The sequence below is a fragment of the Xenopus laevis genome, chromosome 6S (assembly GCF_017654675.1).
Source record: "Xenopus laevis strain J_2021 chromosome 6S, Xenopus_laevis_v10.1, whole genome shotgun sequence".
Classification (NCBI taxonomy): domain Eukaryota; kingdom Metazoa; phylum Chordata; class Amphibia; order Anura; family Pipidae; genus Xenopus; species Xenopus laevis.
The window spans coordinates 12444146-12516234 of NC_054382.1; the positions used below are offsets into that span (position 1 = coordinate 12444146).

The window sequence follows — 72089 nt, forward strand, 5'->3', positions numbered from 1 at the left end:
AGGGACCCCAGGCTGCACATTCTCTGCCGGGGAAGGCGGAGGCCCCTTCTCTGCGCTGCTCTCGGAAGACATCCCGGGTACAGAGAGGCAGGCGGCGGGTGTACGGGGTGAATTGACTGCGCCTGAGAGAGATTTGCCCCTCTTCCAGCCCTGCCTCAGCCCAACACCTGCATGGGAACTCCGCTCTCACCAGCGCCTTTCCCTTCCGATCCTCTGCCGCTGTGTGGCACTGCCAGGCACAACCCAATACAACCGCAGCCACTGAGGTGGGTCCAGGCACTCCTCACAGTACAGGCCCCGCCCCCTACATATCCCTGCTTCTGATCCATAGTCGCGCCAGAAACTCCGATAAGCCACGCCCCAACCATCAGGACCCGCCTACCGCCCCTCCTCTTCCCTCCCACCTATACCAGGCACGCAGCACTGATTTCCCTCTGCAACTTTATTTAAACAAACATCCTAACAAACAGGGGTTATCTGTGCTGCTGCTGTGTGGAAAACTTCAATAAACATAATTATTATTCTGTGCGTGGGTTATTTCTTTTTCTCCTGTGAGTGACACAAAAATAAAAGTACTTTTTCGGTGTAGATGCCCCATAAACATTGTTACCATCATTCACAATGACACTCTTGCAGGGAAACCACATAATTACCACATAATACATAGCACTCATGGTTACACTTGTTTTTAAACATGAATTGTGGGTTGTGCCGCCATTGAACATGGAATTTGACACCTGATTGCTAAGCACACTCACCCTAGCAACCAGGCTGTATAACAGACTGCTACTTCATGAGGAGAGATTTAGCCTTAAACTCCCTGAATACTATAGCATTGCCTTTTGTCTCTCTGATTGCTCCTTTGCAGATGCCAGTTTATGCCATTATTAAGGAGTACAAGTAAAATATGCAGCTTCCATTAGTCACGCACACGTGAGATTAAAGGGCTAATGTTCTACTGTAATCGAGTACATTTACTAATAATAAAAAAAATTCAACACAATCCCACATTTTATCTCTCACAATGCAGCATTCTTTAGACTTTACTGCTCAAGTTACCACAGTGAATTGCCCCCTGCTGCTAGACACAATGTAATTTTGCAATCTGACACAAAGAAAAACAGGCACAGACTGGCAGGGCCGAAACTAGGGTTGCCACCTTTTCCGGAATAAAATACCGGCCTTCCTATATATTTATGTTTATTCCCTATTAATAACATTGGGATGAACCATCATTTTTACTGGCCAGATGGCATTTCTGGCCGAAACTAGGGATAGGCAGAAGAGGCACGATCTTACAGGGCTGCTCTTGCCATGAGGCAAAGTGAGAATCTTACCTCAGACGGCATTGAGCGTCCAGTAACTAGGAGCAACCAATAACCTGCCTCTGGTAACTTTTAGAGCCAAATTTCCATTTTTTAACACAGAAATTCGTGCAATAGCGCTCACTGAACTAGCAATGGACCCGCCCCAATGCTAAAAGTTGAAATTGCGGAGTGAGGGGGGGGCAGCATCGGGGCTGCTGCTTCAGGCAGCTTCTGAAACGCTGCTGCGTGCCTAGGTTGCAAATAGGGTTGCCAACTTTTCTGGGAAAAAATACCGGCCTTCCTATATTTTGCTATTTCTGTCCTATAATAACATTGGCATCGAGCACCATTTTTACCGGCTGAGCCGGTAAAATGCCAACCAGGTGGCAACCCTAGACGCCAGCATGGCTTGGTACTGATTAGTGGATTCTTATAAATGCCAGAGGGGGCTGCTATAAATTAAACCTGGGATTTACACCTGACTGAACCAAGGTGTAAGTGAGTTCTCTGGCACGCTATAGGGCTGTGCACTGCCCAAGTTACAAGTATTATACACACACATATCTAGCACTACAATAATGAGGACGAAGGCTTTCTGTATACATGTTTCTGCATCTAGCACTGTGCCTGCAAATAGCAAATGAGCCCAGAATGTCATGTAGGTGCCCTATGGTTGCCAGCTGAGCAAATGAGAGAGTGCAGATAAGCAGGAGAGGTAGGGTCAGCTTCAGTGTGGGTGAGGGATGAGTTTTATTTAGCAGGTACAGACTGCATAAATTTATGAACATTTTAATTTTGACAAGTAACATTAATTGAATTCAGACCATCTTGGTCAGGAATCTCCACTGGAATCCTAAGCATTTGTGCATATTGGGTGCAGGGAAGCCTGAAGAATCTTTGTATTTGCTAAACCTTGAGTCATACCGCCACACATACCTTCCATTTCCAGTGTGTTAGTCCTCTCTCTTTATTCTACTTAAACCTCACCCAATATGGCCTTGCCAGTTCCCCTAGCCATTAGAGTTTCCACCTTAGTTGCCACTCTCCTAGTTCACACAGGATTTTATGGGGGCTCTTCATTTTTATTATGATGTAGAGAGTGATATTGTGAGACAATTTGCCATGGTTTTCATTTTTTATTATTTGTGGGTTTTGAGCTATTTAACTTTTATTTTCAGCAGCTCTCGAGTTTGCAATTTCAGCAATCTGGTTGCCAGTGTCCAAAATACCCTAGCAACCATGCATTGATTTAAATAAGAAACTGGAATATGATTAGGAGTGGGCCTTAACAGAAAGATGAGTAGCAATTGCAATAATTATGTAGCTTTACAGGGCATTGTTTTTTTAGATGGGGGGTCAGTGGCCCCCACTTGAAAGCTGGAAAGCATCAGAAGGCAAATAATACAAAATTTAAAAAACAAAAATATAATGTGTCAGTTATAAAGTTACTTAGAATTAGCCATTCTACAACATTCTTAAAGTTAGCTTAAAAGTAAACCACCCCTATAAGGTTGCAGAGGGCTCTTCAATGGATGCAATCTAATGAATGTACCACATTTAACTGAACATATAAATATGGATGATCCATAAACACAAACTACCCCTAGATTTCCCACTGCAGAAGAACGTCTTCATGTGGTAGAGATAATTAAGGGCAGTAAAGTTGATAAACAAGCAGGAATATACAGAACTATAATTGAGTATCCAATTTACTATAATTATACACATTAACACTATGTTTATGTTTCTTCCTAAAATAATTATTTTGTTTCACGTGACTTGCCCTCTGGAAGCACAAACCTAGTACAAATATATGCTGGCTGCTAGGTGACACTCAGTTTACCATAAATCCAACTCTGACACCATTGTTGTAATCTTTCATAATAGCCAATATAAATATATTATTTTAAGATTTTTTCTTCTAGTTTTGTTTTACCATATTGTACTTTCCATTGTTTTTAATCCGTCTGGCCACAGCCTTTCTAGCTCTTTGCCGTTTATTTAAGCCATAAACTGGCTTGTGCTGTGAATTCAACATTTTTAAGGGGACAATATTGGTCAAACTTAACTCCCCAGTGCACAAGTCATCCTGTGTTTTACAAAGGCCAAATTCCTATTACTTTTTAAAACTGCTGTATGCTTATATTTAGCCAGACATCCAGAAAAGGAGTGCAGGTGCCAATCATACTGTATATAAACTCCTTAATGCTATAATTCCCTTCCACCGGTTCTCAGACTTTTTGGTTTCAGACCCCATTTGCTTATGAAAAGGCATGCTTTTATTAGTTCAGGAATATTCAAGGCAAGGGTATACCTTTTTTAAAAATCTAACCCTCATTGGCTTTCCCCAGACTTTGGAAAACAATGTCTTACAAAAAGCCTTCAGGGGCATGGCCTTGCATGACAGGTTATGTCTCCTGACATCCCTGGAGGTGTAACAAAGTGAAAACAGCTTCTGGTAATGGAAAAGTATGATATTAGTAGGCACAAGATCTAGATATATTCCAACACTAAGTAGATTAAACAGGAATATTTTGGACTATCTTCTGTAATTATTATTAGCTAAATGGCAGGATGTACAAATTGCACACACTATTATTGAACATTTTATTACCTCAGTATAGTGTTACATTTCCCTTTACTTACCTCAAAGGAATTAAGCTTGTTAGCATAGTGTTCCATCCTTTGTAGATAAGCTTTGCTGGGCAGAGCCTCAACCAAACACACAATACATGCAAAAAATGCCGTGCAAATAACTTTTATTTTTGCTATTCTCATCTGCAGGCCCGGACTGGCAATCTGTGGGTTCTGGCAAATGCCAGAGGGGCTGCTATAAGGTCCCATAGAAAGTCACTATTTAATGGGCTGGTGGGGACTGTTTGGGCCTCTGTGTGGGCTGATTGGGCCTCTGTGTACCTGAAATGCCAGGGCCTATTTTAATTCTCAGTCCGGACCTGCTCATCTGCCAACAACATTGACACTAAAATCAATTGGCATATTGATCCATTGTCTTTAATTTAAAGGGTCAATGTGCATTTACAATTGCAGAACTCTATTTACTGCAGGGGCATGCCTGTACTGACATACATTAGAAAACAAAGCAAGTTGTTTTTGGTAAGGATGGGCTAAACTGGATGACCCAGTCATGTCCCAGTTTACTAAACCACACCTACTTTCTGGCTTGTTCTAATGAAATTATAACACAAAGCAACCCTTGGGAAATGATAAGAAATTGTGTGGTTTGACATCAAAAGTGACAATGGCACTTAATTGAGGCCAAAACTGAACAATAAGCCAGTAATTACATCACAGGCTTGGGGTGGGGGGTCAGAAAGGGAAAAATACATACACATTCAGAGCTGTTAAACTATAATGTTAAATTATACCCTATAACAGCAAAATGTCAAGGTAAAACTGATAGATAGTAGTACAGGTATGGGACCTGTTATACAGAATGCTTGGGACCCGGAGTTTTACGGATCTTTTGTAATTTGGATCTTCATACCTTAAAGGAGAACTAATAAGATTCAGCATACTGAAATAAGTATTCTAAAATCAATCAATTAAAAATTCTGTACTGTTTCTGAAATAATCAAGTTTATCTTTACTATCCCTCTCTCAGCATCTGTTTCTCCTCATTCTGTCTTCATGCAGGAGTTGGGTGTCAGATATTCAATATATCTAATAGGAGGGCTTCCTTTCCTAGCAGATGTATTAATCTTTATAATCCTTATAATAAAAAGTAAAGAAAAAATGGATTTTCAGATTCCAATCAAACTGTTTTCATTTTGTCCTCATTGGAAATTGGAATTTGAATTTTCGAATATTTTTTTTGGTCAAACCTCACAAATTTGAATTGGGAATAATTAAAACTCGATTCGAATTTTGAGATTCATCAAACCTTTACCCTAGGAATAATTCGAATTCGACTATTCGCCACCTAAAACCTGCAGAATTCATCTATAAGTCAATGGAAGAGGTCCAGTGACCCATTTGAAGAGGTTAAAAGCCTTCCAGACATTCGAGTTTTTTTGGAAGAAAAAGTTTAGTTTTAGTTTAGTTGATTTTGAATCTAATTTGATTCGAGTTTTCGAGTCTGTAAAATTAGTTTGAGTTTTAGACGTTCAAATTTTTTCTCAAATAACCTCCCAATTAAATGTTGCGTATATTAGAATTTATTATTAATAGTAAAAAACAAATTCACATGTATTAGAAATTCGACCATTGATTAATAGGCCTCGCCATGTTAGTCATGGATTTCTACTCATATATAGGATGAAAACCTTTCTTGTCCATAATAAAGATGCCTCTGACAAGCATATTAGCAGTGGCTTGGTATACAGGCACTCTATAAAGGAATATACACATTTTTCCTTTCATGACATTAATCAAGTTTTAATAGCACGTGCCATAAAATCAGAACGAACAGGCTGTTGGGAAACTTATTAGAATTCATCATCATTACAAGACCTAACTGTTTCCTCTTTTGGGTGCTTTCTAGTACATTGTACTAGAGAGCACCCAACAGAGGAAAAAGTAGGGAGAAGTGGACTCTATTTCCTGCACATTTTCTAATATGCCTTTGGTACTGTTTCTATGAAATAGTATTTTGATATAGAGATCAGCTATTTGGTGCTTTTGCGTGAAGCATTTCCCCTAATATTTATTTGAGACCCTAAGTCTTTTGTCCCATTGCAGTCTACCCTTGAATTGTGATGCAGAGGTCAGCTTTTTATATTGACATGTAATGGCAAATAAAAATAAAATATTTATACTCTAAACGGTCTTAAACAGGAGACTGGCCTGGGACGCTTTTTATTTATTCTTACAAAAACTTCATGTCAGTTCAGTTCAGTAAAAGTGTCTCCAACCCTTAGCTTCTGAGTACAACAGAGTTGCTATTGTATGTGAGTCCAGCCCTTTGTGTGCTGTTACAGTATTCCTGTGTACTGGATGAAGAGGAATCTGCATAAGCGGTTCATAGTAGCAGAAGTTGACAAAATAAGCCCATATGCTTCATTTATTTTAAAAACCTTCAGCAAGTGGCCATTCCATATCAACAGGGGAGGAATATATTCCTAATGTCCCCCAAATCCATTAGATGACACACTCGGTGTATTTTGTATAGTTCTAACATATTTAGCAGCTATTTTACAGGGCTAAAGGTGTTCCAGAAGTTATCATTCAGTCCCTGCTTCGGTGGAGCTTACAATTTAAAGGGGTTGTTCACCTTTAAAAAAACTTTTATGACGTATGACGTATAGAGGGATACTCTGAGGCAATTTCCAATTGGTTTTCCATTTTTATTATTTGTGGCTTTTGAATTAGGGTAGAACTACACGGATGTTTTCTGCACGATCCGAAGTGCTGCGACAAAACGCATGCGACGGAAATGAGGAAGATGTAGAAATGTCGGATGAAGTTGCAGCGTTGATCCGACGCGGCACGACTGTCGGATGCAGACGAAGCGTGCAACTTCATCCGACATTTTTATCTCTTACTTTATTTCCGTCGCTTGCGTTTTGTCGCAGCGAGTCAGATCGAGCCGAAAACGTCTGTGTAGTCCTACCCTTATTTAGCTTGTTATTCAGCAACTCTCCAGTTTGCTGTTTCAACAATCTGGTTGCTAGGGTCAAAATGACCCTAGCAACCATGCATTGATTTGAATAAGAGACTGGAATATGAATAGGAGAGGCCACAACAGAAAGATGAATAATAAAATGTAGCAACAACAATACATTTGTAGCTTTACAGAGCATTTGTTTTTTTAGATGGGGTCAGTGACCCCGGTTGAAAATTGGAAAGGGTCAGAGGAAGAAGTCAAATAATTCAGAAAACTATAAAAAATTACAATTGAAAAAGTTGCTTGGGATAAGCCATTCTATAACATACTAAAAGTTAACTTAAAGGTGAACCACCCCTTTAAGGAACCTATCACATACATTATTTTCAATATCAGGAGTCAATTAACCTGCCTTTATGTTTTTGGCGTTTGGGTGGAAACATTTGCACACACAGGGAGAAACTACAAACACTTCTAGTTATTGTCACCTCCTTCACTAGCCCCTTCTGATGTTGACTGTGAAACCTCCTTACCTCCAGTTTCAATGGTTGCCTTGTAAGCTAGACATACAAGGAATGCAGATGGGCCACCTGCTGATGACAGCTACACTCCCTGCTTATAAATCTGCTTATAGATCTGTTACAAAGCTAAGGTTAAAGGGTTGTCCAGTTATGAAACAATACTTCACCTTTAATTGAAAAGTCTAATATTAATTACTCCTTCTCAACAACATATGAATAGTAAATGGCAGAAAGGCACATTTTAACAAAAAAGGTACAACTACAAGGCTTGTTATGATGAACACATAGGGGCAGATTTATCAAGGGTCAAATTTCGAGGGTTAAAAAACCCTCGAATTCGACCCTCGAAGTAAAATTCTTCGAATTCGAATATTGAATTTGAAGGATTTTAGCGCAGAGCTTCGATCGAATAAAAATCGTTTGATCGAACGATTTTAAGCGATCGATCGAATGATTTTTATTCGTTAAAAAAAAACTTAGAAAAGTGCTGGGGAAGGTCCCCATAGGCTAACATTGCACCTCAGTAGGTTTAAAGTGGCGAAGTATGAAGTCGAAGTATTTTTTAAAGAGACAGTACTTAAAGATTAAAGATTATCGAATGGTCGAATGGTCGAATAGTTGAACGATTTTTACTTCGAATCATTCGATTTGATCGAATTCGATCGAATTTGACCAGTTCGATGTTCGAAGTACCCAAAAAAATTCAAATTTTTTTCCATTCTAATTATTCACTCGAGCTTAGTAAATCTGCCCCATATTATTAACACATATTTATAAAACTGCTGAACAAAATTAGAAATACATAGACAAATTGAAGACTAATTGCAAATTTTCTCAAAACATCACTGTCTCTATCTCAAGGAAAGCCATTCAAATGTATCTGTCAGCTCTCCAGTCTATAATGAACACTGCCATGGGCTTATACACCTCAGCAACCGCTCCTCCTCTGCCATGCCACTCTGTCAATCCCTACACTGGCTTCTGCTACCTTTCAGAATAAAATTCAAATGAATGACCCTGAAATTCAAAGCACTTCCTAACTCTCCCCTCCCTATATCTCTGAACTCATCGCTAGATACTCACCCAACCACTTACTACGGTCCTCTACTGACCTGCTATTCAACTCTTCTCTCATTACCTCCTCACACACTCACATTCAAGACTTTGCAAGGGCTGCACCCCTCCTCTGGAACTCTCTCCCACAGTCTGTCCGACTTTCTCCCAACCTTTCTGCTTTCAAAAGATCTCTTAAACCTCACTTATTTAGAGAAGCCTACCCTTACTCTGCTTAACCACCAAATGCAACACCACATACAGTACTACATCTCTAGCCCACTTTATTCTGATCTTGCCCACTCCCACACCTTGTGTTTTATCTGCATCCCTTTAGATTGTAAGCTCTTTTGCACAGGGCCTTCCTCACCTTTTGTACCTGTATTGACTGTGATGTATGTAACTCCATATGTTCTATGCATGTAATTCGTGTGATTTAGTATAAACACATTTACTTTAAAGTGATGCGCAATATGTTAGCGCTCTATAAATACATGTTAATAAAAATAATATCTCTGCCTCTACAAAGGCACCAATATTTTACTTTAATTACCGATGTAAATACTTGCAGCTGCCGCCTTCAACAGGAAAAAAAGAGCTGATCATCTATTTCTGCACAAGCATTTCTTGTGGTCAATTTTTGACCACGCCCCTTTTTGCAGCCACACCCCCTAATTACCATGTCCCCTTTTTCCAAAATTTGCCAGGTTATGAAAGTTTGAACACATTTCCTGTGTTTTTTATGTTTTATTACAGTTTTGCTAATGAAGGTAAATTTCCCCTTTTATCTTTTTTGGATGTTCAGTGCAGACAAATTGGGACTTAGGACTGCGGGTTGAGCTTTCAAAAGTGGGACTGTCCCGCTCAAAACGGAAAGAGATGAACTATACACCCAGTGAATAGGAGTTGTTCAGCTATAAGTTAACTTTTAGTATGTTATAGAATGGCTAATTCTAAGCAACTTTTCAGTTGGCCTTCATTTTTATAGTTTTTTTTAGTTATTTGCCTTCTTCCTCTGACTCGTTCCAGCTTTCCAATGGGGGTCACTGACCCCATCTAAAAACAAATGCTCTGTAAGGCTACACATTCATTGTTGTTGTTACTTTTTATTACTCATCTTTCTATTCAGGCCTCTCCTAATCATATTCCAGTCTCTTATTCAAATCAATGCATAGTTGCTAGGGGAATTGGACCATAGCAACCGTATTGTAAACTGGAGAGCTGCTAAATAACTCAGAGACCACAAATAAAAACCGTCTGCAAATCTATGATGCAACCTCCAATACTCCACTACCAAAGGCCTGGTAACGCAGTAGCACGGACACCAGCTTCGATTTGGTTAATCTCGCCCACCCCTTCCCCTCTAGTTGCTAGGCTCCGTGGTGCGATCAGTACGCATGCGCAATGGAATCTTAGCGGTGTCATGGCGGCGGCCTAGCCTTGGGAGCGTCGCCTAGTAACGGCAAGGGAACACTTAGAAGCCAAAGAACGGAGTAGCCTCACGATGTCTTCGGCCACGCAACAGGACAGGGTAATGCCGGGTATATCGGCTTGTTATAATGTGTCTGCTGAACTACAATTCCCAGAATCTCCCCAGAGGCTGATACATGTTCAGGGTTGTTACCTTTTCTGCATGTGCTAATCGAATTGTAGTAGGGGGAGGTAGGAGATTCCTCGTGTTTATTCCCACATTGTTACATATAATTAGCGTAATAATGAGTCTCTTCTGGGCATTTTATTTCATGTTACCATTTAGTGTCAGCTGGAATTAGATTAGGGGCAGAGGAGGGGGCACAGGGGCTTGAGCTAATTAACAGAGAGGTGCAACTGTCAGTTGTATCATATGGCACTTGCCAGGTCTAATTTTCAAAACCAGCCAAAGTCAGCTACAAAACCAGCCCCAAACTAGCCAAGGGGCACTTCAAAAATAGCCCAATATGTGCAGTGAAGAAAAAGTCAAACAATGAAATATATATGAAAAGAATGCTTTTTTTCAAATTGGCAAATTTTTCCCTGAAGCAAAATGGTACAGATTTGACTGCCACCAGGGGCGTAACTACAGAGGGGGGCCCAGGAGGTATAGAGGACCCATAAGGCCCTAATACATATACAATTTCAATACATTTTGGTAAAACAGGTCAATCTTTAGATAGTTCGGTGGCCCAATCAGATGAATGACGAGAGCAACCGAAACAGCAGAATACCTGCTACAATGTGATATATTTGCAACTATAAACACAACATGTTTTGGGCCACACTTGATAAAGGGCATGTTGTGTTTGTAGTTTGTCAAAGTTTGGCAGTGCGCTGAAGTAATTCATGAATAGATATTTTGGTGGCCAGCAGACTTTTTTTGCCCGAAAATTGTCTGAAATTGAGGAAAGTCACCGGAAAATGCAAAAATCCTTAAAGGAGAAGGAAACCCTTTTGCAAAAAACCCCGTACCCCCAACCCCACGTGGACCCCCCTTCCTCCTCCCCCCAGGCTAACTACCCTTACTATACCATTACCATTACTCCTATACCTTGACCCATTGCAGGCTGTTTGTTATATCTTTGGATACTTTATCGGGTTAAGGTTTCGGTTGTGGGAAGATGCTTTTTGAATCAGACCTGCAACTTTTAGTATATTTTTATTATGTTCTACTACCAGCAAATGTATTTATTATTAGTCTCTGTTCTATATATATATATATATATATATATAATACACAAAAGACATGAATATCCTGTAAATTATATCCTTATAAACGGTGAGTTCTGATGTCATCTGTTATAAACGGTGAGTTCTGATGTCATTTCTGTCACATGACTCACTGAAATTTGTGTATTATAATAAATAAAGTACCCACAGTTGCAAAATATTAGAATAATAGAAGTTACCTCGGAGTTCCATGACCTGTATAAAAACATTTTTTATATGGTCATGAAACTCCTGGGTAACTTATAATATCCTTATATTTTACAAGAGGGGGTACTTTATTCACTATATATTGTATCATGAGCTGCTGTTGTGCCATTGCCTGAATTAATGGTTAATAAACTCATCATGTCACTTTCCTTTATTACATGATCCCACAAGCCTCTGTTATGCTTAGATTATTTTAGATTTTAAACTCAGATGAGCAGGGTCTTTTTTACCTCTTTTATCATTATGTTATCTGTTTGTTGTATACATCTTTAAAGCTTTATTGTGTTAAAGGAGAAGGAAGGCAGTTTATTACCAATAGATTAGCCACACAGTGCTAGCTAGAAGGTTATTTTTATTCTTTAGAATGCTTTTCCATACCTGAGTAAACAGCTCTAGAAGCTATATCTGTTTGTTTAGGATAGCAGCTGCCATATTAGCTTGCAGTGACATCACTTCCTGCCTGAGTCTATCCTTCTCACTTATAGCTCTGGGCTCAGATTACAGCAGGAAGGGGAGGAGGGAGAGAGGAGCAAACTGAGCATGCTCAAGCCCTAGCCCTGGAAGTTTATGCTGAAAACAGGAAGTCTGATACAGAAGCCCATGAGTACACAATAGAAGGAAAGAAATGCTGTGTTTCTTTTGACAGAGGACTCAGATCAGCATTACTTTGAGGGTTTACTGGTGTTTTAATATAGACCTTTCTGATAAAGTTTACTTAGTTGTATCCTTTTCCTTTAATCATTATAATACTTGTTGAACTAAGGGCAGGCTGAGATGATGCAAGGTGGGATGGTGCCTGCTGGATAATATATGGGCAGACTTCAATGTTTTGTCAGGTATTGTTACAATTTAGCCACCACCTGTTACCCTCTAGGAATATAAAAGCTTTTTTTTACTTTTTATAAGTGTCATCCAGTCCAAGAGAGGATCAGCTAAGAATCAGAACTTACCTGTCTTTGTTTTAATGCAACTTTTAAAAGATTTATTATGATAGCAATGAGCTGTACCGTCTTGCGATTGCAGTCCAAGACCACTGACAAAAAGGATGCAAAGAGAAAAGAAGCCCCCCCTGCTATCTCTGGATTGCAGTAGCCCCATTTGTCATGTATCTGTATATGGGATACAGCAATCATGAGAACTGTCACATTCAGAACATGGAAACAGTCAGTAGAGATTGTACCTCTTTGACTCATTTCCTTAGACTCACATTAAATAACAATTATAGGCTTGTATAGCTGTGTGTGTGTGTGTGCTCATGTTAAGCCTTAGTCTGCTTTAAACTTTTATAAGGGGCTGTTTAATATACAGCAGCACTAAAATAGGCTTTGTACCCAAAAGGAGGCTGGTCAGCACCATCATTTCTTCCCTCATGTTAAGGGTTTAGCTCATCTAGAAATTAAGTTTAGTAGGATGTAGGTATGTACATTCTGAGATATTTGCAAGTCATCTTAATTTGTGGCTTAATTGTCATTTTTTTCCTGTAGAGTAAAAACAAAGAAGATACATGGAAATCTGAAGAGCTGAATAGACACCTGAAGGTAATATAAGTATAAAATTTGCTAGAAAACTTATCAGCATATCCAGGGAATCTGAGACAGAAAAAATATTATACTGAACTCTACATGGTGGGGTCAGAAAGAATAGATGGGGCTTGTAAACAAGCACCCCAATAAGAACTTAATAGGAAAACTGTCTGATGTGGCATATCTATGGACCACTATATTGGAAAATGCGTAAAATAAATATTCTTGGGTTTTATTTTAATTAAATAGATCTTTTTTAAGGAATTGTTCAGTGTAAAAATAAAAACTGGGTAAATAAATAGGCTGTGCAAAATAAAAAATGTTTCTAATATAGTTAGTTAGCCAAATATGTAATGTATAAAGGCTGGAGTGAATTGATGTGTAACATAATAGCCTGAACACTACTTCCTGCTTTTCAGCTCTATAACTCAGTTAGTCAGTGACTTGAAGGGGGGCCACATGGTACATATCTGTTCAGTGAGTTTGCAATTGATCCTCATCATTCATCTCAGATTTAAAAGCAACAGATATGACCTATGTGGCCCCCACTCAAGTCTCTGATTGGTTACTGCCTGGTAACCAGGGTAACCAGTCAGTGTAAACCAAGAGAGCTGAAAAGCAAGAAGTAGTGTTTTGGCTATTATGTTAGACATCCAGTCACTCCAGCCTTTATACATTACATTTTTGCCTAATTAACTATATTAGAAACATTATTTATTTTGCACAGCCTATTTATTTACCCAGTTTTTATTTTTACACTGAACAATTCCTTTAAAAGCACAAAGATATACAATTATATCCATTGACATTAGAGCAACCTGTACTTTTCCCCTAAACTAATACTTTGCATTACATTATTGTTTAGGCTTCCCAGCTGGATGAAAAGAGGCACAAAGAAAGACGGCAACGCAGAAATGAAGACCGAGAAGAACATGTAGAATCCAGGCAAAAGTACAATGACATGGAAAAGAAGGAGGAACAAAAGGAGCATAGAACTAGAGAAAGATATGGGGATAAAGACATGGACACCATCCAAAACCATCAGAGAGAAAAAGACAAAGGGCGAGCCCATGACAGAGACAATACAAGGGAAAAGTACAGTGCGGAAGAGATTAGAAAATCACACAGTGTCTCTAATGATTATGTATCCGAGGGGGACAAAGCTATGCGAAAGAGAAGGGATGTGAGAGACATTTCAGGTAAGATACAAGTAGGGTAGTCCCAAGTATGGATTATTATGTAGGAGCTATAAAAGATTGTATTTGGAAGGAAGGTTTTTATACTGATGGATGGATTAGAAAGAAGGAAGTATACATAGCAATGGTGGATAGAAAGAAGGCTGGGACCATACACCATTTTATATTGGTTAGAACTGGAGTTACCCATGAACGATGTGTGCATAGATTAAATAATATTGAATGGATGGTAAAGTAAATGGTGGCTGGACGAATTAAAGATAGATGGACCAAAGCAAAGGTGGGGACAATGTCTTAACGGTGGATTGACTGAGCGGGTATAGCTCTGACAGTAAGTATAATATATTTTTAGAATGATTGACTTTCCAAAAAAAGCCCCTTTTATTGGCATCACTTTAAAAACATAATATGTATTGTCCCTCAACTGTTGCACTCAATTGTAATCCCATAGTGAAATCCATGGATCTAGCATCCTAGTGGGAAACCCTTTAAAATAAAACAAGATTTAGTCTTTTGGTATAGAATAATGCATTGACATACACTAAATATAGATTACCCGACAGTTGCAACAATGATATATATTTGCATATATTTGTTAGACAAAAGCAAGCAAGGGGACTATGACAACGAAAAGAGATTCCAGGAAGGTAGAGAAAAAGAAGAAAGAAGGCGTGAGGTAAGAGATGTTATATATGTCTATTTAAACCCAGTATTTCAGCACATAAGGTAGGGTGTATACTATAGCTTAGCAGTTTGTTTTGGTGTTTGTTTAATTCAAAGAATGTGGGGCAATCACACAACCTGGTCATCTAGAATCCCATGTCTGTCCCATGCAAACACCTGGCTTATAGGATGATCTGGCCACATATTGCCTGCTAAAATCCCAGTAACATCACAGCCATCTCTGCTTTATGGTATAAACTTAAACCCATGGCACACAAGCTGTATTCTCTGTTAGCATTTTTCAACCCCAAAATGGGCTGATCAGCCGTTTACTTGAATAAATCCTGTCTGGCTCTAGCAGTGACATGCAGAGTTTGATCAGAAAACCTGGATAATAGTGTTTTTTTGCCCAAAACCAGGTTCTCATTTGTAGCATTACTTTATGCTTGCATATGCGTATTTGCATTTAAACTTAAGAGTAAGTTACTATGCTCATTCTCTGTATAACTAGTAGAACAGAGTTAGGTTGTGCTGTCCATGTCAGTTTCTGCATAAAAAATGTATAAAAGCTCCATCTGATAACCATATATCATTTTTTATTTTACAAAGGAGAAATCTTCTTTGCCCGTCTATGCTTTATGATATACTTAAAGCTGAACTATTGCGAAAAATTTAAATTTAATATAAGCTTCAGCATACTGAAAATAAGAAACTTTCTAAATACAATCAATTCAAAATTCTGTATTGTTTCTGAAATAATCAAGTTTATCTTCACTATCCCTCTCTCAGCATCTGTTTCTCCTCGTTCTGTCTTCATTCAGGAGTTGGGTGTCCAATGAATGATCCAATATATCTTATGGGGGGGGGCTCCTTTTGGCTAGAAGATATATTAGAGCTCACTCTATTAAAATCACCAGATATCTGTCTCTCTACATGCAGAATTTGTGCAAAAGGCACAAACTGTACTGGAATCAGTTATTTGAGTGAGATCTAATACATCTGCTAGGAAAGAAAGCCCCCCCCATAAGATATATTGGATCTAACTGTCAATGAGTATCTGACACCCAACTGCTGAATGAAGAGAAACAGATGCTGAGAGAGGGATAGTGAAGATAAACTTGATTATTTCAGAAAAAATGCAGAATTTCTAATCAATTATATTTAGAAAGTTTCTTACTTCAGTATGAGGAAGCTTATAATTTTTATCATAATTTTTGCAATAGTTCCCCTTTAAGGGAATTTAAAAAAAAAAGTTAATCTTAAGTCCAATCTTAAACAGGGTTTATATGTTTGATATCCTTGACTACTAACTTGATTATCTACTAATTCTTCTATTGCCTATTGATCTTGCTAAAGAGAGGATATGATAAGGACAGAGAGCAGAGACACAGAAAACACAGGGAAGAATTCAATATAGAAGACCGGGAGAGAAGAAGAAGTGAACATAATCATGCAGAAAGATCTGCAGAAGATACAGAACGTGAGAGAAGGAGGAATGAAAGAAAACATAAGGAAAGGTCAACAGAAGATGTCGATGAAGGTAGAAGAAAAAGTGAAAGGAAACATAAAGAAGCATCTTCAGAAGATGTTGATCAGGAGAGAAGAAAGAATGAAAGGAAACATGCGGAGAGATCTTTGGAAGATGCAGACAGGGAGCGAAGGAGGAGTGAACGAAAACATAGGGACAGATCTACAGAATATGCAGATAGGGAGAGATGCAAAGCTGAACAAAAACATTTACAAAGGTCAACAGAAGATGTAGATGAGGAAAGAAGAAAACGAGAAAGGAAACATAAGGAAGTATCTTCAGAAAATTTTGATCGGGAAAGAAGAAGGGAAAGGAAACATAGGGAAAAATATACAGAAGATGCACACAATGTAGATAGGGAGAGAAGAAAAAGAGACGTGAAACATAGGGAAGGATCAAGGGAGGATGTAGAGCGTGCTAAACTAAGGAGTGAACAGAAACCTTGGGAAAGGTCTCCAACGGAAGAGAGGCATCATGGCAGAAGTGAGGCTCAATCCTTTGAGAACAGAAAGCCACCATTATCAAAGGAAAAAATTATGCATGAGAGGGAAAGAAAGTACAGAGAAAGGGAAAACAGAGAAGGATATCCAGATGAACAAATACACCGAACTACTGAGGTAAGTGCAGCAACATTTGTCATTCATATTATTTACTATCTTAGTTGACTGGGTGGCAGCACAGTTAGCTAATTATAAGTTAATTTTGTATAAATAGTATATAAAATCGTGAATAAATGGGTTATCATATTTTTGAAACGTATCCAAAAAACATTCCTTTGTGCACACAATTCCCTGTTTTGTACCTTACAGGAAACGATACCATTATATAACTAATAGTTTTCATTTGTTTTCACATTCTAGAATACAAAGTATGGCGGCAGAACTAGTTTGTGCAGAACATTCCGTCTTTGCATATTTACATTTTTAAGTCACCAAGAGCTGCAAAAAAAAATGCTATTTTCTTGCATTGCACAAGGTTCCCATAGATGTTAATGGTAAAACAACTTGAGAATTCTCAACAACTGTTGAGAATTCTTAAGTACGGAGTAATAGGAAAATTCCGTCTTAACATGATATTTTGTCCATTGGTTTCACCAGATCTTGGCAGCTTTCAGCTCCTGAATGACATTGTTTAAAAAGAATGCCAGCAAGATGATGCAATACATTTCATAAATAGAAAATAACTTTTCTCTTATTTATCAAAATTATCTTTTAATTGTTTAAAATGTAATATATTTTTTCATTTGGACATTGCTTAAATCACCTCTTTAGTATTTATAAAATACCTCTTTTGAGCATACTTAAATAAGCAGCTTCCACTCTATTCTTGCTGCAAATTAGTTTATGCACAAAGTAATCCCTGTCTTCATATCAATAGTTATAGGAGTTATAGCTTCTGATTCTATATTGTCATCTGCATTTAAATGATTTTTAAATTTAGTGTATTATCACTTTCTATTTAAACAGAAAAGTAATCATTCTTTGAAGGAGCAGCAAAGTGAAGATGAAAATGTATGGCCTACCTTGGTCACTACATATCAATAAGAAGGCACCATTTATAAGTATAGGCATGGGATCTGTTATCTGGAAAGATCTGAATAACGGAAAGGCAATCTCCCATAGACTTCATTATAATCACATAATTCAAACAGTACCTTGTACTTAATACAAACTTAGATATAATTAATCCTAATTGGACTCAAAACTAGTCTATTGGGTTTATTTAATGATTACATGATTTTTATAGTAGACATAAGATATTAAGATCCAAAACGGAATGATCCGTTATCCGGAAAACTCCAGGTCCCGAGCATTCTGGATAATAGCTCCCATGATACATAAGAGCCCTGAATATTCTGTAAATTATTTCCTTCAGCATCATGCTTTTATATGGTCATGAAACTCCTGGGTGACTTATATAATTCTTTTTTACAATAGGGGGTACATTATTCATTATATAAATAACAGGATATTCCTGCCTTTTGTAAATTATGTGTTTATACAGGTATGAGATCTCTTGACCGAAATGCTACAGACTTTGCATGAAATAAACCCAATAGGATTGTTTTGCCATCAATATGGATCTATACAGTTCTGATATCATAAAAAAAAGAAAATAATTTAAAAATAAAATTGAATTTATTTTCTTTAAATGGACCTTATGGCACTTGGCCTTCCTATAATTCAGAGCTTTTCTGAATAATGTGCTTTCAGACCATGGCACAAAAAATGTCAGGACACGCCGTACACCGCCCGAAAATCGTACAAAGCAAGATTTGTACGATCAAATCTTTTCGTCTATGGCCAGCTTAAGTCTAGTAAGTTTTTATCCGGAAACCCATTATCCAGCAAGTTCCAAATTACGGAAAGTCGTCTCCCATAGACTTCATTTTATCCAAATAATCCAAATGTTCAAAAATAATTTCCTTTTTCTCTTTATAAATAAAACAGTACCTGTACTTGATCTAAACTAAGATATAATTAATCCTTATTGGAAGCAGAACCATCCTATTGGGTTAATGTTTACATGATTTTTATTTAAGGTATGAAGATCCAAATTACGGAAAGATCTGTTATCTGGAAAGCCCCAGGTCCCGAGCTTTCTGGATAACAAGTCCCATACCTGTAGAAGGCAACACATCTTAAAGGAAAACTATACCCCCCAAACAATGTAGGTCTCTATTAAAAGATACTGAGTAAAACAGCTCATGTGTAAAATCCTGCTTCATGTAAATGAACCATTATCATAATAATATACTTTTTTAGTAGTATGTGCCATTGGGTAATCATAAATAGAAAATTGCCATTATTCATTTTGGGGGTATAGTTTTCCTTTAAGTGGGGAAAGGGAAAGCAAAGAGTGCAGGATGTGGAGTTGGTTAAATGCATTCAGAAGTAATAAAGATATGACAAGTTTTAATCATATCAAAAAGAGTTCTCATACACTGTAGTTGTTGCAACCATAATGCCGGGGAGCATTTGCATAATTACTCTGGAAATAGAATCCTGGGAGGGACAGACTCCTACACACTGTTCAACTCTTTAATAATAATAATAATAATAAGGGCAAAGATATTTTAGGGAATAGAATAGACAAAAAAAGGATAGTTTATTTTGGCTGTATAGCACATTTTTAATGTATTTTTTAAAGGAGTTGTTCACCTTTAAATTAACTTTTAGTATGATGAAGAGAGTAATATTCCGAGACAATTCGATTTAGTTTTCTTTTTTTTTATTATTTGTGCTTTTTTTAGTTATTCGCTTATTTTTCAGCGGTTCTGCAGTTTGCAATTTCAGCAATCTGGTTGCTAAGGTCCTAGCAACCATGTATTGATTTGAATAAAAGACTGGACTATGAATAGGAGAGGGTCTGAATGGAAAGATAAATAATACAAAGTACCAATAAATTTGTAGCCTTACAGACCATTAGTTTTTTTAATTGGGTCAATGACCCCCATTTGAAAGCTGGAAAGTGTCAGAAGAAGGCAAATAATTCAGAAAAGGTTAGTTTAAAAGGTGACCCACCCCTTTAGGTCATAGCTATAGGAATGGGGGCAGCCATATATGCTGTACGAAGGCATTGTATATAGACTTCAGATTGTATCTTTAATGCTATGGTGAATGCATAGCAGGCATCAGCAATATGGCAGCACACACTGATTTTAAAAAAAATTGTTGGTTAATATACAATGACATTTGTCTTTTTGTGTTATGCATTTTAATTAAATTCCTGTGCAAGGGTTTGGTGTCTAAGCTAGAGCTGCTTGGTTTCCTTTGCTAATTTTGTCATAATATTGATATAGGAAAGTGAAAATGAAGGTTCTGCTGACCAAGGATTCAGTACTAAAGCAGCAAATGAAGATTCCGCAAATTACGAAGAGGATTTTGAGGTATTTCAAATCAGCCTTGTAATTTGTCTGATTTGCTATCTACAGTTGTTCATTTTTATTAAGGTTCTGCTTCAGGATCTCTGCACAAGCATATTTCAAATCTGCCCAAATAGTAACCTATTAGGGTTGACACACAGAGACACATAGAGGGTATTTGTGGAAATGCAGAATACTGCCCTACAGTTGCTAGGGGTCTGCAGTAGACTGCATGCGGCTCATCAAATTGTAGCAAAAGAAAAGACTTCCTGGTATATGTTTGGGGGTCCCACTGTCCCTCTATGAAGTCTGTTCTTTTAATGAGGGCTATTAAGAGACATTGGGTTTAAATCTTAAGTTATCTGTCAAACTTAGATTAATAGAATAAACCACAAAAAAATAAAAAATTATCTGAAACAAAGCACAAAATGTACCAGTTAGCAATCTATCTCTAATTACTTAAACAGTTTATTAAAATGAAAACTTTATTTATGAAATAAATCTAACTAAAACTATAGCTTAAAAATATTTATAATATAATGTTCCAATGCTTTTAAAGATGCAAGAAAGACATTTCTGAAACTGTCGAGTGACAATGATCCTTTCAGTATTGTGCATTTCATTTTTTGTAACAGGATTACGGTGAAGATTTTGAAAATGACAGTGATAATGAGACTGTGGAGCCAGAGAGGAACCCTGAAATTGAAGCCATTCAGAGGGCTATGATGTTGGAGAATGAGAAGATTGCTTCATTTCCTTCAGCTCCTAAACAGAAAGAATGTGACGAGACTCCCAAACAGGGTGTGTTCTGCCAGCCCAGTGTGATGAAATTGTGCCTGAACCTGTCTCCAGCTCCCAAGTTATATCACAGGCTCAAATCTTTAGTAATAGTAACCCAAGTTGCAAAAGAGATTCCAGAGTTAGTAATATTGGTACTAATATAATCCTAATTAGTAATTAGCTTTGATCAATCTAGCGCAATTTAGACAATGAAAGCAGATTTCTGCTACCAACATTTAATGGACACGAAAAAGCAAAACGGCTGTCTGGTGCGAGTTTTTTAGGCACTCACCATATTGTAGGTATAACCTGGTACAGAACACCCACCTTTTGTTTTTAAAGCACACCACCCTGAGATACTGGGTGCCGTCACCATGTTTAGGCTTGGCACATGCACATTACAGTAATCTTCACAAAAGTTCGTTAAAATCACAGGAGGATGCCCCATATTTTAAGTTTTCTTGTTTAATGTATACATTACAGGAAATTGGAAGGCAATATAAGGTACTTCTTTCATTTCAGTTTTAATTTGCAATGTAGCATACAGTTTTCCAAACTTTTCATAGCCCTTCCCAACTCTGCATGTTTGGCAGAGAGCTACTTAGCAGAACACGTTGATCAGTAAGCAGTCGGGAGAATTCTTAAAGATAAACATGTTGATTAAACATCCTTTCGTGTTGAGAGGAGAAAAATTTAGAGTAATCCGTATATTTTTCTAGACAGGAGACACACACTAAATAAAACATACAGATGGGAGCTTACTCCAGATATTCTGACCACTTGTGCATCAATGTTTCGGGAAAGGGGCACTTCATCGTCTTGGCAAAGAGTGTCCCCACCCCACACTGGTGCAGTGTATGACATGTGGCTACCATCTGGGAGGGGTGTCTGCACCACCATTGCAGAAGTATGTAGCTGCATATACTTGTCCAACCAACTCATGGTCTGTGGAAAAATGCTCTGCAGACTATACATCACAGGCAGGAGCTTTCTTTACTTCACTCCACTTCCGCTTCACCTATGTGAATTTTAACTTTAGTACATGTAGGTTAGTCACAGTTACTGATCTGCCTATTAAAAATAAAAACAGTTTGGAATAAATAGGAAATTTAATTCTAAGCATCTTTTCAATATACACTGATTAAGCGTTTTCAGTGATATATTGTTATTTGTAAGTGCAATTGCTAAAAGCATTTTTTTCTTCCTTTCTGTCTCTTGAAATAATGCAGCAGAGATCACCAGCATACCCTCACCTTCCCAAATCCACAAAGCCCAGTGCTCAGCAGTGGAGGTATCAGTAACCTCCTGAACAGTTGAGCCAAATAATTACCAGCATGTAAGGGAAAACAATCAAGATGGAACCCTTGCAACTTTTTATTGTGTAAAGTGCTGCATTCCAGGTCATGCCCCCCTTTTTTTCAAGCTTGACTGTACATGATCACACTTTACTCAATAAAACATTGCAAGGATTCTACACTGTTTGCAGCTGCCTTGTGTGCTGGCAGTTGGCTGAACAGTGCAGCAGAAGCCAGCTCTCCTCCAGCCAATACCCTAGTTCCTACAGCATGCTTACTTCTTATCAGGTCAGTTAATTAGCTGGTACCAATGTTTCCAGAGTCTGAACCGGTACTACAGGTAAGGGTGGTGGCACACATTAAGATTCAGGGAGATTAGTCCCAATTGACAAATCTCCTCTACTACGCATGACTTATCTCCCCAAAATGCCCTCCTGTCTGCAATAATACGAATCGACAGTGGGATGGCATACAGATCGCTTTGGTTTTCCGAGTTTCCTCATGAGGCAAATTCGGGCGACTTCATAATACAAAGCGATCCGAATCCGAAGGCATTTCTGCCACCACCCTAACAGAAAGTTGATAAATAGATATATTCTGTTTCAATTGCATTTACAGAAACTTTAATATTACTGAAAATGTTTAGTCCATGTACTTAATGTACAAAGTTGCTTACAGTTACATTTACTTTTATAATGCAAAATAATTACATATAATTTCGTCCAGTCATCCCCTTTATTTCTTTGACAGTATGCTACCATATATTTCAAAATCTGAAATTTCCTCAATATTTTCTGAAAACCACTCTGACCAAATCTGCATGGACTTTTCCCCCCTATTTATCAATACATTTTCACGAAAATTTTTGTGCGTGAAAAGACTTGAAAAAAATCTGAAATGTACAAATTTTTCGGATTTGTAAGCGAAACTTGCAACTATTTTGGATTATCGACTGAAAACCATGAAATCTTCAGATTATTGAACGATACTCCGCAAACAAATCAGGATATCTTACAATTGCAAACAGGACATCTGCGTTTGACTTCTACATGAACTCGGCAGGTTTGAGATGGTGTAATTTTTTTATTTGGACTTATAACAGCATCAGGGTTTGATAAATCACGAAAAATTTTAGTATTTTTTAATGAAATAATGGCGTTTCCTCTTTAAAAGTCTGACCATAAAAAATGGGACTTTACTAAATAACCCCCTTATTGTTTTGTCATTCTGCCCCATCTTGGCTTCTGCTCCTTATTTCTACATTTCACTTTTGTTAATTAATTTAAGATTTAATGATTATTTCCTTTTCCTATTTGATATTTATAGAGGCAGTAGCTCCTCCTGTTAAAGAACCACACCGTGGAGTGTTCATAGATTTTGCGTCCGCTAAACAGCGACAAGTGAATTGTCAAATTGCTTCAAAACAAAAGTAAGTACATATTGCTTATAAGAGCAATGACCCCATCTAAAAAAACAAATCTGCATATATTTTGCCACTGCCGATTCAGTTTATTGCTCATGCGTAAGCATTTGGAGGAGATTAGTTGCCCGCAGAAGAGGAGATTTGTTACAGGCTACTAATCTTCTTATGTGATATTACACAAACAGAAACTTAATGTAGCTGTGATTTACCTGAGATCTTTCCTGTAGTGCAGTTACTGCATCTGATGTGTGCACAAAGGAGCAAGCATTTGTGAATGTAAGAAAATTCCGTCCCACTGCTAAAAAGAGTAAATTCTATTCTGTTACTATGAAATAAAGGGCCCCACATCAAAATCATTTTAGGGCTCCACACATAGGCTGTGGGCTCACAGACTAACTGCTCTGTTGTCCTCAGCCTGTGTTTTTTTTTTTGCAAAACACGGGCCAATAAGCTGCCGACTCGGTCTGTCTGCAACTTTTATAGGCCAGTGTATAGCCGCCTTAAAGGAGAACTAAACCCCCTTGCTTATTAAAAAAAAAACCCTACTCTTCATAGTCCCCCCTCCCTGCTCTCCCACACAGGTGTGTCCGTGAGCTCCGCTCACGGGCACCATCTTCAGCGCTTCGGTAATCTCCGGAAAGTAACTGCGCATGCGCCGAAAGTGATGACGAAAGTGTCCCGCCCACTTTTTATGAAGTCACTTCCAGTTTGCAGCACCATCACTTCCTGTTTGATGGTGGTCAGCTGGTTGCGGATAAGGCAGTTGTGGGTCCGGTAGCGGATCAAAGTGGGTAAATATGTGGGTTGCGGTTCGGGTCACGGGTTCGGATCTTAGAAATTGGTTCCGCGCCGGACTCTAACTCATGTATGCAGCAACTTTGTGTTATGTGTATAAAATGAGCCACATATTATTTTCAGTTCACATCTGTTTCCTGTGGGATAACTTAAACCTGGCATTTTAAATAAACGTTACTAATAGTTATAAGCGAATCTGTCCCATTTCGCTTGGCTGAAAAATCAGCAAAATGCATTGAAGTCAAATTTTCTCACTCAAGATGCATTAAAGACAATGCGTGTTTTTTTTTATGGCAACTTTTTTGTCCAAATGCATTAAAGTCAATGGGAGTTTTTTCTTATGGCGACTTTTTTGTCCAAATGCATAAAAGTCAATGGGAGTTTTTTCTTATGGCGACTTTTTTTGTCCAAATGCATAAAAGTCAATGGGGGTCATTTATCAACACTGGCCAAATTTTCCCATGAGCAGTAACCCATGCCAACCAATCAAATTGTACTTTCATTGTTTTACCTGCAGCTGGCTGAAGAAAGCCAGTCACAGATTGGTTGCTAAAAGTTACTGGCAATGGGCAAATTTGCCCAGTGTTGATAAATGAGCCCCATTGGGTGTTTTTTCTTATGGCGACTTTTTTTGTCCAAATGAATTAAAGTCAATGGGCGTTTTTTCTTATAGTCGTTTTTTCTCGGCTAATTTTTCTGTAGCAAATTTTTGCTGCAGTTTCGCAAAAAAAATCGCAATGCGGAATTTCGCTGCAAATTATGGCTGGCGAAATAATTCGCTCATCACTAGTTACTAACAGTCCGTTTTAAGACACAGGACTGTGAGTAGCAGAAAGCAAAAATTGAGGATCAGCATGGGGTGATACCCAATGACAGGTGATAGGAAACATGGCAAATATCACAAATGTAACGGCTGTGTGTTCTCGTGCAATCGTTATGCATCTACAGTTATTATGCAGCTAATTGCAGTGTGACCCCAGAGAGTCTTCCTAACAATAATGAATTATTTAATGCAAAGAATGTTGTTATTCTGTATAAGTCCATACCTATGCACATAATGTCTTGCTCACGTGAGCTCTAGTACAGACAAACCTGTCTATTGAAATCTGTAACTGGAGCCAACGCTGCTTTTAAATTGCTCTAAGTACCATTTAATTGGAAGTTTGGGAGCTCCTACAAGATTCATTTCATAAAGTGCAGTAACATAGGAACATTATCTCTGTTCTTCATTTCCTTCCTTTCTGTAAGTGGTAAATCAAAGGCAAATCTTGGGAAAAGAAATCTCCCTCTGTTTCCAAGTCAGTTCTTGGTAAGATTTATGGAGAGGGTCAGTAAGAGTTTAGCCTTATCATTGTACTGGTCTGTTTTACACTTGTAAAGACCCTTTGTCCTCATCCTCCTACCTGTGCAATACCCAGGCTCTTGGCTGCAGCTCAGGTTTCTTTTGAATTTGCAATGTTATGAAATTAAAGATAAGGTGCACTCAGTGTAGGAGAGAAGCGAAATCTGTGAGAGGGGATGATCAGTATAGTTATTCATTGTAATATTTATATATAATAACAACTAATAGATATCCGACTCTAGAAATGAGTAGTAGCAGCAAACATAGAGGAGTTCTGCAACCTTTATACATGTCATAGACCCCCAGGGTAGGGTTGCCACCTGGCCGGTAAAAATTATGGTTGATCCCAATGTTATTAATAGTTGGAATGCACCCTTTGCGAAAGATTCGGCCGAATACCGAACCAAAACCGAATCCTAATTTGCATATGCAAATTAGGGGTGGGAAGGGGGAAAACATTTATTACTTCCTTGTTTTGTGACAAAAAGTCACGAAATTATCCGAAATCCGAATCCTGCTGAAAAAGGCCGAATCCTGGATTCGGTGCATCCCTAATTAATAGGGAAAAATTATAAATATATAGGAACGCTGATAATTTTTTCTGGAAAAGGTCGCAACCTTACCCCAAGGTGACCTCTGGTATCTGGGATTTGCTGTTCCTTTTACAGGTTACTAGTACAGGTATGGGATCCATATTCTAGAAACTCTGAATTACGCAAAAGCCATCGTCTCTTATAGGGGCAAATTCACTAACCTCAGGAAATTCGCCAGCGACGGCTTCGCTGACACCTCACACATTTTGGCAGGCGAAAATTCGCCAGGACAACGCTAATTCACTAAAATGCGTAGTTGCGACCAGGGCGTCGAGCGATGGCGAAGTTTCGCTAGCGTTAACTCGACAAGCAAAGCGAAGTTGCGCTAGCGTTGGCTAATTTGCATACGGCGGGAAGTTACATTTCAATGGATTTATATGTTGCAGCCAATACATTACATTACACAAGCCCAGGGAACCTTAATAAAATAAAATAAATTTGTTATATTGCCCTATACATGAGCCCAGTGTATAGTTTATGTGCCATATGTTAGGAAATGTAGGGGGGAAGCTGGTTACCCTAAAAAAAAATCACCTTGAAAAACTGAAAAGTCACCAGCGTTTTTTGGGACTTGAAATTTTTTTTGAGGAAGTCTCCACTATATTGCACTTCGCCTGGTCTGAGGTGGCAAAGGCAAGTCTGGCGAAAGATGTTGATTAAAATCCGCAACATTTGCGTAGTCTATCTATCTAGAGTTTATATCCTTCGCTAGCAAAGTTACACCTGCGCCCGTTAGTAAATCACTTCGCTCTTTATTAAATTTACATTCTGGATACACAGGTCCCATATCTGTGTAGAATATTTGAATTAACATTCATTTTTTTTCAGGCATTTTTCACGAAAAGCCCAAATTTTTCTGATTTTTGCCCAAAAAAATCTGAAATAGTCGGAATTTTGGGCTAATTCAAGCGCAGACCACAGAAATTTCTAAATAGGATAGGGACCATTCCCATTGACTTATATACAACCTCAGTAGGTCTTAGATGCAGGATTTTCGGAATCTGACTTTTTCCATCCTCGGGGTATAATAAATCTCGAAAAATTTTAGTTTTTCCCCCACTAAAAATTCGGATCTTATATTAAAAAAAATCGAATTTTCGAGTTTTTGGCATTCTGAATTGAATAAATAACCCCCTTTATGTTTTGTTCTTCACTCTGTAGAAAACGCAGCACAGAAATCCTTCGACTGATTGACTTAGACTTTTCTGCTACGCTGTCCTTGTTGGACCTTCACCCTGTAAAAGAATATGAAATGTACATGCGAAATTTTGGGAGAACAAACACTAAACAGGTAGGGGGAGAGTGGAATTGTTTGGAAAATAAAAAATACATAACTGAATACTTGCAACCTTTATTTGGTACAGTATGGAATCCCGTATCCAGAAACCTGTTATTCATAAAGCTTGAGTCCATTTAAAGCAAATAATTACATTTTTTAAAATTATTCCCTTATAAATAAGCAATATTTTGTATTATATGGTAGCTAAACTGCATAAATCCATATAGGTGACAAAACATTGAGTTTATTTCATGTTTTCATAATTTTTAGCAGACTTAAGGTATGGTGATCCAAATCAGAGAAACCACAGGTCCTGCGCATTCTGGATAATAATCCCATGCCTGTATTTGTTTTTATTTCTTTAAATGGAAAATACAGGAGAACCGCCATATTATGTTTTTTCAGGGGACCAGAAATAAATGGTGGAAAATCCAGGAAAATGTAAAATGAGGGAAATCTATTATGCATAATATATACATGGGACCACAAAACAACAATGTAAAATAAGGGAAAACTTACAATCAGGGGTTGTCATTGAGGTTCCACTATAGTTGTACAAAGGACTTTTATGTTATTTGCTTTCCACTGAACAGCCCTTAAACAAGCAATGAGATATTGTATGCACAGAATATTATTTTCCTGCATATTTACTTATGTTCATATTAAACACAGAACGAAAAGGGCTGTCTTTAAAATGCTGCTTAATAAATAGGGATGCACTGAATCTAGGATTCGGTATGGTATTCGGCTGAATGTTTCACAAAGGTGCATCCTATATCAGTGGAAACGGTTACATCCTGAATTAATCTCAGAAAAAATGCCATATTCCTTCTATTAGTAGATTCCTTTACAACTCTAATCAATGCTTTGCCACTACTGCCCATGGGGAATGCCATATAGTAATTACTGGTATTATAAATTCTGTCTCTCACTAAAGCCAGGTGAGTGAGACTAGAATTTGCATTCCCAATCTGCCACCTAGTGGCCTTTTATTAGTGTGATTTTTCTAGAGATGAATGCAACTAAAGTCTTTCTAAACAAGAAGGCCCCTGCTAAACTCATACACATATACATACAGGTATAGGATCCCTTATCCAGAAACCAGATATCCAGAAAGCTCCGAATTACGGAATGGCTGTCTCCCATAGACTCCATTTTATCCAAATAATCCAAATTTTTAAAAATTATTTCCTTTTTCTCTGTAATAATAAAACAGTAGATTGTACTTGATACCAACTAAGAAATAATTGATCCTTATTGGAACAAAACCAGCCTATTGGGTTTATTTAATGTTTAAATGAATTTCTAGTAGACTTAAGGCATGAAGACCCAAATTACGGAAAGATCCGTTATCCGGAAAACCCCAGGTCCCGAGCATTCTGGATAACAGGTCCCATACCTGTACTAATCACTATTCTCCATTTCACACTTAGAGGCCCATTTATCAAAGGTCGAATTTCGAACTCATTTGAATTTTTTTTTTAATTTGAATATACTCACAATTCAAATGGGAGGTTATTTAAGAAAAAAATTGAATGTCTAATATTCGATCTAATGGTTCCGACCCAAAAATTCGAATCATATTGGATTTGTATTTGATTCATACGAATCGAGTTTTTCTCCTGAAAAAAAAAAGAAACTCGAATGTCAGGAAGGCTATTAAAGGAGAAGGAAAGTCTTCTTCCACTTGGGGTGCCAGATGTTAGGCACCCCCAAGTGAATGTATTTACTTACCTGAAACCCCGGGCCGGTGCTCCTATCAAGCCTATGAGTAAGTGCCCACCCTTGGCACAAAACGCGCTAGGTTTGAATATGTCCTAATAAAGATTTTCTACTTTTAAATCATCTGGGCTCCTTTCTCATCTAGCAGTAAGTCTATCCCGCCTTTGTTTTAGTTTTTGCTTCAACGAATATTCCATTTAGGACTGTTTCTATGGTCGAGGTGTGACAAATCTCACATTCAAATTTACATTCGAATTTGAGGGATTAAAATTTGAATGTGTGAATTTGGACGCTCGAAAATTCGTATCCAAATCTGAATTTGCTATTTCACTCTTGATAAATCTGCCCCTTACATTATCTCTACCACCACACAGGTCAACCCCCAATCTCACTCCCCTTTAGAATGGTAAACTCTTGTATGGAATGGTAAACTGAAGGGGGAGAGTGGAACTAATGGAGTGAGATTTCAGAATGAATGCCTGCACATTGACATATCATCCTCATTGCTACTCCATCTCTATGCTTATTTCAGGCCTACGTTCAGTGCAATGAAGACAATGTTGACAGGGAAGTACAAACTGAAGAAATAGACATTGAAGAACAGTGGACTCAGCATCCAGGAGAGGGCACTGTTGTCTCCGGAGGTGATTATTGTTATACAGATGCAGTTGCCTTTGAATAACATTGTATGCAACAACCTAAACTCATTTCAAGGTGACCATTCACTTGAATCTACTCTTACTGTTGTCTCCTTTCTGAAATCCAGGGCACAAAAGTGATGCTTCCGAGAATTTGACGACCGCAGCAAAGATTGACTCCCAAAGATTAACAAGCTTTCTCCAGTCTGCCTGCCAGGTAACACCGTTTAGCCCTGTGTATAAGTGATAAGAACTTTTTTTGGTGCAAGGCTTGCTACCCAGCATGCAGTTGGTAATTGCATTACCCATCATCCTTCAATTTCTGCTATGATGCAGATTAACCAAAAGTACCATTATTCAACATTGTCTGACACTCATGCTTTCAATTGCTGCTAAGGTGATTGCAGTTCTACTTGAAGAGGATCGAGCTGAGAAACAGTCAGACTGGAATGTCCAGTCCAAAGAGCCTTGCATGTCCATCAGTGATGGCTGCTTCCAATTAAACACCAGCCTCCCATTTCTTCAAGGTAACATTTATACCTATCTTTTGCTAGTGAGCTCTTGTGCTTCTCCGCTTCTTCCCTCCCGGTAACAGTAAATAATTTTGCTTGTAGCCCGGCAGGTGTACCATTTACACTTCTCCCCAACCCAAAGGCATATGCTCCTTACACTACATGGATTATGCAAGGATCCCAGCATTGTACGTCTGGACAACAGCTATATTATCTGTGTGTGGAACGTATGGGAACCCTCTACTCCTCAAAAAGTCCTCATCTGTGATGCAGAGGTAGAAAACACGTCACTTTATATGACACAGTCCAAAGAATATCTTGTCTATTGCTAGCTGACTGTTTTCAGGCTTGTGCGATTTAGGATAGTAGCCTAGCCTTTCCCACACAAGTACACTTTAAATTCATTGTTACCTGTCACAGCTGATTGGTGACTAAGAGCAGTAACAATAGAGTATGTTGTATTGTTGGTAAACTGGAGTTGGAGATCTAGTGTAAAGGTAGCCATACACTGTAGATTTAATCTGTCGAGTCAGGCCCTTTAGACCAATTTTGTCAGTTTATCTGCCTGTGTATGGGGACATACACTATTTAACATGAAGGAGAAGAAAAGAAAAAAGTTTGACCCACATATTTGCACCCCCCCCTGTTTTAGTCAAAGGTTCCCACCATATGAATACTATTAAAACTTAACCTTTAATTATCAAGAACAAAATAGTATATGAGTGTCTAGAAAACTCCATGCATGCAGTTCTCGTGTCGGTTTGGGGCTGACCTCGGCAGAATCGGTTGCAGGCAGGACTCCGTTAATTCCTGGAATGGCATCTGAGATGTCTTTACTAGCTTAGGTAACGGTGTGGGTGGAATAGAGGGCCGGCTCTCGGACGCTCACGTGTCACTTGCATTAGGGAGTGGTGCGAGTGACCCATAGTGCCGCATTTTGTTGCTTAAGCGAGCAACCAGACATTGGCTGATTCCTATAACATCTGTATATCCCCAATACTGCAATAATTACCCAAAAGCAACCAGACTGATTCCTATAACATCTGTATATCCCCAATACCGCAATAATTACCCAAAAGCAACCAGACTGATTCCTATAACATCTGTATATCCCCAATACCGCAATAATTACCCAAAAGCAACCAGACTGATTCCTATAACATCTGTATATCCCCAATACCGCAATAATTACCCAAAAGCAACCAGACTGATTCCTATAACATCTGTATATCCCCAATACTGCAATAATTACCCAAAACCCCAGAATAGAGGATATGCGGTTTTGTGACTGAGAACAGTTACCTATTCGTGTTTTAATCCTCTGAAACCCGTCCATAAGCTGGTGACTTTGAGTCGATTCAGCTTTACTCTCCTAATGGTATTTTAACTTTGGCGTTTTCTAGACACTCTATACTATTTTATTCTTGATACTTAGAGGTTAAGATTTAATAGAAATCATATGGTGGGGACCTTTGACTGATACAGTGTGGGGTGCAAATATATGGGTCAAATGTTTTTCTTTTCTTCTACTTCATGTTATCTATATACCCTTTGACCCTGCACACCACTTTTTTGTTTTTCGTATCCCATCTAATGGAGGGTGCTGCCATCTGTTTTCTGCATATATACGCTGTGTATGGGGACCTCTGATGGGCCCACCCTATGATATCTGGCCCATTGGGTTTGATTCTCCCATTGAATGGGCTGTAGAGCCAAAGATCATTGGTATTGTCCACCTTAGGTGGGCATATTTAGGAAGAGATGTTCTAGTTTGATGACCTCCTCAATGTTATAGTGTATGCCATCTTAAAGGAACAGTTCAGTGTAAATGTAAAAACTGGGTAAATAGATAGGATGTGCAAAATAAAAAATATTTCTAATATAGTTTGTTAGTCAAAAATGCAATCTATAAAGGCTGGAGTGACTGGATGTCTAAAATAATAGCCAGAACACTACTTCCTGCTTTTCAGCTCTCTACTCTGAATTAGTCAGTGACTTGAAGGGGGGCCACATGGGACATAACTGTTCAGTGAGTTTGCAATTGATCCTCAGCATTCAGCTCTGATTCAAAAGCAACAGTTATAACTCATGTGCCCTCCCCCTCAAGTCACTGATTGGTCACTGGATGGTAATCAATCAGTGGAAAGCAAGAGAGCTGCAAAGCAGGAAGTAGTGTTCTGCCTATTATGTTACACATCCATTCACTCCAGTCTTTTATACATTACATTTTTGGCTTACTAACTATATTAGAAACATTTTTTATTTTGCACAGCCTATGTATTTACCCAGTTTTTATTTTTACACTGAACAATTCCTATAAAGCCCAGTATTGTCCACTTTAGGTGGGCATATCGGGTAGAGATCTGCTATTTTGGTGGCCTCCTTGATCATTTTGTGTATGCCGCCTTAACACAATGAAGGACCTATTCAGAACAGTCTAGATTTTTAAATACGTTTTAGTCCACATAGTTTTGAGGTACTTTTGTACTGTTATTTTCATTTTCCATTTGCCATATCTGTAATATTCTAATGTTCAGTGACTGTTTAAAATGTTGCTGTGTTTAATCCTGCAGGTAAAGTGCTGTTGTTTTAGCCCTGGCAGAGCAGCCCTAGTGTTTGCTGGAACAGTTGATGGGTCAGTGGCAGTGTGGGATCTACGGGAAGACCCCACTATGCATCATACTATGAAGATCGCTGATACAAACTGGACATTTAGATCTGCCACCTTTTCCACTGGTTGGTACCTCTTTATTCAGCAGCCTAAAAAGGACAGTGTTCCCACTTTGAAAGAAAATCACTGTTCTTAACTTGGAACCAGTCGCTGCATTGGCAGTTCTGTAATCTTATTTCACTGTGTGAATTGGCCCCATTAATATAAAGTTTTGTATGTTCAATTACAGATGGTGTTTTTACTCCGATAACCCACAGAGGCTCGGTAAGGGCAATAGAACCCGTGCCCAGTGCAGCTTATAAAGATCATGGACTATCACTGCTCTCTTCTCAGGAAGGTACAGTAAATCTCGTATTTTGCTTTTTTCAGAGATGATTTATTTATTTGTCTTCGTTGCATTGCTATTGCCACAGAGTGACACTGCAAATCAGGTTTTAAAAAAACAGAGAATGCAGGGGGTCTCACTTCAGGCATTTATTTGTGCAAATTCAACCAACTTAAAACAATTTTGTGTTGAATAAATTCATTTTTTCTCCCACAATTCAATACTTTGCCATACATCTAGTTTTTAACCCCTTACAGTGTAAATCCAATTCCATAATGGACCTATTTCATAATGGACATCCACAATTCAAAAGCTCATTAACAGTGTTTCATAATAAAGTGTAAAACAGTAAAATAGTAGAAAAGTGCATCAATCTCATGAATAACATATTAACAACATTACTCACTACCAGTGATTTCTAACTACCACCAAATTCCATAGTTATCCCTTGGATATTTTTCACCTGTAATGTAAACGGGATTACTAGAGGATTGCCAAAAAGCCAATTTATAAAGGGCTAGACGAATTACTTTGTCTTTGTGATGAATCAGGCTGATGATTTGGTAAATAAATTCCATGAACGGGGATATAATAAGGGAGAACTGCAAGGAGGATGTACTGAACTAAAACTCTAGATATATGGCAAAGTATTGAATTGTGGGAGAAAAATGGTGGGGTTTTGCACATATAGGTGTGTGGCACATTTGAGATTTTATCCTGATGAAGGGAGGTTAAAACCCCCCGAAACATTAATCTTGTTGGTGGAATATTAATAAAAAGAGGGGCCACGTCCCCGACTGCAGATAATAGTGTGTGTTTGGATTCGTGAATTTTCTTCAGTTGCTGAGGGACCTAGCCAGGTCAGTGGAGGACCAGCACCACCAATGCAGGAAAAGTGGAGTGGCGGGAGAGCGGTAGATATAACACATTACTTTGGGGCCCATTCACCAAGCTCGAGTGAAGGAATAGAGGAAAATAGTTCGATTTTCGAATGTTTTTTTTGGCTACTTCGACCATCGAATTGGCTACTTCCACTACGACCTTCGACTTCGAATCGAGCGATTCGAACTAAAAATCGTTAGACTATTCGATAATCGAAGTACTGTCTCTTTAAAAATATTTTCGACCCCCTAGTTCGCCACCTTAAACCTACTGAGGCCAAAGTTAGCCTATGGGGAAGGTCCCCATAGGCTTGCCAACACTTTTCTGATCGAAGGAAAATCCTTCGATCGATGGATTAAAATCCTTCTATCGTTGGATCGAACAAATTGCGCAAAATCCTTCGATATTCGAAGGATTTTAATTCGGCAGTCGAATACCGAGGGTTAATTAACCCTCGATATTCGACCCTAGGTAAATGTGCCCCTTTGCGTAGGCTTGTTCATTAATAAATGCCTGTGATTTAATTGTACAAATACCTTCTATAGTCTTATTTTTCATTCCACAGTCTCAGGGTTTTCCTTCCAGATAGCCTCCCTGGATGAAAGTGCACACCTTGTGCTATGGGTGAGTATCACATCATCTCATTTCCTGAACCATTCACGCTTTTATTATTTATTATTAACATGTATTTATATAGCGCCAACATATTGCGTAGATGTGATCATACAACTAAATCAAATGAATTATATACATAGAACATATGGAGTTGGTCAGACCTGCTAAGATTCTATGCAACGATATGATGATGCATCAGGGGTATAAAATGGGATAATTTTTCTCTTTTCTTTTAGCATAATCCCTCCTATGTAACTAGTTATCATTTTGGCTGCCATACATCTCCTATTATTGCAGGTGGTGGTGGAGCTTAGGAAAGTGGATTTGGCAGGCTCACAGAATGATTTAGGTAAGTACATGCAGTGTAATTAGCAAAGACAGGCACTTCCGTAACAGAGCTTACAACTTCACCAAAAGCTTTATCGATAATGGGGCTCATTTAGAAACATTGGGCAAATTTGCATCTGGACAGTAACCCTTTTCAACCAATCGGTGAATCGCTGCAGGTTGAACAGTGAAAGCATTCACCTAAGTTACTGCCAGGTGCAAAGTTACCCAGTGTTTATAAATGACTCCCAGTGAGTATAAATAGTACAAGTTAAATATAATTGTAAACAACATTCACATGGATACACATATTAAAATTTTGAAAGGGTTTTAATGTTATATGTTAATATAATTGGAACTGAAAGCAATATTTGCATATCCATTTCTGTTCTCTGGTTCTTCCAACAGTGTCGTGAAGTCAGTTCTCCACCAGGTCTATTAATAAAATAAATACAGTGTGTGTGTGTGTATATATATATATATATATATATATATATATATATATATATATATATATATATATATATATATATATATATATATATATATATATATATAAATTAGAAATTAAAAGGACACCTCTTAAAACATGCTGATTTTTCTCAAACATATGTACACCAGGACAAAACAATTTTGATGACAGTTATGTTTTTGCACTAAATCTGCCCCTCACTTTATGTAGTATGAACAGATTTGAACACTTCCTTGTATTTCCTAGGTTTAATACCCGGAGGGAAAATAAAATTGGTCCATAGCTCCTCAATACATCTTGATAGCAAGTAAGTGAGCATCGATTTCCTAGCCATAAAATGTTTGTTCCTACATGCTGTTATAAGGAGCTGTAGTAGGAACGGCTAAGTGTTGCTGTGGTGATTTTGGGATCCATATTGGCCTTTTCATTTCTGTTGTGACCGTGTTCTCTTTTAGGCCACAAAAATGTACACGCTGCTGTCTCTTGTTGACTCTTGGATTCCATGAACATGCATGAAAAATTTTAAAAGTCCTCACGAACACTATGTGACACACACAAGTTAGTGGTTCTTTCATGTCTCACAGCTGACATACATAATGTCTCATACAGCAGCCATTTACATCCAGGGGAGATAATTGGCAAAAAAGCATTATAGTTGCAGGCTTAAAGTCCTTAAAGGGCACCTATCACAGCCAAACTCAAACACATATTAACAATCTGACCATTACAAGCTAAACACGTTTAATCAAACTACATATATAGTTTTTGAAAAAACTGCAGGTTTTAAAAAAATCCCTTACTTTGTCGAATGGGTTCTTTCACTGAGGGAGGCCATACTGAGACTATAACAGAAACTCTAATATGCAAATTTCAGGAACATGCTCAAATTGTAACACTGCTTTGAGTATTCTACCCAGAATGCCTTGTTTTAGTAAACTCCTCCACTAGAAGTATCAGATTTCCCTATCTTGTCCCCTGCTGGTAAAGTCATTATGCAAATGAAGGGCACACACTAACGTCCAGCAGGTGGCAGCACTACTGAACAGCAGCTAACACACAGGTTTGGCTGATTTGAAAATAGCTTAGAAGGGTTGATAAGCAAGCAAGGAATTTCAACTGAGCATGTGCGAGATTTCAGAGCTACAGTTGGCTGGGAAGATATAGGTAGGAGGAGCCAGTGAAATCCAAGATGGCTGCCTCAGCTAGAACTGCAGGGGAGATAGGGGAGATCTTGCAGAAGGAATAGTGAGCTGATGATTTACATTATACAAACAATTCTAACTGTTTTAAAAATCAGATTTCTTGAACTTTAGTGTATTTACTTAGTAAATGATTTTGGTCATGATTGGTGCCCTTTAAAGGAGAAGGAAATGTTAAATCTAGGGATGCACTGAATCCAGGATTTGATTCGGGATTCGGCCAGGATTCTGCCTTTTTCAGCAGGATTCAGATTCGGCCGAATCCTTCTGCCAGGCCAAGCTAAATCAGAATCCTAATTTGCATATGCAAATTAAAGGCGGGAGGGAAATTGTGTGACTTTTTGTCACTAAACAAGGAAGTAAAAAATGTTTTCCCCTTCCCACCCCTAATTTGCATATGCAAATTAGGATTCAGGTTTGGTATTCCGCCTTGTCTTTTGTGAAGGATTCGGGGGTTCAGCTGAATCCAAAATAGTGGAGTCGGTGCAATCCTATTTAAAACTAAGTAAGGTCTATATGATTACACTAGTTAACCCTCAAAGTAATGCTGCTCTGGGTCCTCTGTTACAAAGAAACACCTCATTTTTGTCCTTCTATTATGTACTCATGGGCTTCTGTATCAGACTTCCTGTTTTCATCTCAAACCTCCAGGGCTTGGGCTTGAGCATGCTCAGTTTGCTCCTTTCCCTGCAGGGAGGCTGCAGTAATCTGAGCTCAGAGCTATGAGTGAGCAGGGAGAGACTCGGGCAGGAAGTGATGTCACAGCAAGCTAATATGGCAGCTGATATCCTAAAGAAATAGAGAGCTTCTAGAGCTGTTTACTCATGCATAGAAAAGCACAATGTTCTAGCTTGCACTGTTGTGGCTAATCTATTGGCAATAAACTGCCTTGGTAGCTTTCCTTCTCATTTCATCACCAGACCTGTAAATTCAGGTGAATGACTGAAGGGTTGTTATAAGATACCATAGACAGTCACTATTCGTTGGCTCAGTGGGAGCTGTTTGGGGCTTTATGTACTTGCAACGCAAGGGCTTATTTTAGATCTCAATTCAGACCTGAAGATCAACTCATAAAACTTTTTTTTTTTTTACACTTTATTTTTTTAGTTTTTTCTCCAAAGATGTCTTATCCCTGGGGGTCCCCCAGACCCTGAATATAAAGTTTCTGCCTCAGGACTCCAATCATTTTGTTATTGGAACAGATATTGTAAGTGTTCTGTTAAATTGATATTATCCATTATATAGTGCTATTATGGTCTACACTGCTTTACAATGATCATTCATATTATTATGGGGCAGATTTATTAAGAGTTGAATTGAAAATTGAATTAGAATTTTCGAATTTTTTTATGGTCAAAACTCTCAAATTCAAATTTTGAATTATCCAAACTCGATTCGAATTTTAATTTGAATGCGAATTTCGAGGTTTATCAAACTCTGGCCCTTTAAAAATTCGAATTTGACTATTCGCCACCTAAAACCTGCCGAGTTCATGTATAAGTCAATCGTAGAGGTCCAGGAACCAATTTGGACATGTTACTAGCTTTCCTGACGGAAAATAACCCCCCCAATCAAATTTCGAGTATATTCAAATTTATTAGAGTTAAAAAAAAAACATGAATTCGAAATTCGACCTTTGATAAATGTGCCTCCCCATGTAGTGTATTTTATTTACCCTTACATGGATATGAGAGGGGGAAATTTATTGTGTAGACAGGACACGTCTTCTCCGTATAATTAAATTAATGCATGTAGATGGGAGCTGCCATTTTGTTTTTGTTTGACAGTTTAGGGAACAGTATATTGTGTGCAGAGAAATTCCTTCCCCGTCCATTTCTGTTTATACATGGGCTTGTATTATTATTGCTTGTATTTGTAGATGCAATCTTTATATAATATTATAACATTATCACATACGTGTAACGGTGCCAGATTGGTCATAATTACATGCAACAGTTGTACTGATATCAATGTAGAGAACCCCACCAAAACAGCATGGCAGCTCTCACCTCTAATGTATAAATGCTAGGGATTCACCAAATTCACTATTTAGAATTCGGCGAATCCTCGAATCCTTTGTGAAAGATTTAGCCGAATACCGAACCCAATCCGAATCTGAATTTGCATATGCAAAATTAAGAGCGGCAAAGGAAAAAAATGGGGGAACAGTTTTTTTTACTTCCTTTGTGACGAAAAGTCACGTGATTTCCCTTCCCTCCCCTAATTTGATTTTTTGGGTGGTCTGGAGCAAGGATTCAGTCGAACCAAGCTGAAAAAGGCTGAATCCTATCCGAATCCCGAACCGAATTCTGAACTGAATCCTGGATTCGGTGCATCCCTAATAAATGCATATATATTCAGAATATATTCACATAATAGACTGTGCCATAACAATTCTCTTTACCGTCATAACATTGTTAATGTTTGAAAGATAAATGTTATTTAGACTATTTACTAGGGATGCACTGAATCTACTATTTGGAATTCAGACGAATCCCGAATCCTTGGTGAAAGATTCTGCCGAACCGAATCCCGAACCAAATCCTGGATTCGGTGCATCCCTAATAAATGCATATAAATTCAGACTATATTCACATAATAGTCTGTGCCATAACCTTCTCTTTACCATCCAAGAGAGTTGTAGTTAAACAGGAACAGGCCAAACTGCAGGTTAACTGCTCAAACTTCTGTGTTTATTCTCAGGCTGCCTCACAGGACTCGAAGCATGTAGTGCTGAGAATAAACACAGAAGTTTGAGCAGTTAACCTGCAGTTTCGCCTGTTCTTGTTTAACTACAACTCTCTTGGATAATATTGCTGCACCCTCGGCGGAGGTGCTAACAAGAATTCGGCTACAAAAACGTCCGGCTTTTAAAGGTAACTGTCACACACAATTTACATTTGCTTCTCTTTACCATCATAACATTTGTTAATGTTTGAAAGATAAATGTTATTTAAGACTATTTTTAACTAGGGATGCACCGAACCCACTATTTGGAATTCAGACGAATCCCGGAATCCTTGGTGAAAGATTCGGCCGAATACAGAATCTGAATCTTAATTTGCATATGCAAATAAGGGTCAGAAAGTGGAAAAATTCTTCTTTTGTGATGAAAAGTCATGTGATTTCTTTACTGCCCCTAATTTACATATGCAAATTAGGATTCGGTTCGGCCAGGCACAAAGATTCGGGCGAATCCAAATCCTGTTGAAAAATGCTGAATCCTGGCTGAGTCCCGAACAGAATCCTGGATTCGGTGCCTCCCTATTTTTAACATTAAGATGACATTTATGATTATATTTACAATGCTAATTTTTCCCCACCAGGGCATTGTAGTACGAGGCACACGATATGGATTAACAGAACCATCAAAGCAGTATCAGCCTCGACATGGAAAGCTGACACCATCCAAGGTCACGGCCATCGACTTCTCACCTTTTGGCGCACCTGCATTTCTGGTATGACAGCAAGGGAAATGCTACAGTATAAATGAATATGCATCAAATTCAGGTTTTGGTTGGGCACATCCTATGAGCCGAATGCTGAATGTTCAACCAAACTGAACAAATTAGAATTTTTAAATTTACTGTTTCTGTTTTAGATTTAAAGTGGACCCGTCACCTACACATAAAAAGCTGCAAAATTAAAGCCCTTTGCAAATTAAATATGAAACACAAATTCTATTTTTCATTAAAACATCCATACGTGTTATAACGCTGTTTGAATATCTGAACTGTCAATCAAATATCTGCCCCGCCTCTGTGCTTGAGGCATAGAGGTGGGGCAATCTTTTACTTTTACTTTCCAATCAGAACTTTCTACATTTCACTGCACTTCTTACATTTCCCCTTCCCTCCTCAGGCTCTATAATTATGTAGGGCATTAGATTCTCAATTCTGGTGCATACAAAAGATTTTGGGATGATACACAATTTGTCTTAATAACAGTGTATCAAAATGGCGCCTGCCTGCTTGTTGTGATTGTGTAATTCCAAGACTGAAGAAAACAAAATTTAAATAATAAATATACCGTAGTTTATTTTGCTCATCTAACATGATAGAAAAGAATTTGGAATTATTTCTTAGGGTGACAGGTCCCCTTTAAATTAGGCTTCATATTCAGTAAGCCGTTCAGCTGAATTTTTCTCTGGAGGATTTAGTATTCAGCCAAATTAAAGAAACAATGTTTTCCTTATGCATCCCTTATATTAGGATAGCATCAGTGAAAAAAGCTGGTGTCTATAGGACATATGTACACTGTACTAATGACCATAGGGACAAAAGGACATGGCATTCTGCTACCCACATTAAAGGAAAAGCAACACCAAAACATGAAAGTGTTTTAAAGGAATGACAATATAATGTACTGTTGCGCTGTACTGGTAAAACTTGTGCGGTTGCTTCAAGAAACACAACTATAGTTTATATAAACAGGCTGCTGTGTAGCCATGGGGGCAGCCATTCAAGCACAGGATATACAGTAGATAACAGATAAGTACTACTATAGTTTATATAAACAAGCTGCTGTGTAGCCATGGGGACAGCCATTCAAGCACAGGATACACAGTAGATAACAGATAAGTACTACTATAGTTTATATAAACAAGCTGCTGTGTAGCCATGGGGGCAGCCATTCAAGCACAGGATACACAGTAGATAATAGATAAGTACTACTATAGTTTATATAAACAAGCTGCTGTGTAGCCATGGGGGCAGCCATTCAAGCACAGGATACACAGTAGATAACAGATAAGTACTACTATAGTTTATATAAACAAGCTGCTGTGTAGCCATGGGGGCAGCCATTCAAGCACAGGATACACAGTAGATAACAGATAAGTACTACTATAGTTTATATAAACAAGCTGCTGTGTAGCCATGGGGGCAGCCATTTAAGCACAGGATACACAATGTAATTCTAACTACAACTTTCTAGTATACAATCTTTATAAAATGTAACTGGTTTTAAAGCGGTTTGTAAATGTAATTTAAAAGCGTTATATGTCTGGCTATCCTCTGTACTCCTGGCTCTGACTTGTGAAACAGTGTAGCAGAAGCAACTATGAAACAAACCTAGAGGAGAACAGTAGACAGAGACAGTAGAACCCCCATTTTACGTTTTTCAGGGGACCAGGAAAAAATTATCTAAAATCTGGGAAAAATGTAAAATCAGGGAAATGTGTTAAAGGAACTTTTTCTTCAATACTGAAAGGATATAAGCACAGGAATCGGGTTTACTTGGAGATACAGTATTTAGTGTGTTAATAACAAGGGTTAAACATTGCAGTGTTAATGTTACACTATGGGGGGCTTGTGCAAGACTCTCTGTCAGTCACATACAAAACCTAAAAGTGATTGGTGCAGGACTGTATAAGGGACAGACTAATTGGAATTGACCATTTACAGGCAGAACCAAGGCAAAATATACATCTGGTTAGTATTTTAAACCTCTTTATTTGACCAATAATAACAATCACAGGAGACAAACAGTAATTTCTGGGAACATCAGGACAAAATATTTATGGAAAATCCGGGAAAACATGATCTAAAATCAGGGAAATACACCCATTGAAATGCATTATAAATTGGTGGGATCACAAATAAAAAATGTAAAATGCGGGAAAACGTAAAATCAGGGGACTTAAAGGGCATGTAAAGGCAAAAAAATATAATCCCATTTTTAATTTCTTTAATGAAAAAGAAACCTATCTCCAATATACTTTAATTAAAAAATGTGTACCGTTTTTATAAGAAACCTGACAGAATGAGGCAGATACCACTTTCAATAGCAACTGCATTTACAAACAACTTTAAGGGTAGGGACACACTGGGCGATTTGGGTAGATTTAGTCGCCTGGCGACTAAACGCAGCGACTTTTCACCCCGAATGCTTCCCCTCGCTCTGCGCCTGGCTAGAATAAAAAATCGCCTGCGCTAATCACACGCGGCGATTCGTTTTCCGAAGTCGCCCGAAGTTGCCTCACGAGGAAACTTCGGGCGACTTCGGAAAACGAATCGCCGCGTGTGATTAGCGCAGGCGATTTTTCATTTTAGCCAGGCGCAGAGCGAGGGGAAGCATTCGGGGAAGATTGGTCGTGGAAAGTCGCGGCGATTAGTCGCCAGCCGACTAAATCTCCCCAAATCGCCCAGTGTGTCCCAGCCCTAAAACCAGTGAATGTATAATGACCGTATGTTGGAAAGCTGCTTAGAATGACATTTTATTGATTTCATTAGGTAAACAACCTGCATAATTATCCCCATTATCTGATAATCTCTCTTTGTTCTGTTTCATAAAGGCAGGGTGCTCTGATGGGTGTATAAGACTGCATAGCCTGGGTGCAGAGTTTCCCATCATGCAGTGGAGCAACAGCACTGGCGGCCAATCAGTCGCTGCGCTGCAATGGTCACTAACAAGGCCCACTGTGTTCTTCGTTCTGGATGCTGCTTTCTGCATATACATTTGGGACCTGATGAAGAATGATTTGCAACCCGTAGCCAAAGAGACCGCGCAGTTAGATCAGTAAGTACAGCACAAGACTCGCCTTTGATTGCTTGAAAGCAGATGCAGGGAAAAGCTGTTCTTTCTCTGTTCTGCAAGCAGAATATAATAGCAAATACTGAGATTATAAAGTTCATTAAAGGCCGGCTATTAAAGGAGAAGGAAAGGCTAAAACTAAGTAAGCTTTATCAGAAAGGTCTATATAAATACACCAGTAAACCCTCAAAGTAATGCTGCTCTGAGTCCTCTGTCAAAAGAAACACAGCATTTCTTTCCTTCTATTGTGTACTCATGGACTTCTGTATCAGACTTCAGCATAAACCTCCCAGGCTAGGGCTTGAGCATGCTCAGTTTGCTCCTCTCTCCCTCCTCCCCTCTCTGCTGTAATCCGAGGTCAAGGCTATGAGTGAGCAGGGAGAGGCTCAGGCAGGAAGTAATGTCACACCAAGCTAATATGGCAGCTGCTATCCTAAACAAACAGAGATAGCTTCTAGAGCTGTTTACTCAGGTATGGTAAAGCGTTCTGTAGAATAAATATAGTCTTATAGCTTGCACTATTGTGGCTAATCTATTGGCAATAAACGGCCTCTGTAGTTGAGTCCTGCATCGAGTCGGGTACCTGCGGGTTTACCCGCAAAACCTGCGGGTTGCAGATAGAGGTTTTGGGAGCAGGTATAAACGTGGGTTGGCGGTTTTCTGGTTTTCCGCATTTGCAGGTCTTCTCAATAGCGTTTTTTTTTCTGATGACGCCAACTTCTAATGATGTCACTTCCGGTTTACGACAGCACGTCCTGTTTCTTGATGGGTTGCGGATAAGGTACTTGCTGGTCGGGTAGCAGGTCCAAGCAGGTAAGTATACGGATGCGGGTTGCGGATCGCGGTTCGGGTTTAACATATTAGTCCCGTGCAGGACTCTACCCTGTAACTTTCCTTCTTCTTTAAGGGTTAATATTAGAATTCAGGAAGCTTCACCCATCATCTGTCTTTAAAATCCAACGTGTCTTTACCCACTAATTTCCATTCTTTTCCAACAGAATACTGTGCATGGCCACGCTGGGTGAACCAGAGAAGAACAATGGCCTAACAGGACTGGCATTGGCAAAGGCTTCTGGGAAAGTGGACATCCAGTATATTAAGAAGATATGGGCTAAGTGCCAGACAGGGGAGATGGAGAAGCTACAACTCCTTCTGCATGAGATATTATAGCAAAAAATTTTATAGTTTGCCAAGCATACTTCATGTGCAGTTCTGTGTATGATTCCAAACCATGTGTTTGTTTGTTAGCTTTGTAAATATTTAAATATTTTTGGCAATTCTTTATGTTGTGCTGGCACTTATGGAAGGAGCATTGAGCTGATAAAACCCAGCAGCTGTAGTAGGGGATGCTGGTAGATGTAGCATAAAGCAACTGATAGTGATAGATTATAAGAAACACAGAAGGGTTTGATGTGGCAGTTGGCTTGTTATAATGAGGTGGGGGGGGTGGTATCCCATCAGAACTCTGACCTCCCAAGTACCATGGGGCAGATTTTCTCACATTTAGGTATGTTCCCCTCATTATCAGGAACTTTGGGGAAATCATTGCCAATAGACTCGCTATAGAATGGTGTATAACATTGCATCCCAAAGGGGAGTGGGCCATGGTGATACTATTTAAAGGGGAACTACCGCTAAAATGAAAATTTAATATAAGCTTCCTCAAGTTAATCTTTCTAAATACAATGAATTAAAAATTCTGCACCATTTCTGATATAATCACGTTTATATTCACTATCCCTCTCTCAGCATCGATTTCTCTTCATTTTCTCTTCATGCAGCAGTTGGGTGAATGATCCAATATATCTTATAGGGGGGCTTCCTTTCCTAGCAGATGAATTAGAGCTCACTCAAATAACTGATTCCAGTACAAACAAAATCTAACAAAATAACTGCCTTTTGCACAAATTTTGCATGTAGAGAGACCTGATGTCTGGTGATTTTAATAGAATGAGCTCTAATACATCTTCTAGGCAAAAGGAGCCCCCCTATAAGATATATTGGATCTAACTCAATGAATATCTGACACCCAACTGCTGCATGAAGACAGAACGAAGAGAAACAGATGTTAATAGAGGGATAGTGAAGATAAACTTGATTATTTCAGAAACGGTACAAAAGTAAAAAATGTTTTCCCGTCCCACCCCTAATTTGCATATGCAAATTTGCATATGCAAATTCGGATTCGGTTTGGTATTTTGGCTTCATACAGAAACAATATTCATATGTGCATTAAACTGTACTAGGGTTGGTGGACTTCAATAACTTTTGCTTCTTAAGCCCTCATTTGGGGTTTTATGGTAAAGGCCCCCTTTTTAGGAGAAGGAAAGGCTAAAACTAAGTAAGCTTTATCAGAAAGATCCACCTAAATATACCAGTAACCCCTCAAAGAAATGCTGCTCTGAGTCCTCTGTCAAAAGAAACACCACATTTCTTTCCTTCTATTGTGTATGGGCTTCTGTATCAGACTTCCTGTTTTCAACATAAGCCTCCAGGGCTAGGGCTTGAGCATGCTCAGTTTGCTCCTCTCTCCCTCCCTCCCTCCTCCCCTCCCTGCTGGAATCTTAGCACTAATGCAGATTTGCACTTGTTATAGTAAAAGTGCCCTCGGATGGTACAAGCTGAGCTTAGAGACTTCTGCTCTTCGTGGGTGGGACTGCAGTGATATGGTAAGTTCCTGTCAGTATATACAGTATGTTATTTGCTTTGCACTTGCATAGATTATTATTTTTATATCACCAGCAATTGATGTTATTGGACTGTATGAGTCACATGCACCAGTCACCAATGAAACCGCAAAACTATTTGTTAAATATGTTGTACTATTGATTATTTTTAGAGGAAATTAACAATTTATAACAGTTTTATGAACTATTTTTATATCATTCAACTGAAATCTGTATAAAATATCTGCATATAAAAACTTAAATAAATTAAAAAAAAAAAAAATTTGTGTTTTAACTCAGCGCAGGTCTACATAGATAATTGTTATGCTGCCGCCTGAGATTTTGGTAAGTGCATTAATGAAGGCAGCTCCCAGTTGCTAGACACCCCCATGGTTCTAGTTACTTACTTCTGAATCCTGGACCAGTCCTTCTCTCCTTCAAAAAAAAAAATGGACCTACCTAGGGTATTTTATGCTTCTTATAGGGCATTATACATCTTATATCTTCAGTAAGGTGGAGAGAAATACTGTGGGCAGATTTATCAAGGGTCGAATTGAAAATTCTAATTTTCTAGTTTTTTATGGTCAAAACTGTCAAATTCTACTAGGGAGTTACTCGAATTCAATTCAGATTTTCAAAACTTTGAATTAGATTTTCGAGATTTATCATATACTCTGCATACTCTGGCCCTTTAAGAACTCAATTTCGACTATTCACCACCCAAAACCTGCCGAATTGCTGTTTTAAGTCAATGGGAGACGTCCAGGGATCAATTTGGAGTTGTTTGCAGCCTTCCTGACATTCGAATCGAGTTTTTGAAATTCAAATCAAAATCAATTCGAGTTTTCAGGTTGATCTTATTCACCCAAGTTTAAAAAATTTGATTTTTATAATAAATTTCGATTTGGTTTAATTTAGAGTTCATTTGAGTTTAAGGGACTTTATATAAACTTGCATGAATTCGAAATTCGATCTTTGATAAATGTGCCTCTATGTGTCGTGTCCATTTTACAAATTTGTCGACTGTGTTTCCATACTTACACCAGCCTTTAAAAAAAAGGTTTCTTCAAGCAGCCATGTATCAAATATATGGGAGACAGTTACCAGCTGCTAGGAGTAAAACAGAGCTAAATGTACATCCAACTCCCAGTAGACGTCGGAGTCCATCTGAACAACGCTAAGGTAACGGAGCATTAGTGACAACCGCCATGGATATATTAAATATTTTATATTTTATTGTCCATTTAAAAACATAACATGCTGGAGGAACCATAATACAATTTGCGGCGTTACGCCACTTCCTCGGAAGGGATCACATGACCCATACAGGTGTGTATCTCCAACACTACATTATATTTGTATTATTTTTTTGTTAATTTTTTGGTGTTACTGTACCTTTAAGGGGACACAAACATTTATTTTGTACCAACTTGCAGTGGCTGTGAAGAATCCTTCAGAATACAAGTGCAAACTAGGAATGCACTGAATCCACTATTTTGGATTTGGCCGAACCCCCGAATCCTTCACAAAAGATTCGGCCGCATATGCAAATTAGGTGTAGGAAGGGGAAAACATTTTTACTTCCTTGTTTTGTGACAAAGTCACGTGATTTCCCTTCCGCCCCTAATTTGCATATGCAAATTCTGATTCAGTTCGGCCTGGCAGAAGGATTCAGCCGAATCCTGCTGAAAAGGGCCGAATCCCGAACCAATCCTTAAAAAGATATCAACCATTTCTTTGCAGTATGAATAAGTAGTGCCCTTTAGGAATGGAATAACAATATCCCCACAATGAATATCCCCACTTAAGGTGGCCATAGATGCAAAGATCCGCTCGTTTGGCGATGTTGCCAAACGAGCGGATCTTTCCCCGATATGCCATTAACAGGCATGGCTATATCGGGGGTAATCTGATCGTTCGGCCGTATGGCCGAACGATCAGATTACGATGTGCCATGAGCTCCGGTGGGATCGGTCGGGTCAAAATCAAACCTGACCGATCGACCAAACGACCGATCTCCGCCGGGCGAAAGATGTTGGCACACGCCACACACGATCCGAAAATCGTACGAATCCTCGATTCGTACGATCCGATCTGTGTGTCTATGGCCACCTTTACTCTTTAAAGGAGAACTAACCCCCAGTAACAAAAGCCCCCTTAACTGAAAAAAACAAACTGGTCCTAAAATACAGAGCATCACAGCAGAGTTCACAGGCATCATCTTCTGGCCATTTGCATTATCTTCTGGTCTGAACAAGGACAGGAGATGCGCAGTTGAAGCCGATTCTTAAAGGAGAAGGAAAGCTATGGAGGCATTTTATTGCCAATAGATTAGCTGCATTAGTGCAAGCTAGAATGCTATATTTATTCTGTAGAATGTTTTACCATACCCGAGTAAAAAGCTCTAGAAACTCTCTGTTTGTTTAGGATAGGAGCTGCAGTATTAACATGGTGTGACATCACTTCCTGCCTGAGTCTCTCCCTGCTCTGGGCTCAGATTACAGCAGAGAAGGGAGGGGCGGGGGGAAGAGGAGCAAACTGAGCATGCTCTTGCCCAGGGCAATGAGGTTTAAGCTGAAGGCAGGAAGTCTGATACTGAAGCCCATGAGTACACAATAAAAGGAAAGAAATGCTGTGTTTCTTTTGACAGGGGACTCCGAGCAGCATTACTTTGGGGATTTACTGGTATATTTAGGTGGATCTTTCTGATAAGGCTTACTTAGTTTTAACCTTTCCTTCTCCTTTGACTAGGGCCACTTGCGCATTTGGAGGGAATTCACAAAAGTGTTGGGAACAAAAAATTGTCATTGAAAGTGTTGTAGTAACAGCCAACAAATTCACAGAGCATTTACCCTTCAATTTTCAGACGTGTACGACACTTTTTGAAAAAAAAAAAGTGGGCATGGTTTTTTCAGCGCCACTTTTCTCAACATTTTTATAAATTGCTCGTAGACTCATTTGTTTTTCCGACAATTTTTCCGACACATCGGGCTCTCCAAAATAAAAAATTGTCTTTTGAAAACGCTCGAAAAAATGTCTGTCCGACGAAAAGATATACAACGTTTTAGGAAATTGGCGCACTTACGAGACATTCAGAGACGGTAACATCTGCCTTTGTGAATTTGCCATTTTACAAATTTGTCAACCGCCACTTCTGGTTTACTTACTTAGAGCAAGATGGAGTGAAAGGGTTGGTACGGAGCAACCACTTGGGCAGATACAATTTTTATTTAGGGAGTTTAAAGTTTGCATTTTGTATTTTTAAGAAAGTTTTTCTTGCATTTTAGAAGAGTTTGGTTGAAAGGAAAACAGCTCTGTATAAATCCACTAGAGGGCACTTTAGGTTTGAACATTTGTAACCCTAATTTGCTTTAGAAAGGCAAATACTAACTATAGGAGTATAAGATACACTGAACCCTCTTTCAACAAGATGGGCTTTTGCTAAGTGGAAAGAGCATGTGAGGGGTGTTGTCATGGGTAAATTTTTTTTTTTCAAAATGAACCAGTTAATAGTGCTGCACCAGCAGAATTCTGCACTGAAATCCCTTTCTTCAAAAGAGCAAACAGACTTTTTTTATATTCAATTTTGAAATCTGACATGGGGCTAGACATTGTCAATTTCCCAGCTGCCCCAAGTCATGTGACTTGTGCTCTGCTAAACTTCAATCACTCTTTACTGCTGTACTGCAAGTTGAAGTGATATCACCCCCTTCCTTTTTCCCCCCAGCAGCCAAACAAAAGAACAATGGGAAGGTAACCAGTTAGCAAGTCAAGTGGATTTTATTGTCATTTCAGCCATATACAGTAAATAAAGTACATAGTAGAAACGAAATGACGTTCCTCCAGAACCCCCCGGTGCTATACAACAACTCTAGTACACGGTCATGCTGGGCAAAGTGGACATTTTTTTTTTAGCAGCTCCCTAACACAAGATAACAGCTGCCTGGTAGATCTAAGAACAGCACTCAATAGTAAAATCCAGGTCCCACTGAGACACATTCAGTTACATTGAGAAGGAAAAACAGCAGCCTGCCAGAAAGCATTTCTCTCCTAAAGTGCTGGCACAAGTCACATGACTAGGGGCAGTCTCACAATATCACTCGCTACATCATACTAAAAGTTATCTCAAAGGTGAACAACCCCTTTAACTGTTTTGGATTTTGCTGTAACTATTTTTGATCTATTATGATCACGTTTGCCTATTTCTGTGACTTTGTTTAGAGTGAAAACATAATCACCAAGGGTACAGTAGGGAATACAATTGTTGGTCATATGTATAGTGATGGCAGAATTCTCATCAGGGAAAATATTCTGTTCAAATTGCGGATGTCCTGTCCTCATATATTGGTTTGCTGTCTCTGTAAAGCTTCATTCATCACCCTTTGGTTGCAGGCAAAGTATTTTGATCCTTCCTTCCATGACTTTTCTTTTTGGCTTGTGACTTGTGAGGCTTGTTTCATTAGCGTTCAGTCCCAGGCATGAGTATTGATCCTTACGCCTCTTGTTTCCTAGTTTCCCCTCAATGACTTCTCTCTTTGGCTTGGGACTTGGGCTTGTCTCATACGACCTTGGTCCCAGGCATGAGATATTGTTCCTTCCACCTCTTGTTTCCTAGTTTCCCTCAATGACTTCTCTCTTTGGCTTGGGACTTGGGCTTGTCTCATTGGACCTTGGTCCCAGGAATGAGATATTGTTCCTTCCACCTCTTGTTTCCTAGTTTCCCTCAATGACTTCTCTCTTTGGCTTGGGACTTGGGCTTGTCTCATTGGACCTTGGTCCCAGGCATGAGATATTGTTCCTTCCACCTCTTGTTTCCTAGTTTCCCTCAATGACTTCTCTCTTTGGCTTGGGACTTGGGCTTGTCTCATTGGACCTTGCCCAGGCATGAGATATTGTTCCTTCCACCTCTTGTTTCCTAGTTTCCCTCAATGACTTCTCTCTTTGGCTTGGGACTTGGACTTGTCTCATTTGACCTTGGTCCCGGGAATGAGATATTGTTCCTTCCACCTCTTGTTTCCTTCAATGACTTCTATCTTTGGTTTGGGAGTCAGGCTTGTCTCATTAGCCCTTAGGGCTGAACTACATGGTGCGTGTCCTTCCGATCCGGCGAGATGAGAGGAAGAGCAGGCGTCACGTTGGATGTGCCGAATCTAACTGATTTCATCCTACACGACAGATGAAGACTCAACATATAGCGTTCGCTAGATTCGGCACATCCTACGTGACACCTGTGCTTCCTCTCATCGTGTCAGATCGGAAGGATGTGCACCTTGTAGTTCAGCCCTTAGTCCCAGGCATGAGATATTGATCCTTCCGGCTTTTGTTTCCTGGTTTCCCTCAATGACAACTCCAGGCTTGGACTGGGCCAGCAGGACACTGGGAAAATCCAGGAGAGCCCCGGGCGCAGCAAAAAACAGGTGTAAAAGTGAGCAGGGGGCCTGAAAGGGGGCTGCGGCTGGGGCAGGGGGGCCTGATGTCCGACCCTGGACTTCTCTCTTTGGCTTCTGATTAAGGGTTGTCTCATAATGCCTCACTTCCAGGCACGGATATTGTTCTTCCTGGCCTGGATGCTGTTTGCTTCTTTTCATTTCAGTTCTTGTCTTACTGCCTACTCAGAACACAAACACTTACTCCACACTGGGCCCTTCCAACATTTCCTTCCACCACTGATTTAGTACAAACCCAACAAAATTCCCTCTCTCGTTGCTTATTTTGTAATACTCAAAAATGAAACAATGGGGAAGCCAGCTCGAAAAAAGCATAAACATTTGGAAAGGTCATAAATATTCAAGCTATTAGTGTCCCGTGCTTATTATTAAAAGGCTTGAAAGGAGACTTGTACTGCAAAATACAGGAGATTCAAGCAGAACTTTGGCCCGCATTCACTATCAACACTTAATCCAGATGATGACACATTAATAAACAAGCTTCATATTCCTTAAGACTAAAAGTATGAGCAAGGCCTTGTTTATGCAATTAAAGGGACACTAATACAGAAAAGAAATCTGCATTTTATCCCGTGCTGCTTTGCCAAGTACTGTGTCTGACAGGAGCTTAATTTAGAATAAATAGGGCTCAGGTTAGACACACAAATATAATTATGTTTATAAAACATAGTCCAACACAAATATTGTCAAGGATATTTCTTACACAAATGAAACTTGAGGCAGCCTGTCGCTCCCCTGCAGCTAGGCACTTACATTAGCTCTTTTTGCACTCGGAACAGGGTGAGGGGGGACCAAAATCCCAAAAGGTCTCTGAAACAACAACAGTAGTTGCCCAGATTATATTCTATTTTGATCAAATAGAAAACTTCCCTTTCAGCCACACTTTCAACAACAGTTTTATCCCATGTATGGGCCAAGCCAATCTTTTTCTCAGCTGGCATCTTATGAGGCTATGGATGGGGTATACAAAGAAGCAAAATGTTGGAGCAGGGCACTCAAAAGATCACGCATGGATCAGACGAATGTAGAGTAAAAAATAGAAATCTTTATTGGTATAAACTACTCGTGCCTGACGCGTTTCGCGTCAAAGACACTTAGTCATAGGTAGCCTATGACTAAGTGTCTTTGACACGAAAAGCCTCAAGCATGAGTAGTTTATACCAATAAAGATTTCTATTTTTTACTCTACATTCGTCTGATCCATGCGTGATCTTTTGAGTGCCCTGCTCCAACATTTTGCTTCTTTGTATACGGTTTATCCGCTCCCTTCAGCTGAGGGCCTGGGGCAGGAGCACCTGGGCCACCTACTCCATTTGGTGAGTTATTCTACAAGTGAAGCCTATGCTTAAAGAAATAGTATCAACAAAAAATGAAAGTGTTTTAAAGTAATGGAAATATAATGTACTGTTGCTCTGAACTGGTAAAACTAGTGTGTTTGCTTCAGAAACGCAACTATAGAGTTTATATAAACAAGCTGCTGTGTAGCCATGGGGGCAGCCATTCAAGCACAGGATACACAGTAGATAACAGATAAGTACTACTATAGTTTATATAAACAAGCTGCTGTGTAGCCATGGGGGCAGCCATTCAAGCACAGGATACACAGTAGATAACAGATAAGTACTACTATAGTTTATATAAACAAGCTGCGGTGTAGCCATGGGGGCAGCCATTCAAGCACAGAATACACAGTAGATAACAGATAAGTACTACTATAGTTTATATAAACAAGCTGCTGTGTAGCCATGGGGGCAGCCATTCAAGCTGGAAAAAGGAGAAAAGGCACAGGATACACAGCAGATAACAGATAACAGATAAGCTCTGTAGTATACAATGGGATTCTTCAGAACTTATCTGTTATCTACTCTGTATCCTGTGCTTGAATGGCTGCCCCCATGGCTACACAACAGCTTGTTTATATAAACTATAGTAGTACTTATCTGTTATCTACTGTTTATCCTGTGCTTGAATGGCTGCCCCCATGGCTACACAGCAGCTTGTTTATATAAACTATAGTAGTACGTATCTGTTATCTACTGTGTAACCTGTGCTTGAATGGCTGCCCCCATGGCTACACAGCAGCTTGTTTATATAAACTATAGTAGTATTAATCTGTTATCTACTGTGTATCCTGTGCTTGAATGGCTGCCCCCATGGCTACACCGCAGCTTGTTTATATAAACTATAGTAGTACTTATCTGTTATCTACTGTGTATCCTGTGCTTGAATGGCTGCCCCCATGGCTACACAGCAGCTTGTTTATATAAACTATAGTAGTACTTATCTGTTATCTACTGTGTATCCTGTGCTTGAATGGCTGCCCCCATGGCTACACCGCAGCTTGTTTATATAAACTATAGTAGTACTTATCTGTTATCTACTGTGTATCCTGTGCTTGAATGGCTGCCCCCATGGCTACACAGCAGCTTGTTTATATAAACTATAGTAGTACTTATCTGTTATCTACTGTGTATCCTGTGCTTGAATGGCTGCCCCCATGGCTACACAGCAGCTTGTTTATATAAACTATAGTAGTACTTATCTGTTATCTACTGTGTATCCTGTGCTTGAATGGCTGCCCCCATGGCTACACGGCAGCTTGTTTATATAAACTATAGTAGTACTTATCTGTTATCTACTGTGTATCCTGTGCTTGAATGGCTGCCCCCATGGCTACACAGCAGCTTGTTTATATAAACTATAGAAGTACTTACCTGTTATCTACTGTGTATCCTGTGCTTGAATGGCTGCCCCCATGGCTACACAGCAGCTTGTTTATATAAACTATAGTAGTACTTATCTGTTATCTACTGTGTATCCTGTGCTTGAATGGCTGCCCCCATGGCTACACGGCAGCTTGTTTATATAAACTATAGTAGTACTTATCTGTTATCTACTGTGTATCCTGTGCTTGAATGGCTGCCCCCATGGCTACACCGCAGCTAGTTTATATAAACTCTAGTGGTGTTTCTGAAGCAAACACACCAGTTTTACCAGTGTGAAGCAACAAAAGATTATACGGTCACTCCTTTAAAAAACAAATTTTTTGGTGTTACTGTTCCTTTAAATACATATGTTTGTTTTGCATTTATGCTATGGATGGGGCCCAGGGTCACCCGTTTGGCATGTCCTCTATGTGACTCAAGCATTGGCCTAAGAACTTGATGGACTTTGTCTTTTTTGAACCCGATTTAACTATAATATTATGATCTGCCCAATTTAAACCAGTACTCAGGTGGTCAGCTCATGAAGGATCCACTAATTTGGTCACTTACCCAAACAAGGGGATAATTATCATGCCCTGCCAAGTAAAGGGTTATTTAAAGGAAAATATATGCTAGGTTAAAGTATACTATGTGTTTTTAAAATACAAGCGTATATTATTCACACAAAAGCCTAATTCATGTTCAAACTATTTTATTTAGTATTAAGGGGGCTATGTAATAAAAGGCAATATGTCTGCCCAGAAGCAGTAACCAATAGCAACCAATCAGCAGGTAGCATTTATTGGTCACCTGTTTCAATGCAAACATTTCATTGGTTTCTGTGGGTTATTGCTCCTGGGCAAACTTATGCCTTTTATTACATATGGGGGTAAGTTTCTTAAACAGGCAAATTTGTAAGAACGAAAGGAACAATGTAATATCTCTTGCATTTAAGTTTTTTCCCCTGCAACTTAATGCTATGAAATGTTTTCAATTGAAATGTTTTCTATTGGGTTTAGAATAAAAACTCTGATCCAAAACTTTACAACTGTCTCTCAGTAATACAGAAATAGGACAAAGTAAGTTTTGAGGGGTCTATAGTCCCTTCATCAGGCTCATTTCTACAAACGACCAGCTTGTTCAAATTAAAAATTAAATAAATAATAAATCAAATGAAAAAATATTTCTACTCTTTAAATGTTTATTTTATAAAATAGTCATTGCTTTGTTCTGCATGCATATTTATCTCCTAGCAGGACCATCTATTTAATGTTCTCCAGGATCCCACTAGATGGAGGTAGAGTCCTGCAGTGGGTCAGGTACCCGCGGGTTACCCGCAAAAACCTGTGGTACCCTGCGGGTAGAAGTTTGTGGTGCGGGTATAGACGCGTGTCGACGGTTCTGCAGGCCAAGGGTCTTCTCAATAGCAATTTTTACTCGTTTTTTTTTTTAAATGCCTTCCGATGCTGTCCCTTCCGGGTTTACAATGACAGCACTTCCTGTTTTACTCCATTTTTTCTGATCACGCCTACTTCCGAAGATGTCACTTCCGGTTTACAATGATGGCACTGATTCTTGATGGTGAGCAGGTCGCAGTTCCGGGTTGCGGATAAGGTACTTGCGGGTCGGGTAGCGGGTCCAAGGGGGTAAGAATGCGGGTTGCGGGTCCGGGTTGCGGATAAGGTACTTGCGGGTCAGGTAGCGGGTCCAAGTGGGTAAGAATGCGGGTTGCGGATAAGGTACTTGCAGGTCGGGTAGCGGGTCCAATCAGGTACGAATGTGGGTTGTGGGTCCGGGTTGTGGATAAGGTACTTGCGGGTCGGGTAGCGGGTCCAAGCAGGGCGAATAGCAAAAATAATTACTAAATATACAAACCTGTTTCACATAGATGGAGATATTTCAGGAAAATCTGCTGCCAATTGAGGATGAAAATGTAATTGAAGGGAATCTTTTACTGAGACTGACATACTAATCAGATCCAGCAATATTGTTATGCTCCCCTGCATTGTCAGCCAAACTGATTCCAGACCTGAAGATTAGGCTGAATCAGAATCCTAAATGAATTAAATCAGGGGTCATGGGTCAGTGTTGGGCAATGCCAACCAAAAACCGCATGTAACCCAGCTGGCCATGTTACTCCCCCCACATGCCGGCACAGGGACAAGGGACCTTGAAATAATGGGTGTTTGGGGGAACTTGAATTATCTGGCAGTGGGGGACAAGTGCCAGTTTAGGGCTAGACTAAAAATGAGGTATGTGCCCAGTATGGATGTACCGAATCCAGGAGTCTGTTCGGGCTTCAGCCTTTTTCTGCTGGATTTGGATTCAGCCAAATCTTTCTGCCTGGTTGAACCAAATCCAAATCCTAATTTGCATATGCAAATGAGGGCGGGGAGGGAAATTGTGTGACTTTTTGTCACAAAACAAGGAAGTAAAAATGTTTTCCCACGCCTAATTAGCTTACGCATTTGGTTCGGTATTCGCCCGAATCTTTTGTTGAAGGATTCAGGGGGTTCGGCCGAATCCAAAATAGTGGATTTGGTGCATCCCTAGTGCCCGGTGCCTCCCACTGTTGAGCCCTGAGCCCACTTTCATATCTTCTAACATTTTGGAAATAGAATGAGGGACAAAAAGATTTGCCATGCTTAGCGCGGCAAATCTTTTACCACGCCATTTGTGTGGCCACACCCCCTAATTACCATGTCCATTTTACAAAAATTGTCAGGATATGAAAGCTTGAACACATTTCAGGGGGTTTTAGGGTCAGGTGTTATTACAGTTTTGCTAATGAAGGGGAATTGTCCATTAAGCTGCAAGTCACAGTTTCCCCAAGAGTCCTGCGTATCTTAAATTGTTACAAAAGTATTCAAGTGCACCTGCCACATATTCTGGGCTCTCTGCCAAATCCAATTAAGTTTTAGAAACTTTGTATCTTTTTCTGGCTGTTCAGTGCAGGAGATCAAAGAGAGGATATTTCAGTAACAATCCAGGAGTGCGAGGTGAGCTGACAAAATCGGGACCGTCCCAGGAAATACAGGACAGTTGGGAAGTATATACTTTTGTCTACCCCCTAGTTCTGTCCCAGGCACAGGTAACTGCAATGTTGTGCATAGTTCCCCCCCTCCCACGGAGTCTTCCCCTTAGACTCCAACCTTCATCGGGTTTTCTACTAGAGATTTTCTATTTCCCAAAACTCGTACCCTATGCCTTCCTTTTGGCAAAATGAAAGGCCCCATTATCTCCTAAAAGTAAGTGACTAATGAGAAAAATGTTATTCATGTTGGACTTAAAATTCACAAATCAAACAAATGTCTAATCTTGTGCCTGTGCCAGGAGCCTGCTCTCCTTCCAGCACCTTCCATTAAATCCGGCACAGAAAATAACACAGAATGTGATGTCCAATCATTGCCAAAGAATGTAAAAATGAGAAATGTTATTCCATATTTTCTCCCGTATTATAAAAAGAGCAGAAAACAGGGAGGAAGAAGGTGACGGTGACACTTTATAGCAGAGTTGATAGATAAACTCACCTGGGTGGTGCATTCTGTTATCCACAATGCTTAGGACCTGGGGTTTTCCATATAAAGGGTATTTCCATTTCCCAACATTTTGAAAAAATAAAAAGAGGAAAAAAAATTGGCCACGCTGTGTACCGTCAACATTTTTTGATCACGCCCATTGTTGTGACCACACCCCCTAATTACCATGTTCATTTTACAAAATTTAGCAGGTTTGAACACATTTCTGTGTTTTTTATGTGTTATTACAGTTTTGCTAATGAAGGTGAATTGCCCTTTAAGCTGCAAGTCACCATTTCCCCAAGAGACCCGATTATCTTAAATAGTTACAATTGTTTCTTTGCTTATCTTAAATTGTGCACCTGCCACGTATTCTGGGCGCTCTGCCAAAAGCCAATTACGATTTAGAAACTTTGTATCTGTTTCTGGCTGTTCAGCGCACCCACACTATGGACTGCAACTCCCAGCAGCCTCTAGCAGAGGATCCGTGTTACAGACGAACAGAGAGTGTGGCTTCAAGCTTTTGTATTTTTTATTTTTTTACATTTTTTACTTCTTATGTGTGCAGACAATTATGGTCTGAGCACTGGCTTCACTATTTATGTGTTGTAATATAACCTATATACGCATCAACGTTGTAAACTGTGTTAGTACATTTTTCTTTAAATCCATTACCCAGACTGCACTATGTTGTATAGTTCAAAGTGCATGTGAGTTTTAAATGGGTGCACGTGTTAATGGTCCTTATTCACTTGATAAAGGGTATTTATTTTATTTACCACTGCCTGGAATAAAAAGTTGTTTGCAGTAACACTGCTGGAGTTCCTCTTCCTTCTCCTATACTTGGACCTTTTATTATTACAGAGAAAAATTATATTTTTAAAAATGTGAATTTTCTTTTTTTTTTTTTTTTTATTAAATAAAATTGAGCCTATGGAAGATTCTGAGCTTTCTGTATAACAGGTGTCCGGATTCCATGCCATAAAGAAAAAATGTTCAACTTTCTTAATGTACATAAAAAAAGAGATGAAATACAGTAGGAGGCAATAAAATGTATCAAGGGGAAGTGCTAAACTGGATGTCTGATTTAGTGTCTGCTCTCAATGTCCTGATTGATTTGCAGGATGAGAATCACTGCTGCTTGTGGCCTAGCTGTGAATTTAACCCCATCCCTGCCAGGTCCCATTGCCATTAACCACATAGCACTGCATTAGATCACAAGGGGATCTGTACAATCTGTGTCACTGGAACAATGGAAGGTTAATGTTACAGTAGACTCTATACCGTGTGGCACTAAAAGGGTTAAAGGCACAGAGTTTGACAAAAAGCCACTGTTTTGACAAACAATATATGTTAATGCAGTGGCATTTATTTTTGGTGTTCTCCTGAATTTCACTGTTGCACCATTGAATGTGCAGGAAAGCAAGGGTTAATAGATTGTATTCTTCACTATTGAGCTTCCCGTTGCATCGCTCTAAACTGTTTATTGCAGAAGGAATGAATAATGTTTGGTGCATTTTACCTTCATTCTGTGATTTAGTGGGGTACAGCGGGGAGAAGTCCACTAGCCCAAAAGAATGTAAGGTTCACCTTAAAAACGTAACTATTGGTAGCATATAGAAGAATGGCTAATTCTATGCAACTTTTCAATTGGTCTTCATTTATTTTTATTTTTTTATTCTGCTGACCCTTTTCAGCTTTCAAATGGGGGTCACTGACCCCATCTAAAAAAACAAATGCTCAGTAATGCTACAAATGTGTTGTTATTGCTACTGTATTCCTCTATTTTTTTTATTCAGGCCTCTCCTATTCATATGCCAGTCTCTTTTCCAAATCAGGGCATGGTTGCTAGGGTCATTTGAAAGTGAAAACTGGAGAGCCGCTGAATAAAAAGCTAAATAACTCATAAACACAAATAATAAAAAATAAAAACCAATTGCAAATTGTATCCGAATATCACTCTCTACATCATACTAACACTTGAGGGCACATTTACTTAGCTCGAGTGAAGGAATAGAATAAAAAATACTTCGAATTTCGAACGTTTTTTTTGGCTACTTCGACCATCGAATTGGCTACTTCGACCTACGACTACGACTTCGAATCGAACGATTCAAACTAAAAATCATTCGACTATTTGACCATTCGACAGTCGAAGTACTGTCTCTTTAAAAAAAATCTTCGACCACCTACTTCACCAACTAAAACCTACCGAGCATCAATGTTAGCCTATGGGGAAGGTCCCCATAGGCTTTCTAGCCAATTTCTGATCGAAGGAAAATCGCTTGATGGATTAAAATCCTTTGAATCGTTCGATTCGAAGGATTTTATCGTTCAATGGAACGATTATTCCTTCGATCGTTCGATCGAACGAATAGCGATAAATCGAAGCCAAAGGATTTAACTTCGACGGTCAAATAACGAGGGTTAATTAACCCTCGATATTCGACCCTAAGTAAATGTGCCCTTTAACTCAAAGATGAACAAACCCTGTAAGCCTTGCTGTGTTAAGTATATATATATATATATATATATATATATATATATATATATATATATATATATATATATTGAAAAGAAGGTCAGCACACTCTGTTGAACATACAGAGTGTGCTGACCTTCTTTTCAATATTGCTACAAACTTGGTCGTGCACCTCTGGCTTCGTCTATGACCGAGTGCAGGCCCTGTCTGATATTATATATATATATATATATATATATATATATATATATATATATATATATATATATATATCTATATATATATATATATATTTTTTTTTTATGGCATAAGTATTCTAAATATAAGGGAATTTGTGTGTTACTCTTTATTACATCAGGAAAAATAGACATAACTGAGCATAGACATAAACTAGACATAAGACATAATGCTGATATTTTCCTATGGTGGGAACCTGTGCTTGTGCAATATAAACATATTGTTAAAATAAAGAATAGAGAAAGCTCTTTATATTAGCAGTGAAGCAGAAATTAAAATTGGAAAAAAATGTTCTTTGCACTTTGTGCCCAGCACTTTTCTAAATTTCCGCAGGCAGAAATGAATACAGAGCGACAGCATTTAGCGGCACTTGTATTTAGAAGGGGTCAACAGGGGGACGCAGATAGGCCACAGTGGAACCCTGTATGTAAACAATGGCCCCTGGCAGTACACACTAACTGGGGGTTATTTAAGTCTGAATGCCAAAATCTGAATTTCTAGTGAAATTTTTCACAATTTGTTATACCCCGAGGATGGAGAAAGTCAGAATCTGAAAATTCAATGGGAGAAGTCCCGGAGATATCCTGATCTGCGCTGGGTTTCGTGCAATAATCCGAAGATTTCGTGTTTTTCAGGCAAAAATCCGGAAAGATCCAAAAAAAAAAAAAAGCAAATTTTTCGGTTGGAAAATCCGAAAAAATTGTACGATTTGACCATTCGTAAGATTTTGACGATTTATTCGAGTTTTTTTCCCGAAATAGAATTTTTTCCCGTGTGGATTTGGTCGGAGTATATTTCAGAAAATAATGAGATCAATTCGGATTTTGATGAATAACCCCCTCTGTATCTAGTACAGGTGTAGGATCCATTATTCAGAAACCTGTTATCCAGAAACGTCCGAATTATGGGAAGGCCATCTCTCAAATCAAATAATCTCATTTTTAAAATGAATTTCCTTTTTCTCCTTAATAATAAAACAGTAGCTTGAACTTGATCCCAACTAAAATATAATTAATCCTTATTGGAAGCAAAACGATCCTATTGGCTTAACTTAATGATTTTAAGTAGACTAAAGTGAGCATTTTGGTTAACAGGTCTCATACCTGTACTGAAATCCTGTACCTCTAGGGGCTAAAAATTCAGTATTCCCAATGTTTATTTGTAATATTATTGGCCTCGTTTTGTGCTGTCTTTAATAACCAGTAATAATCATTAAGCACTGGGGACCCTTATTACTGTTAATTGCTTGCGCTTGGTCTGGTTTACTTTACGCTAGATTAACGCAAGGAAGTCCTGTCCTTTCCACCTGCCATTGTATAATAATAAACATTATAGTACAGGCCCAAATGGGTTAAAAGTAGTAGCATCTTTCACAAAATAATACTTTTCGCAATTACCAAGTATCCTGCTTTCAGGACAAGGGGCAGACACTGACCCATTCGTACACGATCACCTCTAATTTGCCCAGAGTAGAGTGCAACCCGTCTGGCGCTGTCCCTGGGCCGACCCCTAATCATAAACTGTAATTCCGTGATTTAGCATCGCTTCTATGTCTAAAAAATGAAGCCATGAGAAATGCAGACATCAGACAGAAGTTCAGTAATAAAGACTTAATATTGATGCTCGCTGACCTTTTGTATTGTTTTTCTCTGTATCGTTGGAAGGGAGAAATGTTCCAGCTGCCGGAGAGAATCTGAGATCTGACCTTACGGCCAAGAGATCCGCGCCAGAGATCCATGAATTGTAAATAGCCGAGACATTAACAGTAATAAGGGTCCCCAGGGCTTAATGATTATTACCAGTTATCGAAGACAACACAAAACGAGGCCAACAATTCAAATAAGCATTGAGAATACAGAATGTTAGCCCCTATCTACAGAGGGTTCCTAGAGGTACAGGATTTCCGTACAGGTATGAGACCTGTTATCCAGAATGCTCAGGACCTGGGATGTTCCGGATAAGGGGCCTTTCCATATTTTGGATCTCTTAAAATTAATTTAAACATTAAATAGAATTGTTTTGTCTCAGATAAGAATTATATCTTAGTTTCGGTGAAGCACAAGATGCTATTTTATTATTAGATAGAAAAGCTGAATTATTTGACTAAAATGAAGTCAGTGGGAGACGGCCATCCTGTAATTTGGAGCTGTCTGGATAATGGGTTTCTGGATAACAATCCCATACATTTATGCTTTTAGACTTGATGGTTCTATACCAACTGTATTAAAAACCTGTATTTGTTGATATAATTCCTGGCAGATCTCTGTTCATTAGTGATGGGCGAATAAATTTGTCAGGAGCGAATTTGCGGGGAATTTCCATGTTTTGCCGCAGGCGAATAAATTCGCAAAACTGCTGTGAAAATTCGCCGGCGTCAAAACATTTTGGACGAACGGTGGAAAAGTCACTCACATCAAAACCTATGTGCATTCACATCATTCAGACGCCCATGTACTTTAACGCTGGCGTTAAAATTCACGTTTCACAAATTTTCCACCATTTTGTGAATTTCGCGGGAAATTCGCGAATTCTTCAGCAAAGCGTTACGGGATAAATTCGCCCATCACTACTGTTCATATCATTTAGACTTGGTGATAAGCATGAGCCTTAAGGTGGCCATAGACACACAGATCTTATCGTACCAATCCTCGATTCGTACGATTTTTGGATTGTGTGTGGTGTGTGCCGACATCTTTCGTCCGGCGGAGATCGGTCGTTTGGTCGATCAGTCAGGGTTGATTTTGACCCAACCGATCCCGCTGGAGCCCATTGCGCATCGTAATCAGCCACCATACAGCCGAACAATCAGATTACCGCCGATATAGCCATGCTCGTTAATGGCATATCAGGGGAAAGATCCACTCTTTTGGCGATGTTGCCAAACGAGCGGATCTTTGCGTCTATGGCCACCTTTATACCCCATAAGCCCATAAATGTATTATCAGGGGTCAGATGAATGCTGGCCACTAGTCATCTACTGTAGATAATAAGAGGCAGGGAACGGGGCAATGTTTTATTAAAGACTCCAGCAAGGAAATAGATGGGGTAGAGGTTTTGCTTAAGAGCAGGGATCCCCAATCTATTTTTTTACCCATGAACCACATTTAAATGTAAATTGAATTGGGCACAACACAAGCATGAAGAAAGCGTTCAAGGGGTGCCTAAAAAAGCTGTGGTTGGCTATTTGATAGCCCCTATATAGACTGGCAGCCTACAGGAGGCTCTGCTTGGCAGTAAACCTGGCTTTTATGCAACAACTTGCCTCCAAACCAGGTATCAAAAAATAATCCACAGGGAGCAACATCGAAGGGGTTGGTGATCAACATGTTGCTTGCAAGTCACTGGTTGGGGACCACTGCTTTAGAGGGTGAAGAAACCCAAAAGGGCAGTGTTTCTAAGATGATGTTACAGCTAATAACTGGACCCTGGGTTATATGACATAAATTTAGGTCTTTGGCACAAAAGGTGTGGAAGGAGCATGGCCAACAAAAAACCTTTTCCACGGGGAAAGCTGTGACAGACACGTGAGCTGCCAAATTTATTTTACTGTTCCCTGCTTGACAGCCGTAGTGTGAAGAAATTGCTGCGACTGCCATCTGTAAACAATGATACATTACACAAATAATGGATAGTGTCCAACCCATGCCTCTTCTACTCAATGTACCATCTCCAGCTGCTAAACCATAGCCATCCTAAAACCAAGGCATGTAGTCGTTCTGGTACCGCTGGAGCTGCTGAAAAGTATATTGTTCGGAAGAGTGGGTTACAAGAAGCAAATGCACAGGCCAAGTTGCTGGAGCCACACAACTGACTAAGTAGCTCCATCTGATGGAGCAATGTGGTGAGGTGGTATCTCTATGTTTGTATAAGGTGTTAAGTAGCTCAAAGGTTCACCACTTAATAAATGGTCTCAGATCATCTTCATGCACTAATCTCGACTAGGCGACTAATCTCCCCAAACTGCCTCCCGCCGGCTAGAATCTAAATCACCGGCTGGAAGGCACTGGGAGCACTTTGTTTTCCGAAGTCGACCGAAATTTCCTTGTGAGGCAACTTCGGGCGACTTCGGAAAATGAAGCGCACTGATTACCGACCCGCCGGCGATTTAGATTCTAGCCAGCGGGAGGCAGTTTGGGGAGATTAGTCCCCCGAATCTGAGGGTGTGTCTCTGCCCTACAGCTTTATTTTCATCTAACAAACATTTCCCTGAACTTAAACATGTGTTTAGAGTACAGTGAATTTGGGGAGAATTCACAAAAGTGATAATATAGAGACAAAATAAAAGTGGAGAGAAGATTGTCGGATTTCCCACCAAATTCACAAACCTTTATCTCCGCTTCTGTGAATTTTTCTTTTAAACAGTTTATAGATTTTGTCTTCAGCACAACATTATTTCTGAATGTGTCCATAGAAAGCTGTCCAAATATTTGTTCATATGCTTTTCTCCTGGATCTTCAAACATGTCTGGCTTTTTCCTACCCATACTAGTGTATAGACCAGCTTTCTATGTACTTTCTGCCCATTAGCCCAGTGATATTGAATGTTACCATTGGAAAGAAGATGGTTGTGCAAACTGCTGCAAAATGCAAATAACCGCACATGATTTTCAATATAACGGGGGACGGGTAGCAAGAATGTTTGCATTGTACAATGTACACATTGTACATGTCATGTCCAACTACTGGAAGCTGAATTCTATTTGCATAATATACTTGAGAAGGTCAACGGTAAAGAAAAAGGTGCTCCATTAAATGTAAAGCCAAACAGAGCAGAGGATTCTGGGAGGCACCACAGACGTGTTTATCTAAGAGCTCCATACTGTACCAGTGAAGTGAAGAATCATTTAAACACATCCGTTTCAAATGAGATGGCAGACTTCTAGTCTCCATTATTCCAAAGTTTTGGACTCCAGCTTTCCAGTTTATTTGTCTATGTGGTTGTCTGCTTGCCAGGGTCCCACTATAGTTTTAATTGAATAGGACAGGGCCATTATAGAAGCCTTAATAACAATAAAAAATTTGCCTTGACCTCGTTATCATCCTGGTTTCTTGTTGTCATAGAGACCCATCAAGCAAACAGCTATTTACATTTCAGGTTACAAAATACAGAATAGTAAAAGGTTACTTGAAAACCCCTCAGGATCCCGTTACAATAATAGTTTAATTTCGCTCGGAGATGTAGTGCACAACTTCCAGAAGGCCTACGCCTGTTTTAGGTGGCCCTACTAAGGATAATATTCCCTGACCTGGCCACTGACAAGTTTATTGGGAAATACCACTGTCAAAATATCAATAATTATTATAATTAAGGAATTTGTGGGCTCTCGTCCTTAAAAATAAATGTAGCACAATCCAGGGATACAATTAAAAAACCCTTTATTAGTTACTTTTTGGCTTCATAATCTGGCCAAAAAGTCATTAATAAAGGCTTTTTAATTGTATCCCTGGATGGTGCTGTCTGCTACATTTCTTGGATATTTAAGTGGGTTGGAGTGGACACCGATGGACGTGCATCTGACTAATTCGCAAAGGATTGAAAAACTTGATGAGTGCTGGCTAATTGCCTTTCTAGGCTCTCGTCCTTATATTTATTTAGAACACAACTTAAAAAAATATCACCCATCTGGTCTACATTGGCCATAATCTGTTGGTCCATGGTTGAAGAGTTAAGATCTGTCCACATGGACAATAATTAAGTTTGTCCTCTAAACCCCACCACTTGGGCGGTTAAAGGAGATCTCAACCCTCAAATTATAAAAAGCCCTACCTAGTAGTGATGTGTGGGCCCACCCGATACCCGCGGGACCCGCGGGTTTACCCGAGGGTCGGGCGGGTTCGGGTCGACCTCACAGTGCTGCTCGCGGGTGGCGGGTGCGGGTTGAGCTCTTCTCCTGCTCTACCTGCCCGCCACCTTCAAATGCCGGCATCTGACTTCCGGGTTCCTGTTTTATACTCTCGCGTCTGCTCGCCCCGCCCCTTTTGTGACGTCATTATGATGTCATCGGAGGGGCGGGTCGGCACGGGTCTATAAAAGTACCCCCGGAAGCGGGTGCGGGTGGGTCGTTGCAGGGCGGGTCAGGGTTGGGTGTGGGTCAGGGAAACCCTGACCCGCACATCACTACTACCTAGTAAGCAAGATAGTCCCTTCTTCCCCTAGCATAGCTCAATAGGTCTGAAAATGTCCCTAAAATTCTCACACCTAACAGTGCAGAGTAAGCACAGCGGAGCTTGTGGGCGCTATCTTCCGGATCTTCAGATTTTTTCAGGTCCTCTTTGGATTTCTTTGGGTCCTCTTCTGCATTTTCCAGCACTGCTCCAACTGCACATGCTCCAGAACGGTGCTCTATTACAGATGAAGACTCGTGATCTGGAAGATGGCGCCCGCAAACTCCGCTATGCTTACTCTGTACTGTTAGGTGGGAAAAATATTAGGGACATCAATTTCAGACCTATTGAATTATGCGAGGGGAAGCAGGGAGGGGGACTATCTTGCTTACTAGATAGGGGCTTTTCTTAGTGCTTGGATTGAGTTCTCCTTTAAGGCAGCCAAAAATCTACTTATTTGGTAACCTTACCAAGCAAGAAGATCCGGTCTATGTACAACCTAACACAAGTAAAGTCAAATCCAAAGAATAGTCAGAAAGTTTTTAGTTTACTATGTTAATTAGCATATGGATTTCACATATTTTGTATAAAATATAATAGATGGTGGAAGTGGTTTTAAAAACTTGAATAGCACATATGTATTTTCTACAAGGGAGCTGAAGAGCAAAAATGTCTATAATCAAAGTCTATAAAAGTTGACATTTAAACATTCACATTGAGCTCTCCCCAATGACTACATCTGTACCTGATAGAATCCTTTATAATATACAATTAGACTTTGAGTAATCATACTTAGGGATGTCGCGGACTGTTCGCCTGCGAACTAATTCGCGCGAACATCGACTGTTCGCGTCCGCCGAATGTTCGCGAACGTCGCGCGACGTTCGCCAATTTGGGTTCGCCTTAGCTGGCGCTTATTTTTGACCTCTCACCCCAGACCAGCAGATACATGGCAGCCAATCAGGAAGCTCTCCCTCCTGGACCACCCCTACACCCCCTGGACCACTCCCCTTCCATTTATAAACTGAAGCCCTGCAGCGTTTTTTCATTCTGCCTGTGTGTGCTTGGAAGAGCTAGTGTAGGGAGAGAGCTGGTTAGGGATTTGAGGAACAGTTGATAGTAACTTTGCTGGCTAGTAATCTACTTGATACTGCTCTGTATTGTAGGGACAGAACTCTGCAGGGATTTGAGGGACATTTTAGGTTAGGTAGCTTTGCTGGCTAGTAATCTACCTTCTACTGCAGTGCTCTGTATGTAGCTGCTGTGGGCAGCTGTCCTGCTGCTGATCTCTCATCTGCTGAGTGCTGCCTGTAACCCAATAGTCCTTGTAAGGACTGCTTTTATTTTCTTTTTTGTTTTTTTACTTTGCTACTATAAGAGCCCAGTGCTATTAGTCTAGCTGTGTTGGGGAGTGGGACTGGTGTGCTGCTCCTCCTAGTAGTTCACCACTACCAGCACCAACCAGAGTCAAAATTGTTACAAAGTATCTTATTTGCACCTGTTAGCTGTTCTGAGCTCTTTGCCAAAAGCTAATTAAGTTAGCTGTTCAGTTCAGAGAAAAGAGGGACTTTCCAGTACAAAAGAGGGACAGGGGGTTGAGTGGTCAAAAGAGGGACAGTTGGGAGGTATGCAAGTGCCACCTAGCTGTGTGAGCTTTTTCACATTCTGTCTAAATAACAATAATAATTCTGTGTCCGTAAACATCACCTGAGTGATACAGCAGCAATAATATATTCCGTATCCACTACTGTATACGTTGCCCTTGCAGGCATTGTTTGCCCAGTCTTTAACCAAGTGCCACCTCGCTGTGTGAGCTTTTTCACATTCCGTGTCCAGAAACATCACCTGAGTGACGTAGTGTGATTTCTGCCCTTTACAGCACAAAACGCAGCGCTGTGTCAACAATGTATTTTTCAGATACATTTTTGCCCTTGATCCCCCTCTGGCATGCCACTGTCCAGGTCGTTGCACCCTTTAAACAACTTTAAAATCATTTTTCTGGCCAGAAATGTCTTTTCTAGCTTTTAAAATTCGCCTTCCAATTGAAGTCTATGGGGTTCGCGACGTTCGCGAACCGTTCGCATTTTTGACGCAAGTTCGCGAATATGTTCGCGAACATTTTTTCCGCCGTTCGCTACATCCCTAATCATACTGAAGAAAAGATGAAAACTTTTGAGCGTGGCCCGAGTCGCCCTCGCAAGCCGTCACCAAAAACAACTACAGACGTCTCAGGGCATTCGTTGCAAAGATTGTCAACCTCGTAATGATCACAGAAATATCAAGGAACTCTGCATCCCCTCGGGTCGAGAAAGACGGACGTTAATTAGCTGGGATTGGAGAACATTGGCTGCGTCATTGGTGACCTTGATGATAACTTACTAGAGATATCTTTATACTGTGCCATGCTTTGGATTGTATTTTAATAAGCAATAACAGCAGCAGATCAATGTACAACAGGCTCTTTTTGGAATATTCTATCAGAGAAATATGTACTGCATAATGAATGTTAATTATACAAAAGTGAATGATGCATCTTTAATTTAGGATAAGAGTTTCATAACCAACCCCTTAAAATTTTTAAAAGTCTGGCAATACAGTTCCATACAGGGTCATGCCCACGGACTTACACAATGAAGGGAAGGGTGACACATGGACATGACATTTAGGAGCAACGAGGAACATTTATATCACTTGGCACGGTTGTAACATAATAAACAAAAATCTCAACACAGTGCCAATGTTGAACTTATTTTACAAATACAATTTTTTATGCAAAAAATCTGCCTGTCTTTCTTGCCTTACTTGTTAATGCTGCATTGTAAAATTATGGACTGATTTAGTGGAAACCTTCTCTTAAAGAGAACTGTGCACCCCAGGAAAGAGCTTCAGAGAAGATTATAGCATGAAATGATAGGACAGAAGTGTAGAGAATTTATTGTATATACCTTGTAGGTAACCTGGCACCTTGCTGGGGTTAAGGGCATAGCCCAGTGGTGTAACTAGATGTTACTGGGCCCCACAGCAAAGGATGTCCTTTTTTTTTGCCAATATATGTTGTAGTTGTTCATTATGTAGGGCATCATGGGACTCCTATACCTCCTGGGCCCCCTTGCAGTCACAGGGTCTGCTTCCTCTGTAGTTATGCCCCTGGCATAGCCAGTGGTGTAACCATAGAGGAAGTAGACCCCACAGCTGCAGGGGGGCCTGGGGAATAGGGGGGGCCTGGACTACGGGGTCTGCTTCTCCTATAGCCAACAAGATAACCCCCTCCACAGCTGCTCTCTTACCTGCAATGGGGAAGGGGATGCAAGATGGCGGGGAATGGATGGAGGCGGACCAAAAGTGGGTGGGAGGATGGGGATTGGAGTGCGCTGGGTCCTCTGAAGACTTTTTTTGCAGGGGGGGGGCCAGGTGCTCTCTAGTTACACCACTGGGCATAGCTCTTGGGTGTAAAGGGGTTGTGAATACTCCTGCTTCCTCGTACTACATGGGCACAAAGGATTAGACCTTCTACCACAGGACAAAAGAGCATTCCACATTTATGGGTATTGATGGATGAGTGGACTGGGACTGAGAAATGAGAAGAGAATTGGGACATAGGATTGGGAAGGCTTATAGGCAGTGAATAATGATAGTTTATAGAGGCTAAGCTAAGCCTCCCCCATAAGTCCAACTTCTAACAATGCATATGCAATTATCTGTTCTCCAATGGAAACCCTTCTTTTGGAAGCCTTCCTAAACAAACCTTTTACTCCCTTTGACTGGGCTAAGCCAGGCCTGGATTTGTGGAAAGGCCACCTAGGCCCAGGCTGCTCATAGCCATGGACTACATTTGCACTTACAAGCCCAGCCATATGGACCCCAAAAACCTGGCCAGAGTTACATTATCAGCTCAATTTGAAGCCCGTAGAGTTGGCCAGTAACAATCTCCAGGCTAATAATTGCTTAAGACATTTACAGGGGAATGTAATAAAAGTCGCAAAGAGCAAAACAATTCGCACCAATAAGACTAAAAATCCACATCTCGCAATGTAATATTGTTCCTTAAACTGTTATTGCATTGCGAATTTTAATTGCGCATTGCGAATTTTAATTGCGCATTGCGAATTTTAATTGCGCATTGCGAATTTTAATTGCGCATTGCGAATTTTAATTGCGCATTGCGAATTTTAATTGCGCACTAATAAGAAGTGCTTGAAGGTGTCGTAATCTTTTGGAGCAAACATAACGACTTTTTCAGTAAGATGTTTTATTACATTGACTGCGCATTGGCGCAAACTATAAAATTCGCAAACGGTCTTTCACTGTCGGAAGTGGTCGCTAAACAGTTTCCGGGCTCGCAAAAGCTATATTAAATTCGCACAAAGCAAAATTTGTTCACGCAAAGGCATAACTTTTCGCATTGCGAATAGTTTTTCCGTTAGCGATTTTTATTACATTCCCCTGTTAGTTGGTAAATGAGCCAATGCAAAGAAATAACATTACATAAAAAGGTTTAATTGATGAAAGTAATGGAAAAACACATTCATATTAAGAAAAAGTCTTGATATACATTTCTTAAACCCCCATATTTATGAGCCTGACTGTCATATTTGTTTTATAAAATGCTTTATGGGAACTGCATAATGATGGCAAGATTTCTACATTTGGGAAACATCTATCGACCTTCACTTTTTCAGTTTTTGTTTTACCCATTATACATTCTCATTTCCAGAAATCTACTGTTCATTTTCTTTTAATTTTCTTGCCAAGTGTAAGTCTCCATTTAAGCGGCCGCTTTGATTATTTATCAAGTTTCACCTGGGCATGCTTATAGGTTGCCATAGGTTATACTGTTGATGATTTTATACTTTTTATTTCTAAATTACACTGTTAACTTTGCAAATACAAGATCATACAGAGAATTGCCTCATGTGCCACCTGCCTTAGGCCTGTTCACTGACGATACCAAATATATATAAATTATATAAATGAAGCAGACCTTGTTGTTGCAAAAGTCATGCAATGAACAATTTTTTTCTGACTTGTTAAAGGAGAAGGAAAGGCTAAAATTAAGTAAGCTTTATCAGAAAGGTCTATATAAATACACCAGTAAACTCTCAAAGTAATGCTGCTCTGAGTCCTCTGTCAAAACAAACACAGCATTTCTTTCCTTCTATTGTGTACTCATGGGCTTCTGTATCAGACTTCCTGTTTTCAGCTTAAACCTCCAGGGCTAGGGCTTGAGCATGCTCAGTTTGCTCCTCTTTCAATCTCCCCTCCCTTTTCCCTCCTCCCCTCTCTGCTTTAATTTAAGCCCAGAGCTATGAATGAGCAGGGAGAGAATCAGGCAGGAAGTGATGTCACACCAAGCTAATATGGCAGCTGCTATCCTAAACAAACAGAGAGTTCTAGAGC

The 72089-nt window shown here is 39.4% G+C and overlaps 2 protein-coding genes across 3 annotated transcripts in view; one reads left to right on the forward strand and one right to left on the reverse strand.

Moving 5' to 3' along the window:
- The window catches only part of esyt2.S (extended synaptotagmin-like protein 2 S homeolog), a gene marked incomplete at its 5' end in the record, with an annotated part of 81414 nt that extends 81140 nt beyond the window's left edge, over nucleotides 1-274 (reverse strand). The window contains 1 exon segment of the mRNA NM_001095791.1: nucleotides 1-274. This exon segment is cut by the window's left edge and continues 270 nt beyond it. Within this exon segment, the coding sequence (NP_001089260.1) occupies nucleotides 1-72 (72 nt within the window).
- A 9525-nt stretch (nucleotides 275-9799) lies between these two features.
- dync2i1.S (dynein 2 intermediate chain 1 S homeolog) lies at nucleotides 9800-45254 on the forward strand. 2 transcript variants are annotated; one of them, XM_018269029.2, is made up of 22 exons: nucleotides 9800-9975; nucleotides 12839-12892; nucleotides 13743-14076; nucleotides 14673-14749; nucleotides 16093-16881; nucleotides 20067-20153; nucleotides 20765-20930; nucleotides 23531-23633; nucleotides 27519-27648; nucleotides 29891-30002; nucleotides 30125-30213; nucleotides 30394-30523; nucleotides 30611-30783; nucleotides 33082-33244; nucleotides 33409-33516; nucleotides 34952-35010; nucleotides 35299-35350; nucleotides 36047-36107; nucleotides 38107-38206; nucleotides 40326-40457; nucleotides 43295-43518; nucleotides 44532-45254. In XM_018269029.2, exons 1-22 carry the CDS (start codon nucleotides 9949-9951, stop codon nucleotides 44701-44703), a joined length of 3342 nt encoding a protein of 1113 aa, XP_018124518.1. In that variant the 5' UTR covers nucleotides 9800-9948; the 3' UTR covers nucleotides 44704-45254. The 2 variants fall into 2 exon arrangements, with proteins under 2 accessions (XP_018124518.1, XP_041423293.1); XM_041567359.1 differs by lacking the exon at nucleotides 9800-9975 and adding an exon at nucleotides 10018-10106.
- Nucleotides 45255-72089: the final 26835 nt, after the last annotated feature.

What these genes read in the sequence shown, in the direction of transcription:
- dync2i1.S (XM_018269029.2), top strand. Translation starts at nt 9,949, where the DNA reads ATGTCTTCGGCCACGCAACAGGACAGG. An exon ending in GGAGAACAAACACTAAACAG is followed by an intron (nt 27,649 to 29,890) that starts GTAGGGGGAGAG and finishes TGCTTATTTCAG; the next exon opens with GCCTACGTTCAGTGCAATGA. An exon ending in AGGCTCACAGAATGATTTAG is followed by an intron (nt 35,351 to 36,046) that starts GTAAGTACATGC and finishes TGTATTTCCTAG; the next exon opens with GTTTAATACCCGGAGGGAAA.